Source organism: Zalophus californianus, chromosome 4, assembly GCF_009762305.2.
Source record: "Zalophus californianus isolate mZalCal1 chromosome 4, mZalCal1.pri.v2, whole genome shotgun sequence".
Classification (NCBI taxonomy): domain Eukaryota; kingdom Metazoa; phylum Chordata; class Mammalia; order Carnivora; family Otariidae; genus Zalophus; species Zalophus californianus.
The window spans coordinates 128,816,806-128,888,894 of NC_045598.1; the positions used below are offsets into that span (position 1 = coordinate 128,816,806).

Below are 72,089 nucleotides of genomic sequence, written 5' to 3' on the forward strand. Positions count from 1 at the left end.
TAGATTGTTAAACATGTCCACGTGGTGGATTCTCCAACAGAACATCTCATCATTAGATGACTAGGACCCGAGGAGCCCCCAGTGTCGGCAGAGGGGTCATGTCATCACTCCTGGGACCAGCACCGGATGCCAACTGCCGTGGCACCATCTGACCAGCTCTCCCACCAAACAAGAGCTCTCTGCATTTGAGGAGAGTGGAGAATTATCTAGGGCCAACTTGACTTGCTAGTTATTTTCAGAAACGCACCAAGTGAAAGGTAAAAACCAGACTTCTTCCACCTTCCTTAATTGTAAGTTTATTGACTGATGGGTTGATTGAATTTTTGCCTTGCAAAAATTACAACTCTATGCACATGTAGATTTCAATAAACTATTTCTGAAAATAAAACACCTTGGGACTGGCTTAATAACAGCTCAGAAATATGAGCTATTTCCACATGCTGTTCCAAGTGAAAATAAGATGGTTCACCTTTTAAAGATCTATTTTCTTAATGCTTTGTAAGCATGCAGAGTAGTTGCCCTCAAATTTAAACTCGTTGAAGTGTTCTAGCGTATCTATACTAATTTCCTAAATAGATTTCAGACTTCTCAAAAGCAGACAGGAATTCTTTGGTGTCTGCCATCCTCCCACTTCCTGCGTTGTGATTGGAGCCCCAGCAGGTGTTACCTTCCCCGGAATATTTTCCTCAGATGAACGCCACCTGTCAGGAAATTTCTGCAACTATTTATTTATTCATTGAGTCAGTCATTCATGAAACATTTATTGAACAGCAAGTATGTGTCACGGACTATTGAACGAACTGGTGATACCAAGATGAACAGGACATGATTAAGCCTTGGTCTCCTTCCCCATAGTGTTCACAGCTAACTCACTGCTGTTTGGAAGGGCCAAAAGACACTATCAGAACACATATGCTCATTCATTCAGCATATGTTATTGGATACCTACCATGAGCAAAGTTGACGTAAAAAGCAATTTTGTCATGCAAAAGGAATTCAGAAAATGACCTGACTCTGAGATAAGAAACATAATTTCATTTCTCTTAGAGCCACGTTTTAAAATCACATCCTACCAATCACTGGCCCATCCTACCATTTATACTTTTGGCTGGATGGACACCACTTCTGTGACACTATAAGCAAGGCTTGCCTCACAGAAACACTGATCCACATACTAGTTACTCTAGAATGAGACAGAATGCTTACGAATCAGTGTCCCTTATTTGTACATTTACTATAGTAATAAGATTGAAATAAAACCACACGTCTTTTTTTTTAAGATTTTATTTATTTGTTTGAGAGAGAGAGAATGAGAGATAGAGAGCACGAGCGGGAAGAGGGTCAGAGGGAGAAGCAGGGAGCCCGATGTGGGACTCGATCCCGGGACTCCAGGATCATGACCTGAGCCGAAAGCAGTCGCCCAACCAACTGAGCCACCCAGGCGCCCACCACACGTCTTTGATACTCACGAAACTACAATTAACTCTTTAATCATCTTTAAGATAACAGCTTTCTCTTAACTTTTCTTCTGTAACAATTTAAATTTCGAATGATCACTCCGTTGGGATGGCAAAACATAAACAATTTTGTCCGTCCTCCCCTTTCGTAATCCAGGATTCTGTCTAAATGCTGAATTTTATCTTTGATGTACCTATGAAAACAGTTTTCTAAAAAAATCAGCAGATGAAACTTATCCCACTGCAGACTCGATGTGCTAATCTAACTTCATTTCTATTTATCCACGAAGATGATTTCTGAAAAAGCAGAGTCTCCTTGTTAATTCTTTGATAAATCGAATTTTTTTTTTTGCAATTCTAACATCTACATTTTCTCAGAGGAAATAAAATACCAGCTATATTCATTTATTTAATATTTCAATGTTGCAATCAAGGATTTTAGGAATTTTCAACTACCGTATTTTGAACCGGGGGTTTTGTTGTAACACCCACCATCGTTATTGTGCCATAGAGCGGTGATAACCCCATAAATGAGCTCCCGAGAAGCACACTTCCAAATCAAAATTTTATGTTGTTGTTGTTGTTTCAAAGACCCACCAAAGTCCTCACAGATTCTAACAAGTTTCCCGTCACGTCAAGTACATATAAAGACTACTTACAAATCAATAAGAAAAAGAAGAACATGCCCTATATTTAAAAAAATGGGCCAATTGACATAGAAAATAAATGTCCAGCTTCCCAAGTAATGAGAGGAATGCAAATTAAATAAAAATGTAATACTTTTTTGCATAAGAAAAACACATTTTTCAAATGATTACAGGCAGTGTTTATGAGGATGCAGGAGAAAAGAAAACCTCTGACATTTGTGGAGGGCAGGGTTATGAATAGATACAGACCGACTTGGGAGAAGTTAGGAAAAGATATCAAAAAGTTTAATGTCTTTCAGTCTATAAAATCCACTCCTTGGAATTTATCCCTTAAGACAGGCTGTTAAGTGTAGGGAAACAGATGTTAGGTCAAAATGATGGTAGCATTAATTATAATAATATAAACTTGAAAATGAGTTGAGTACCCAATAAAAGAAAATTGATTAGTTTCATCTAATCAATCGGTAAATTGTGCCAGGAGCAATTTTTTAGTCATTCTCTCGGCCACTCCCTCCAATGTTGTCCCTTGCAGGGATCGGTTCCCATATGACAGTATGCTTGGCCTAAACTGTGTGAAGTCCATCTTAATTCCCACTCTGCATTTTAAAATCCAGAACTTCTGCACTGACTCTATGATGAGAGAAGGAGGAGCAGGCTAGATGGTAGCGTTTACGAACCATTTCTTAATTATAAAATTGTCCTCCTGATGGAAGGCTTGAACCCCAATCATGTAAAGATAACCAAGATGTTCAGATGACTCCACCTCCGCTGCTACAGTTAATTCGCGAGTTTTGCTTTCCTTCTGAAAATGGCCCCTTACTTCGCCTTTCTCCTCCTGGGACTAACTTGTACATCTTGTGTTTAAAATAGTTTATTGAAGCATTTGAGGCATGTGGCTGGATTGATGGGAAGTAAGGAAGGTTTCCTGGGCCTGATCTGTGATCCTTTCTTGCTCTTGGTTCTCCCTTATTTAGCAGGCTTTACTGTTTGATTTGTACCAGGCTTCTGGCTATTCCTCTGTTTTTCCATGTGCACTGACAAATTTTACAGGGTACTAGCTACATAATTGCCCGCTGCTTTTATAAGCTCACTCATAGCATTGTTGGGGCCAGGTGCTTTTCCCCAGCTAGCTGCTTTTTTTTTTCTTCTTCTTCTTCTTCCTTTTTTTTTTTTTTTTTTTTTTTTTGCTGTGGGTTGTAGATGTGGTTTCAATTTCTTCCCTAAGGCTTCAGAGGCAGTGTTTCTTTCAGTGTATTTAACTGCCTCATTATTGATCATTTTGTCTGGAATATTTAATATCCTTTTCTAATGTTTATGAGTTTGAACTATTCTTTCAGGTGTTTTCTTTTCTTAAATATAAATACCCTTTGCTTTCAGATGCAGAATTAAAATTTATAGAGTCTGAAACTCTGCATGTCTCCGAAATGATGGCCATCCACTGCTAGATGCCCTTTGAGTCTCATCTATGATTAGAGAAGCAAATTTAACAAGGATATTTGGAAGAGCCTGGAAATGTCTTTTTACTGCACCTCTGATTACTTTTTTTGTAATTGGTATATATAAATATACAGACTTGCCTTGAAGAAAGGGAAAGAAGATTTGCTTAAACAATTATTCCTTTTGAGGATGAAATATTACAGACCACTTTAATCTCTTTTGAGCCAACCATTTAAAAATTTTTTTAAAAATTTCTACATCCAACGTAGTGCTCAAACTCATGATCCTGAGATCAAGAGTTAAAGGCTCTCCTGACTAAGCCAGCCAACCAGGTGTCACTTGAGCCAACAATTTTTAAAATCTCCCTCGTTGGACTTTAAAGAAGAACAGAAGCTGTACTGAAAACTGGAAATTTGCTAAGAATAGATTTCAGGTGCTCTCATCACACACACGCGTGAACACACACACCCCCACACACACACACAATGGACAAGATATATACTAATTAGCTTGACTATAGTCATCATTTCACAGAGCATATGTATATCAAATCATCATGTGTACACCTTAGATATATGTACAATTATTATTTTCAAAATGAAGTTAAATAAATAAGAAGGACAGGAAAATGTTTCTATGGATTTCAGAGTTGAGAACTCATTGTTGGGCTCGATATGCAATAGAACAAACACAAAGACACAGAGTAGGTGTTCAAAAATATGTCAATTTTATCTTAAGAATTAAAACACAAAGTGAGAGGGGCCTGGGTGCCTCAGTCGATTAAGTGGTGGACTCTTGGTTTGGGCTTAGGTCATGATCTCAGGGTCATGGGATCAAACCCTGCTTCAAACTCCATGCTGGGTGTGAAGCCTGCTTAAGATTCTCCCTCTCCCTCTGCCTCACATCTCTTCCGTCTCTAAAACAAACAAACACACGGGCACACACAAAGTGAATTTTTAAAGTTTAGTCCTACAAACCAAAATTGATTTTATAACGTTATAAAAATAGAAAATTAAAAAAAAAACTTAGGACATTATAGGTTGTCACACCTTAGCAAATAGCCCTCTGGAATTTTATAAAAGCATGTATTGGGCTTAACACTTGATATTTTAGAATGTGTAGGACGTTCTGTTAAGTAAATAAATAAGAAGTTATCAGGTATTAAGAAGTGCTGGTCAGAGAATACAAACCTGGTGACATGGCAGAGAGTCACTGTAAGGCTACATTGAATTGAGCAAGATTATATGCAGAGAACTGAATGACAGCCACCCAGATGAAGGTCCAGAAGACCCAGTATAAATGTTCAGAGGCAGAAAGAAGCTTAGTGTTCAATTAATAAAAATACAGGGACTACAGAATAGTAGACAAGAAAAATATGGTAGAAATGAGGTCAAAGATGTAGGTAGAGAGAGTCCAGATTCGGTAGGATTTTATAGGCAAATGTAAGAAATCCGAATTCTAGCGTAAGTGAGATAGAGAACCATTCATTGGAGGGTTTACTCAAGGGAAGAACATCATCAATTTACTTTTTTCAGAGACCCCACTAGCTGTTGAGGGAGAAATGGACTGAAGAGGACCATTACTAGAAGCAGGAAACCAGTGAGGAGGTTACTGCTGCCACCTGGGTAAAAACAGGTGTGCCATTTCTGAGTTGGGAAAACTGGAAGAAGAAACCATGTGGGAAGAGGTGAAAATCAAGAATGCTGCTTTGATTTAGGTTGAAATGCCTGTTAAACAAACAAGCGGAAACACCAAGAAGAGAGCTTCATATAGCAATCTGGTGACCAGAGAGAACTCAAGGCTGAAGAGAAAGAGTTTGGAGAAATTGGCACCTATGGAGTATCTGATCCCAGGGGGCTGGGTGTCTGCACTCAGTGTAGACAGAGAGCGTAGCGAGAAGAGAAGGGATTCCAGTACCGAGCCTGCTGCGATAACGTATTGGGCAGAAACAGGAAGGCCATCAAAGGATGAAGAGTAACTTAGGAGAGTGGAGTTTTCTGGGTTTTTTTAAAGATTTTATTTATTATTTGAGAGAGAGAGAGAGCATGAGAGGAGGGAGGGTCAGAGGGAGAAGCAGACTCCCCACTCAGCAGGGAGCCCAATGTGGGACTCGATCCCTGGGACCCCAGGATCACGACCTGAGCCCAAGGCAGTCACCCAACCGACTGAGCCATCCAGGCGCCCGAGAGTGGAGTTTTGTTAAATACAAAAATTCATGAAAATACTAGAGAAGGCACACAGAGCACTGGAGAGTTTGGAGCATTTTTCTAGATTAAAAGTTTTTCTTATATGCTCATCGCATGATAGTGTTCTTTTGTTCCTCATTCAAGGTGGTTGTTCATTTATACATAGCTGACATTTTCAATTTTGTGAAAAACATTTTCATTTTTGACACCCATGGCCTCAAATTTTTCTAGGCTTAGAAATAACTCATGTACTTAAATATGAGGAAAGACGAAACTGTTATAAGAAGAAAAGTGGGTATTTTCCTCCATTTCTTCACATGTATACTACGGCACCAAGCTTAAGGCAGTAATTATTCTCAGGGTGAGAGGATGGGTCTGACAGGGTGGGCTTTCCCTTAGGGAGGCAATTCAAGATCACTCAGGGGGTAAACTTCTCCTCAATATACTTCCTTCACAGAGACTTGGACACTTCCCATCTCCCGTCCCCTTGTCAGTTGCTGTTTTAGTGAGCTGCCATTACTCATTTTGTAGTATGCCACACCATCAGGTGGGCTAAGGTGACGAACAGTTGATAACCACCACCCCTAGGCATTAAAAAATAACAAAGTATACTTTGGTACCTATTTTTAAGTGTACAGAGAAGCACTAGGGAAAAATGGATTTAAATTTTTCATAAGAATAACAAAGTAAGAATAGAGTCACTCTATTCTTAATTTGTATTTCATATAAGGAGAAAATATATTTTAAAAAATTCTTATCCACCTAAACTGTTTTCAGAACACAACATGCATGACAAAGCTTCATAAAGAATAACTGAAATGGAAAACTGTCATCACAGAAAGAGACATAGCATAGCGCAATATTAAAAAGCAAACAAATGAGCATAGATTTGGGGAGTGTTGTGCATTGAACTGCATACCCAAAAAGATGTGTTGATGTCCTAACCCCCAGTCACCTCAGAATGTGAACTTATTTGGAAGTCAAGCTGTTGCAAATGTAATTAGTTAAAAAGAGGTCATACTAGAGCTGGGTGAAGCCCTTAATCCAATATGACTAGCGTTGTTGTAAGATGGGGGAGGGACACAACAGGAGGAGACCACCATGTGAATATGGAGGCAGAGATTGCAGAGTTGCCTCTATAAGCCAGGGGACAATGAAGATCACAGGCAGACATCAGAAGCTAGACAAGACAAAGAAGGATTCTCTTGGGCAGGTTTCAAAGAGAGTACAGGCCGACCAACATCTTGATCTTGAATTTCTAGCCTCCAAACTGTAAGCCTTAGGTTTCTGTTGTTTTAAGTCACTCCGTTTGTGTTACTATGTTACAGCGGCCCTCGGTAATTGATACAACCTCAGCTCTCTCACTTACGATCTCTGTGACCCTGGGAAGTTCTTTTGCTTCTCTTTGCCTCAGTCTTTTCTAACGTGAAATAGGGATGATAAAAATGAGCCTTAATAGAATTGCGGTAAAGATTCAAGGAGTGAATATATGTAAAGCAGTTAGAAATTGTTAGTTCCTTAGTAAGGTTTATATAAACTTTTATTATTATGAATATACAAAGGACCATCGTACTTGACCCATAAATGGCATTCAATGAACATTTGTTCCCTTTCTACAGTTAAAAATTACTAATCATGATCGATTTTAAGACACAGCAGCCTTTATAAAATAATAGGAAGTTTTTTTACTATCTCAGATAAGTCTTTTGTCTTTTGTCTCAGGTCTTTTGAGGCTGAGGGGATTATGTTTTGTTTTGCGTTCACATTATGAATCCTGAACTTATCTGTGAAGACTGTGATTGCAGACCTGACTACCCAATTCCTCAGTAGAGGCACATGAAATTTCAACTTACTTGACTACTAGACAAAGAAAGCTTTAATTACCTAGCTAAATTTTCAGCCCCACCACCACCTCCAAATGATATTCAAAGTCCATAGAAACCTAAGAATTTGTGTTTTAAACTTTCAAGTTCCTATTCCTTTGATGCAGACATTTGAAAGTTGATGGAATTCTTAATTTGCATGAACACTAACCTGTTTTTGGCCTCTCCACATTAATATTTATCGAGAGCTCTATGATCTCTTGAAAAATTAAGTGCCTTTTGATAAATTTCAGCAAGTAACTTCTTGTTCAATATAATATCAACAATTTACGTGTTAACTTTACATATATGCATCCATTCATTCTTGCCACTTAAATTCATTCAACATATGTTATTAAGAAAACATTTACTGGATTATTTTGTACAGATTACTGTAGAGGAAAAAAAGAATAAAGGAATGTAAGTGACAAAGTAAGTGACAAATAATACATAAAATAACAAAACATACAATGGGAGCAAACATATGAGCCATCAATCGCTCTTGGGGCAATCAATAAAGGCTTTATTATGGATGCTTAATAGAACTCTTGGAGAATATGGATATTAAAATCTAAATTTTTCTTTTAACTTTTATGTTTTCATAATAGTACCACTAGCTTGCAAGAACTGCAATAGAAAATTAAAACACTGATAATCCAAAGTAGATGAAAATTTGTCCACGGCAAATCTAAAACATTTGTCAAAATCCTATTGAGAGCATTTGACTTTGGAGCCCAAAAGCAAAATCTGGTCCTATCCTATTGAGAGCATTTGACTTTAGATCTCAAAAGCAAAATCTGGTCCTTAAAAGACAGAGTTCCTGAGAGTAACAAATGGTGGGGCGAGGGTGATGAAGGAGAGGGATGTGTCTGTATGTGCCTGTGAAATTGAGGTGGCCACGGGAGAGTCTCTGACATGGCTTCACATACCACCTGAAGGAGTTACAAGATCCAAAAACAATGGGAAAGTTTAGTATTGCTTTAATTCTAGTGGTATTTGAAAACTTAATGTAAAAGACACCATCTTAATACAGTCGTCTTTATGGAGCTTGGCAAAACAACCCCATAAGAGAGATACTGGATTTATTTACTTTGGCAGAGAGGTGCAGTCTGAACTGCTTTCATCTGAAACTCTTTACCATCTTTGGAGGGAGAGCAGGTGAGATCATGGTCAACTTGTACATTCTCCAAGGGACCCGAAAGGAAGCTGGAACAATCCCTGAAAATATTATGTCCAGCAGGAAGTTTCAAGAGCCATTTCAAAAAGGAAGAAAGAAAGAAGAAAGAGAGAGAAGAGAGAGAGAGAGAGAGAGAGAGAGAGAGAGAGAGAGAGAGAGAGAGAGAGAGAGAGAAAGAAAGAAAGAAAGAAAGAAAGAAAGAGAAGAAAGAAAGAAAGAAAAGAAAGAAAAAGAAAGAAAGAAAGAAAGAAAGAAAGAAAGAAAGAAAAAGAAAGAAAAGAAAGAAAGAGAAAGAAAGAAAGTGGAAGGAAGGAAGGAAGAAAAGAAAAATAAAAGGGAAATTAAATATATACACTCCGATGTATTGGTATATTGATAAAAAGCTTTTGGTTTGCAATATTAGTTATCTGAAAATATCCAATAGAGAGTATAAACGGAGACACAGAAGTCCCTAACCAATACCAATTAGTTGCTTAAATTATGAATTCATAGCTAACCACAATATCCCTAAGGAGAGCAGATAATGCTTTCTTGGTGCCTAAATTTTACACAGGCAGAATTGAGTAATAAATTAAGACAATCAGAGAGATAATTAAACAAACAAGAACCTGGCTAAAGAGTCTTGTAATTTGAAAATCCCATTTTGTTTACTTATATTTATCAAGATATATTGATTTTTTTTGTTGTTCAATTTTCAATTTCAATTTGAGTTAGGGTCAAATAAGAGGCCCTAGAGCCACGAGGTCCTAAGAGAACCCAAGCTCTTGTGGTGTCCAATGCGGGCTCAGCTGTTTACTAACCATGGAACTCCAGTTGATTTACTTGACCTCTCTGAGCCTCCATGTTCTTGTCCATAAAATGGAGTAAACAACACTTAATTCTTGACTGCTGCTGTGGGGTAAAGCACACTGCAGTGCTTAATAAGTAAGAGCTATTATTATCACTGCATGCTCAAGTAGCTTTTTCAACTTCTTGATTTAAGTACTGCTCACCGAAGAGTTGGAATCAATGTCATTTTTTTTTTTTTTGTCTGCACTGACTTAACTAAGAAACAAAAGAACATGTTTCAGCTACTTTAATAACAAGCACCTAAAGTCCTTGGAAAGGCCTCTCAATTTTAGGCTTGAGAACTGGCACGGAAAAGGACTTTTTTTTTTTTTAATAATAGAAATTACATGAAAAGCAATCCCCTTCGTGCAGTCTCCCAGGTTTGGCAGCCACTAATGATCCTGGGAATGAACAAAGCTAGCACCTGCGCTTTTTGCATTTCGATCCAGCCACCTTCCACCACAAGCCACAAAGGATGGGAAGAAATGCGTAAGGTCACAGTAAGCCATACATGAATGCCTCTCAGACACGGTATTTCCTTTGGATGGGACATTAAAAAGTTAGAGTTTAGCATTCTACTCACTGGAGACATTGGAAGGCTTCCACAGGTGAAGATTTTAAATAACCTTCTGTACAGATTTTTGATGAGAAAGCTAGGCAGAGCTCCTTTTAGACTGGTTTGAAGAAAGTCCCCTGAAAAATATAGTAAGGACTGGGTTACTCCGGGTTGGCTCTTCCAGTATTACCCCATCAATGTTATTCATATCTTTCTTGGGTGTATGGTGTTGCCCGAGACCCCATGCAATGTCCTCATCCCAGGCCTTAATGGTGGACGGCTGGGTGAACATGGGAGTCCACTCTTTTGCGGTGCCTTTCAACTTAAAAGAGCGATAGGACAGAAGGGAGCAGAGTAGGCTAGAATGCTGTCAACCACTTTGCAGCCATTGTAAATATTGGGGTATGACATCTTCTCACCCATTTTGCAGAAAGCATCAGTTGCCTTTAAAATTCTACATAATCAAGGCATTGTAGTAAGTTGTAGGGTCATCATGGTGAGCAAAATCTGACCAGCAGACCCGGTTCGCGCACTCAGAGATCAGTGAACCATGCTTGTCTGCATAAGACTAAAGCATACTCTTTGCTGTAATTGGTACAATGCTTGGTTTTCATGATGCAATTCTTCATGATTGTGATGAATCAGGGAAAATGGGAAAATGACAACCTTCACTTCCTCACCACTATGAAAGTCAGGCCAAATGATTCAGAGTATTCATATTTCAGTGGGAAAATATTTTTAAAATTGGACAATTTCTAATCACCATGGATTCTGATTGACATAATTAGACAACTCTAGATTTGGTTAAGGATAGTAGAATTTTCCATTCTACTATTAAAAAAGGAACTTTTGCTAGAAAAAACTAACATTTATCAAAAGTCTTTAATAATTGTTTGCATTCTTATCTCCAAAACCTCTCCGTAAACAAAACGAATAGAAAACAGAATTAATGATTGCATTGGCTTTCTTCCCAGTCTGAGTACTCAAGGCAAATGAGATTTTTATATTTTTAAACATCTGCATTTCATTCACATCTTCTCCCCAGTAGAGAATTTGAGACTGAATAAAAGAACAGCTCTTCACCTACAGAACAAGGGTGCCCTGGCTTGAATGGGCCAAATGTCTTAAAAAGTACATCCACTGAGAGAAAAACCGTAAACCACACCTCACACTAGTGTGTAGTCTTGTGTTTCCTCCTCCTCGGTGGACTGTCCTGGGTAACTGCTTAAATTCTTTAGATTTGGTCATAAACAGTTGCCATTTTGACCATTTCCTTTTGTAGACCCACAAACTACAGAATAAATGAATAGCTCCTTTCCTTTGATGGCCTTGCCCAAGGGCTGTTTTAGCACCCCATAAATCCTGTAATTGTATAGGATCATTTGGCAGCGTGTGGATTTTTCTGCTAAATCACAGTGAGAAGATCAGGAGGAAACCTGAAAAATAAAGCATTATGGTGGCATTAGAAGATTTATAGTGGGAGCGAACAGCACTGGCAAAACCCCAGCAAGGCCTTTATTCCTGGTAAGGAGAAGGCATGGCTAAGCATTAAGTACTTTCTGTGTCAGCCGGGAGTAAAATTTAGACATAGATCCAGTCCTTTTTTCTCCCACACATTGCCAGTTTCAGTGAGAGTGTGATGAAATTCCAAAGTAGGCTTAGCTGTCAAGGATATTGACTGAGTCAGTTTATGTTCTTTTATATAGCTATCCTGTAAATGGACTTATTACACGGTAGTGGGAGAAAACAGGCAGAGGAAACAGAGAGCACTTAACCATTTGTGCATGTGTTGTAGTGTGTGTGTGTGTGTGTGTGTGTGTGTGTGTGTGTGTGTGTGTGTTTCCATGGAGGGCTCTGTCAAATGTGTATAAGAGCATTGTAGTATTCGGCCAATTGTTTATAAACTCCATTTCTCATGTCTCAAAAAGAAGTCAGTGTGGGGTTGAGAAGGTTCGGTTTACCATGCCCCACCATGCCAGCTCTTAGGGGGATGTTGAGAGTGGGTTGAAAATCCAAATCATGCCTTATTTTATTAAATTTGTCTTAATCTCTGAATAAGAAACTTTGGTTACTGTTTATAAACGCTTCGAGAACAGGGAAGTGTAAAAAGACATATAACACATTTCCAGTAATGGCATCAAATTTAAATGTTTTTTTAGCAAGTTGAAACCAGTATAAAGCTTCAGTAATTAACAGATTAAGATCTATTGACAGACTCCTCACATCAGAAATTAAAAGGAAAATTACAGGTGTCTTAAGAAGTTAAGGCCTCTCATAAAGCAATGGCAAGGAATAACTGCACATCTTAACGGAAATTTTTTTTTTGGCAAAATAAGCTGTACTAAATTATATGGAATGTGTGATTCTTTTGAACTCTCTGAGATTGGGAATCCTATAAAATAGAAGTTTCAGGTATTTGAAAGTGATTACTAATACAAAAGAAATGTGTTAGAAAAAAACTGATAATAAATGTCACAGGCTTTGGAACTTATCCAGGGCTTAGCCCAGGGACTGCCTCCTCTCTGTCCACTTTCCTTTCCCAGGTGATCTCAAACATGCCTAGACCGAAGACCATGTATGTGCTAGTAATCCCAAACTCAGTATTTCACCTCTGAGATTGTACCTGAGATACAAACTGGTGTCTTCCTTTGCCAACCTGACATCTCTAATGTCTAATGTATTAGGCATTCCAAAGTTAACTTGTCCAAAATGGAACTTTTGATTTTCAACCTCATAACACACACATGCACACAGGCATGCGCAAACACACACACACACACACACACGCACACATTAAAATAATTTTTAAAAACTCTCTTTGTCTTCCCCAGCTCATTAAATAGCATCACCTTCCTCCCAGTTGCCCACACCAAAACCTAGGAATTTCCCATGTTTATTTTCTTTCTTTCATACCTAATCCTTCGGCAAGATCTCCCAGCCCTACCCCTACAATATATAACAAAGAGTTCCGCTTCTTTTCCTTTCCACTGCCACTGCCTATTCCAAAACACTATTATCTTTCCTTGGCTCCTTAGAAGTTCTCCTGCTTCTATTCTTGTACTCAGTACAAAGAGATGGATTTGGACAATATTCTAGAAGAATAAGGAATCAGTTGAAGGTGCTTGAACAGGGATATAGAAATTTAATAGTCGGTAATTATCAGAATCAGAGGATCCCATGTCACACAACAATTGAAAAGGTTCAAGAAGAATATGAGCTCTTGGTAATCCAAACAGTGCTAACAAAGCAGAACAATTTCACTAAAGTAAGAGGAGTCCACCAAACTAAGACAGTCACAGAAATGAAGACATCTCCCTAACTCCAATCCAATGTGTCATAGGGCAATTGATCAATGGGCAGGCCTTGCAAACCCCATTTGAACACTGCACATCTATGCATTCACTGATGTAATCAAATTGCCAATCAATAAACACTGAGCAAGTCTACACCCACGCACTATGGTCTATCCTAGTAGAACAGAGATGAAAATGGCAGAGTACCCTCTAGAAGAATGCAACTAGAAGACAGAAGTGCAAAGGATTACAGTTCCACATGACAAGTGCCATAATAATGGTGGGGACAAGAATCAGTAGTAGAAACATCCAAGAAGACTTTATTGAGGAAGTGACCTTTGATTTGGGACATGAAGGTTGAATGGGGGTTTCCCAAGTGGCCAAGGAGGAGAGGAACATTGTAAGCAGAGGGAAGATGTGAATAAGTAAAATCAGTGTCTCGCAGGATTGGTGGTGACTTAAGTGGTCAGTAGATAAGTTTTTTTTAAGCTTTGTTTATTTGGGGTGTGTGTGTGTGTGTGTGTGTGTGTGTGTGTGTGTGTGTGTGTGTTTAGTGATAAGGGTACTTTCTGTTTCGGGTTCCAGGAAACGAAATCAGTCTCTTTTTGAGTGCTCTGGAAATTTTTATGCCTTTCAGCTCAGAAGCATTACAATTTAATAGCTCTATAGCCAGTCGTATATTGCATATTGATTGTACCCACCATGTGCAAGGCATAGAACAGGGTGTACAAAGACGCATGATACACCCACTGACTTCAATCAAGTCACAATTTAAACAAGCCATCCAGACAGCAAGACAAATTAGAAAGAAACCACCCTTTTCCATCAGAAGCAAAAATATTACCGAGTTTTAGAGGGAACTGGCTACTTTGTTGTTTTTTTTAATATTTTACTTATTTGTTTGTTTATTATTTATTTATTTAAGTATTTATTGAGGTGAGGGGGGAGAGTGGAGAGGGGCAGAGGGAGAGAAAGAATCTCCAGCAGATTGCTCTGAGCGCAGACCCCGACACAGGGCTCAATCTCATGACCCTGAGATCATGACCTGAGCCGAAATCAAAAGTCAGATGCTCAAGGGACTGAGCCACCCAGTCGCCTCTGGCTACTTTGTTATTTAAAAAGGTATACTATGGTCAGTTGGTAAGAAAACACTGATGGATGTTAACATTTTTGCCCCAGGAAAGAAAGATAAGCATTATGCTGTTACAGCATATAAGGGAACATGATGTCAATTTTGTAGCTTCAACCTGCTACTTGCTCTCTCACATTACCCTAGATGATCCCACCTATTCAGATGAGGAGGGCTGTAGGGAGCACCTAGGGAGGGTGGGTTCAGGGTGATAGAGCCCTGCAGCCCACCAACCACCTTTTCCTTGAGTTTTGCACGGAAGAAGCAGACAAGCAGGTCCTCAAAAGTCCATGTGGCCTTGGAAAACGAGCTTATCATTAGTGATCAGTGCGGACTAACACAAGACTGAATGCTTACTGGGCTCTTACTATTCCGGGACTTAGTTATCCTCCTAACAACATATAGGGTAAGTACTAATACTATATCTCATAACAAACGTGAGGAAACTGACACAGAGAAGGTACTTGACTTACCCACAATTACCCCCGTGTTAGTTTTCTGTGGCTGCTGTAACAAATTACAACAAATATGGAGGCTTCAAACAACATAAATTAATTCTGTCACAGCACAACTACGGAAGTATGAAATCAAGGCATCAGCAGGGCTATGCTCCCTCCAAAGTCTCTATGGCAGAATGCTGCCTTTCCTCTTCCAGCTTCTGGTGGCTCCAGGACTACTTGGCTTGTGGCCTCATCATTCCAGTCTCTGTCTCTGCCTTTACAAAGCCTTCTCCTCAGTCTGTGTCTTCTCTTCCAAGGACACTTGCCACTGGATTTAGGTCAGGGTGATCTCATCTCAAGATCTTTAACTTAATGATATCTGCAAAGACTTTTCTTCTAAATAAGGTCACATTCACAGGGTTGGGGTATTAGGACATAGACATATCCTTTTGGAGGCCATCAATTAACCCATTAAAACTGCTGTTAAGATGTGAGCTGAGGGGCGCCTGGGTGGAGTGACAGTTAAGCGTCTGACTCTTGGTTTCAGCTCAGGTCATGATCTCAGGGTCATGAGATCGAGCCCCACATCGGGCTTCATGCTCAGCATGGAGTCTGCTTAGAGCTTCTCTCTCCTTCTCCTTCTGTCCCTGCCCCCCCACCCCATGCACATGCATGCTCTCTCTCTTTCAAATAAATAAAGAAGTAAATCTTAAAAAAAAAAAAAAGATGTGAGCTGAAATTCAAAGTCTAGCAACCTGGCTCTAGGATATTTGCTCTCTAAACCACCTTGGTATACTGCTTCTCAAGGACCAAGAAAGGGGTGGAAGGTTGAAATCAAGGGAACTTCCAGGAATGTTCCACATTTCTTAAGATGCTTCAAACCTTCACTCGACTCTCACCAATGGGGAAGAATATCCTAGTAATGACTGATATTTAATTTCTTGTCAGCCCAAGAGGAGGGGGCTTGAAACAAATCAAATTTTATTTTATCAAAAGCTAAGATGACATATCTTTTACCCCATATTGTGGAGTTAAATTCATACCCACAACTACAGAGGACTAACACATAAGGCTAAGTCATCTTTTCCCCTTTCCCAGGGAAACCAAGTAAATGTTTAAAGATCAAAATTCACACTGTGTTTCCCAGGCAGTCCAAGTAGCTAAATGATTCTGCCAATTTCAGTAAAAGAGCTTTTCTAAGATGATGGAAAAATGGTGCTTTTCAAGCTGGGAAGAATTCCCAATCTCCCGAGGAACATGGAGGTTTAAATTAATTAACTGCAAGACCTCTAGCTTGGGAGTTGAGGTATCTAGTTTTCTAGGCACTTTGCTACATGACCCAAGATAACGTTCTTAGCTTTGGGGCCTCCGGTTCCTCAACTGTAAGGTAAGATGGTTAGAATAAATAATTCTAAGAGTTTACAATATGTTCAAACATTTTTCCTCAGAAGGGTTTTTATGAACTGCCAATTTCACTAAGCAATAACATCTTGAAGAAAAACCGTTACAGTTGAATTTTCACTTGTCCATACGATTATATCAGATTCCACTTCATCTTTAGGAATAAACTTCAAAAGAAATTCTCTCTAGAAATTCTTCGCAAACTTGAAATGGATTTTGGTTACATCTCTTTTACTCTGCATTGAAAGTTCACCAAAGAATTTCCTTGTCAATTAATGATTTTAATATCTCCTAAGAAACTTCAACCTAATCCATCTCCTAAAATCACAGAATAATTGGTAATGGTAACAATTCATATGAATAAATGGTTTCAGGGATAAGAACTCCCACTTCCAGGAAATCATTAGTGATTCAGTTAAAAGTTGCTAAAGTATTTGCATAAGAAATTGCAGAAGATTTCTGAAACTTTAATGCATTCAAATCCCTTCATTTTTGACCAAGTCACTATAAATATCTTGAGGTGAGAATACACCTTGAATGGATCAGTATGTGTGAATATCAACTTCTCATATTTGCATCTATAAATAGTGATTTTACTGAAGCCGGGTCACTGGCTTTAGGAAAGGACTCCCATTCCTTTCCAGCACTTACTGGGAAGAACTGTTTAAGGGAATGATCATGTTTCACTCTACAAACACCACCACATTGTAGGCACTCCCAGTATAAGGATTCAGTAAAAATGGTCATTAAGCAGAAAATACTAAACACATTTAATCGGTAACATACCGAGACTGAAACTTCCCTTTCCCCGTTTTCTCTGGATGCATTCAGAACTTCAAAACTCAGCCTGCAAGAAATGAGAAAGAATAGGTCAGCAACAACAGGGATTATCTTGAATCCTAGGAACCACTTCTGAGCAAGAGCCTTCATTACTAGTGTGAGAAGCTTCACCAACTCGGTCTGCAAACACTCACGGTTCCCAGCAATAAACAAAATTAACTAGAAAAAATAACTTTTTATTTCCCAGGAACCAATTTCCCTGCTTATCTCGCAGGCAACATTTATAACTTCACCACCGCCTTTTATTATTTTAAGCTGCTTGTTTTTCCAATGTCCCACCTTGACCATTCAGTGAACCTTCTCACATTAACCTCCTGTAAACCCCTCCCACTCCCCCACCGCTGACTACCTCCTCCAGAGGAAAGAGGTGAGCTTTTAACTCTCTGTTCACTTCCTTACCACTTTGCTGTCTAGCTCTATCATTCCCACTCATGTCTGGAAGAAGAAAAAAAATGTTATAATCCATGGATTGGATCTGTAGTAAAACCCCTATAGACTGATGCTTTTTTTCCTTTCCTATATTTACTATATATACAGTCCTTAGAATATAAATCCCCTGGGATGGATTTCCTTTTTTTATATCTAAAGCAACATTGCTAGAATAGGGAGTTCAAAATTCTGTCACAACTCATAGCCTGGTATAGCTACACTTTGAAATATAATTCTCTGCCTTCAAGAACTTAAAAATCTCCTTTGGAGAGCTAGCAAACCTCCTTACAAAGTAACTGTGTAGCAGTAAGTGTGCTACAGAAAGTGGTTAGAGAAGGCTGCATGCAGAAAGGAGGACTGGAGTGACACCTGGTAAGTGAGACTCAGATCTAGTCTGCAGAGAGGTCTGTGTCTCGTTATGGGACTGGACAGTAGCAGAAGTAGGTGGGAACAGCATGGACTGTCACCCAGTCCTAAATTTAAATCTACCCTCTGCCACTCTCTGCCTTTGCCAAGCTATCATAAAACTTGGAGCCTCTGTTGGTTCATCCATGAAGAGGAGATGGTGGTATCAACGCTGCCATTTTATTTTTTTTATTTTTTTTTGTTTTTTTAATTTTTTATTGTTATGTTAATCACCATATATTACATCATTTGTTTTGGTGTAGTGTTCCATGATTCATTGTTTGTTCATAACACCCAGTGCTCCATGCAGAATGTGCCCTCTTTAATACCCATCACCAGGCTAACCCATCCCCCTACCCTCCTCCCCTCTAGAACCCTCAGTTTGTTTTTCAGAGTCCATCATCTCTCCTGGTTCGTCTCCCCCTCTGACTTACTTCCCTTCATTCTTCCTCTTCTGCTATCTTCTTCTTTTTCTTTTTTCTTAAAATATGTTGCATTATTTGGATAAAGAAGATGTGGTATATATACACAATGGCATATTATGCAGCCATCAAAAGGAATGAGATCTTGCCATTTGCAACGACGTGGATGGAACTGGAGGGTGTTATGCTGAGTGAAATAAGTCAATCAGAGAAAGACATGTATCATATGACCTCACTGATATGAGGAATTCTTAATCTCAGGAACAAACTGAGGGTTGCTGGAGTGGTCGGGGTGGGGGGGGGGGTGGCTGGGTGATAGACATTGGGGAAGATATGTGCTACGGTGAGCGCTGTGAATTGTGTAAGACTGTTGAATCACAGATCTGAAACAAACGCTGCCATTTTAAAACCCAGGTAATGTTCTTCGCTCCTGGTATTACTCAATCTTCCTGTGACTTTTGATATTGTCAGACAATAGCTCCTGTTTGGAACATTCCTTCCCCTTGGCTTTTGAGATACCTCCGAGTTCTTGATTTCTTCTCGGTTCTAAGATGGTGTCTTCTCTTTCCATTAAAGATCAGGGCTTCCCAAAATTCTCTCTTTAGCTCTTTTCTCATTCCCAGAGTAATCTTATATCTTACCCATAGATTTAAATAACATCTCTATAGTTATGGTTCCCAGATTCTGAGCTCAGATTTAGTCCTGTCTCCTCCATTTCATGTTTTTTCCCAGTTTTATTGAGAAATAATTGACTTATGTCACTGTATAAGTTTAAGGCGTACAGCCTGATGGTTTAATTTGCATATGTTGGTGATTACCACAATAGATGCAGCTAACATCCGCCTCCTCATATAGATACAATAAAAAGAAAAAAAGGAACGAATTTCCTTGTGATGAGAATTCTTAGGATTTGCCCTTTTTTTTAAAGATCATTTATTTATTATTTGGAGGGGGGTCGTGGAGGTGGGGGAGGAAGAGAGAGAATCTCCTGCAGACTCCCCTCTGAGTGCAGATCTTGGCACAGGGCTGGATCTCATGACCCTGAGATCATGACCTGAGCTGAAACCAAGAGTTGGACCCTTAACTGACTGAGATACCCAGGCGCCCCTAGGATTTACTCTCTTAACAACTTTTCTATATATCCTACAGCAGTGTTAACTGTGGCCTACATTATATCCCTAGTGCCTGTTTATCTTCTAACTGGAAGTTTGCGCCTTTTGACCACCTTCCCCCATCCCCCTCTCTCACCCTCTCCCTCTGGTAACCATGAATCCGATCTCTTTTTCCATGAGTTTGTTTGTTTTTTTTTTTCAGATTCCGCTTATCTCATATAAGTGAGATTATACAGTATTTGTTTTTCTCTGTCTGACTTATTTCACTTAGCATAATGCTTTCAAGGTCAATCCATGTTGTCACAAAGGGTAAGATTTCCTCATTTTATTGCTGAGTAACATTTCATTGTATATATATATATACACCACATATCTTTATCCATTCATCCATTGGTGGACACTTAGGTTGTTTCCATGTCCTGGCATTTGTAAATAATGCTGCTATAAACATGGTGCAGAAATCTTTTTGAGTTAGTGTTTTTGTTTCCTTTGCTTATATTCTCAGAAGTGAAATTGCTGGATCATATGATAGTTCTATTTCTAATTTCTTGAGGACTAACTACGGTTTTCCATATCGGCTGTACCAGTTTACTATACAATCCCACCAACAGTGCACAAGGGTTCCCTCTTCTCCACATCCAAGAGATATTTCTTATCTCTTCTCTTTTGTATGATGGCCATTCTAACAGGTGTGAGGTGATATCTTATTGTGGTTTCAATTTGCATTTCCCTAATGACTAGTGATGTGCATCTTTTCATGTACTTTTTGGCATTTCATCTATCTTCTTTGGAGAAATGTCTATTCAGGTCCGTTGCCCATTTTTTAATTGAGTTATTTGGGTTTTGGGGGTTTTTTGTTTGTTTTTGGGGTGTAGGAGTTCTTAACATTTTAGATGTTAACAGCCTCTTATTAAATATATGGTTTGCAAATATTTTTCCCATTCCATAGATTTTCTTTTCGCTTTGTTGATGTTTTCTTTTGCTGTGCAGAAGCTTTTTAGTTTGATGTAGTCCCACTTGTTTATTTTGCTGTTTGTTCTTTAGATGTCATATTCATGTCAAGGAGCTCTGTTTCTGTTTTCTTTTGGGGGGTTCATGGTTTCAGTTCTTATTTTAACTCTTTAATCTATTTTGAGTTAGCTTTTGTGAGTGGTATAAGATATGGAACCACTTTCATTCTTTTACAGCTTAACATCCAATTATCCCAGCAGCATTTATGGAAGAGATTGTCTTTTGTCTATTGAGTATTCTTGGATCCCTTGTCAAATACTAGTTGACCCTATATGCTTGGTTTTATTTCTGGACTTTTAAATTCTATTTCACTTGTCTATATGTCTTTTTTTTAATGCCAGTAACACACTGTTTTGATGACTATAGCTTTAGAGTTTGGCTTGAAATCAGGAAGTATGGGGCCTTCCTGTTTTGTTCTTCTATCTCAGCATTTCTGATTGGAGTCATATGGTTTTATATAAATTTTAGGAGTGTTTTTTCTACCTCTATAAAGATGTCATTGGAACCTTGAGAGGAATTGTGTTAAATCTATAATGGCTTTGGTAGTAATGACACTTTAACAATATTAATTACCCTAATCCATGAACAAAGGAATCTTTCCATTTATTTGGCAATAGAAATCTTCAATTTCCTTCATCAATGTCTCGTAGTTTTCAGAGTAGAGATCTTTCACTTCCTTAATTAAAGTTATTCCTAAGTACTTTATTGTTTTTGATGTTATTGTAAATGGAATCAATTTCTTTTTCAGAAAATTCGTTTTTAGTGTATAGCAACGCTACTGATTTTTGTGTGTTAATTTTGTACCTTGCAACTTTAATGAGTTCATTGGTTAGATCTTACAGTTTTTTGAGTCTTTTTTGAGTATATATTTTATATATAAAATTATGTCATCTGCAAATAAAGACAATTTTACTTCTTACTTTTCAATTCTGATGCATTTTATTTCTTTTTTCTTGCCTGATTGCTCTAGTTAGGACTTCTAGTTCTATGTTGAATAGGAGTGATGAAGGGTGGGCACTCTTGTCTTGTTCTTGATGCTGATATTGCATGTCCCTAGGCCCTCACCATAAATCACATTGTTAGCATAAACTATCTAGCATGACCCAAGGCCTCAGCTAAACAAAGGCATTCTTAACAGGCAAGATATTCCAAGGACTTAGAGCTTATCTTTCAGAAGATGGACAAGAGCTAAATTTTCTTTGAAATATACAGGGTTTAGGCAAGTCGGATCTGCAGAGTTAATCCTTTGCTGCACACTACTCCAGGCAAAAACTTACTGACTACAGTGAATTCCTCTCTCTGCCTTCAGCACACATATCCGGTTGGTATCTCAGTTCTCCTTATTCTACATCTACATATTCTACATCTCCTTATTTATTCTACATATCCATACATTCATCATCATCCCCAGCACTTCCTTCCTCCACATTAATCTATTACCAAAACTTACTCATTTTTTTGCATAAAGGTAACCTAATTTAATCCTGTTTTTCTTTCCCACTTCTATTGCCTCCATTTTGGACTTCATCATGTTTTATATTACCTTTGCTCTGAATCCTCCCAATCATCTTCCATATTGCCTTTAGAATAATAGAAATTTGGCTCTGTTTTTCTGCTATTAAAGTCTGTGAATTAAGTATTAATATCTTTATTTTATTCACATTCCTTAGCACAGCCCTGAATAATATGGCTGCCAATTATCTCTCTAGCCTTGTTACACATTGTGTTACAAACTGACCAAAAGGCTTCTGTGTCTCCACGGCTTTGAATATCTTATTCTCTCTGTCTGAATTTGTTGTTCCTTCCACAGTCTACTCAACATCTAATCAACAATTTTTCAAGCTAAATTCCACTCCTGTATATGAATCAACTCAGGTGCCAGTTGCTTTAGGATGACTCTTCTGCCTTTAAAGTTAGGTCAGGTATCCTTTCTCTGTACTTTGGAAACAGTCTGTGCATGCCTCAGTCATTTCATATTTTACCTTATTCAGCCCATCTATGTACTTCTCCATCTCCCTCACTGGACTGGGAGAACCTCACTGGGCATAACTGTGTTTCAAGTAGGTAGCCCCCAAACCCAATGGATACAGTCACAATACAATGCCCGAAGGAGACATATTTCTGAAGACTTGGCATAATTCAAATTTGTCACAGTAACAAACTTAATCTTAACAAAGGAAGGCATGTATTTTTGTTTCCAGACAGCATGTCAATAGCAAAAACAGATTTTACCAACCTCTTAACCTTTGTAGATATACAATATTTTGAATAATTTTTAATTTGGGAAGATTTATACCATTTCAATTTTGCAAAAAATGAAAATTTAATATGCATATCATTTCAAATCTACAGAACTTAACTTCACAATAAATGTCGTGTCCAGTACCTCATTCACAGTAATGTTTAAAGCTTATTTCCTGCCCAACCAACCCTCCTCCTGTCCATCATTGTATTTTGTTTACTTAATTAATCATTTTCTTATTCATCACCATGGTCATCACCAGTGTTATTTTCTGAGATCTTAAGAAAATAAAATATATATCTTTTCTATCCTCTCTTCCAAGCTATTACAGTTTTTCAAAAAAACAAAAATATGAGTGCAGAAATGAAAACAAAAACATTCTATATTTCACATTTTTTTAAAATACAAGCTATTTTTCTCTTATTTATTCTGTGTGGCTTAGTTTATAATAATCATCAGAGACCATGCTTTTAAATTCCATAATAACCCTGACATATCTGATACCAGATAGCATATGAAATATAATTTGTTAGTGAGATCACATAATTAATTAATCTAATCCAGATAAAGCCATATCTAAACAGTGCATTTAAAGAGACTTTGGATTCCTACTACTATTTGCATTATTTTTATTATTTGGTGGGTCTAGAGTTGTTGCAATGTATTGTGGAGACGTTAGTAATTTAAAAAATAGTAATGGGGGCACCTGAGTGGCTCAGTTGTTTAAGTGTCTGACTTCAACTCAGGTCATGATCTCTGTGTTCAACGAGGAGTTGGCTTGTCCCTCTCCCTGTGCCCCTCCCCCCACTCGTGCTTTCTTTCTCTCTCTCTCTCTCAGATGAATAAATAAAATCGATAAAAAATAACAAATTTTTAATCAAGATCTTAAAAATGTATAGATCTCTTTAGCCTACACGTGAAATTTTTAATTTGCCTTATAGCCTCTTAAAAAAACACACACACACACAAAGGATTCTGCTTTAGCTTTATTGGCTGTCTGGCAGAACAGCAATATAAAAATTGGAACAAAGAAAAAAACGTTATTTTTTTATACTCTTTTGGCATATAGACTAGTATTAATTACCATGTAATGAGCTGAAAATTCCTGCCAAAAAGCTGAGGTTTGTGGTTCCATTAATGAGTATTTTCTTTCCACTGGGTGAAGTAAAAATTTTAAAGTGTTAGGGATTTGCACTTGGAAAACATCTCTAAGCTATTTATACAAGCAAGTCAATAGGAAAAGCACATTTTCCATTTATAGCCTTTGTAGTGCATTCATGGACCTGACATTTTGGGCAATGTGTTGCTTTTAGTGGTAGTTCTGAATTGTGGCCTTGGGCGGACTTCGATGTAGCAGGAGTGAGACCAGCATTCTCCACCATCCAGCCTTGGACTGGCTGTGGCTGAATCTATGTTAAGAGTTCCCATTTACTTTCCAAACTGGGAGAAACCACAGAAGTGTGCTTTCTTACTCTCACCTCTAAAATGAATTCAGCCTACAACAGGTACTCCAACCATTGAGGAATACTAGGAACAAGATGCCACCAAGACATAGTTTCTAGGTTTGTCCCAATTAAAATATTTTGGGGCAGTTCTCCACCACTCCCATCTCTACGAATATTTTTGAGGAAGAGGAGTCTACACATAAACAGACATCAAGACTGAACCATTTTGGTGGCCATGAAAATGAACCTCAACCAGTTCTGTGGAAAGTGTGATGCAAATGCCTGGTTTCTTTGCTCTGAATCCACCACTGAACTCACTGCTCCAAGCCAAATACTGGGATATACCGCAGGCCCATGCCTGGGAGGAATCCTTGGGAAGGCCCGTGCTTAAGGGAAGCAGGGCTTCCCAGATGGACCACTTTGGTCTGGCCAAAACCTTTGTAGAACTGCCCTGCAGAGTGAGACTGCTTGCCCCTGCTCTTTCCCTCGCTCTTTCCAGGGCTTCCTCCCCCACCCCTTTTTTTTCTTCACACACCTTGACTTTTACCACAATAAATCTCTTACATGTCCAATCCTGTCTGCTTTTACGAGGACTCAGATTCATGCAGCTATTGTCTTCATCTGGGATTAGATTATCTTGACTTTTTTAGCACTGTGTCAATGATCATCAAATCAATTTCTCTCAAATCCAGGGGTAGAAAGCCCAGTACTGGTGTAACCAAGGAGTCACCTAGTCTTTTGCTCCAACATCCTAATTCTGGCTTTCATTCTCAAGGTCACCTCATGGTACAAAATAGCTGCTAGAGCTCCAGTCAACCTGCCTGCTCCAGGCAGCAGGAAAAAGTAATGGAAGAAGGACCAATGTGGTATTCCTTCCAATGTTCTAGCTCCCTCTAAGACCCTCCTTAGAAGTTCCACACAAATTTCCTCTTTGTTTGTCTCAAGCATAATCACATAAATCACATAAACCTAGCAGCAAGGAAGGCTACAAAAGCTAAAATGCTACAAATATTGACATCCAGATTAACATTGGATGTTCTATTGCTAAAGACAAATGAAAGACTGGATATTTGTGGCAACTCTTGGTCTCCTCTGCCCTGCTTTTCTCTCCACTTTATGTAGACATTGAAAAACATGATGTCTGGATTTCCAAGTGAAATCTGAGAGGAGTCCGACCATGAGCCTTATCCATCTTTGTCCAGTGTAGTAAGAGCATGACCTTATGCTCCCTTTCTTCTTGAGTTCTTCAAGGGCCTAGACTCAGGATTTTAGGACATAAATAAAAGTCTTTTAATCATCATGACCAGACAAAAGGATACATTCTACATGTGTTCAAAAATGTAGTGTAATGGCTAAAAACAAATGGACTTGAATATCAGGAAGAATTAAAACCAAATCCCAGTTGTTTTGCTCACTAAGGGTGTCAACTAATAGATAATTAAGGCTATCTGCTAGTAAATGCTCAATAAATGTTAGTTAGCTTTTGCATCAAGTAAGGACTGAATGTTTTAATAATGGGGTGGGGCATAAAAAACTACCCTAAAATCTCTTTGGTTTTTAACTGAACTCATCCTAACCTGAATACCCTAAGACTCCAAACTTGTTTTTAAAAAAAATTTTTTAAGTTACAGATACCTTTCCTGACACCTCTATTTTAAATATTTCCAGTTTTTTTTCTATCTTTGTTCTAGAAATGTTCTACCATTCTGTGTTTATGTGTGTGTGTTTCTATGAGCCTTTTTTCTATCTTTTGTCTTTTCCTTTAGCACTTTCCCTGATTTCTAGGATGTTCACCAGGTCCCCTTTCAAAGCTCCATTAACACTGCCTGCATTCTGGGGTTCCAACTGGCACCTCACACCTGGTGCCCTAATGTGGTAGCACAGACTCACGCAGCCTCCAGGCCTTCCTGCAATCTACAGATTTAGAATATATCAGCAAATGGTATTTAGTAAGCATCTATTCCCTGCATATTTTTAATCATTTCAATACTCTGAGACCAGAATACATATTTTCAGCCAATTAATTCAGAGGATGTAAACACATAACAGTGCTTAGCTAATTTGAACTTAATACTAGATCGATTAATGAAGAGAACTGAAAATCTCTGCATCTAAGCAGGAAAAGCTTCTTGCAAAATCACATAAGATAATCTTAATAATCTCTAGGCTTGTAGATGGAATGTTTACTACATCATATACTCTGATGCCATAGGATCACTCAAAATACTATATTCGTTTGCATATCTATGGCTAAACCATTTTTCAAATTTCTTGTCTGTAAATACACACTTAATCTTTCTCTACTGCTATACCCTGCTGACAATCACTTGCCCGCACCTGACTTTATCTATTTAAAAGATTTTTTTTTAGTTTTTTTCCCTCATAAGGAAATTATATCAGAAATAAATAATACATTATTATCACTTTTGCCCACCTACGAAGTTGAAATAATTTCTCACTCAGAGCTAGCTCTCTAGGATCCTATACTTATCTTTGTGGCCTATGACAAATTGCTTGACTCAGTCACCTCATTTGTCAAGAAGAGTTCATAATGTCTACCTACTAGGATTGTTGTAAAGATCAGAGACAATGAATTTGAAACACTAAGCCCAGGGCCTCCTATTTAAGGGGTACTCAACAAAAGGGGGCAACAGTGGTAATGATGACAATTGATAATGGTAATGATGACTGTAAGAAGATTGTGGAAATGAAGAAGATGAAGGGAAGGGGAAAGAACGTATTATTTTCCTATTACTATTGTAACAAATTGCCACAAAGTTGGTGGCCAGAAGTTTGTGGGCTTGGTTGGTTCCTTTGCTTCATGTCTCACAGGCTGAAAGATGTTAGCAGGGCTGTGTTCTTTCTGGAGGCTTGCAGAAGAACGTATTTCCTTGCCTTTAAAAACTTCTAGAGACCACCTGCATACCTTAGCTCATGGCTTTCTCCCTTCATCTTCAAAGCCAGCAATGGTACCCTTCTGGGGCTTCAAATGTCTCCTTTCTCTTCTAACTCATCTCTGCCCTCCTCTTATACTTTTAAAGGCCCATGTAATAACATTGGGTCTACCCAATGAGCTCTGTATCTTAAGGTCTATAACTTTAATTCCATTTGCAAAGATCCTTTGGCCTTGTAAGGTAAAAATTGCAGATTCTAAGGATTAGAGTATGGACATCTTCGGGTGGTATTGTTCTGCCTACGTAGGGGGAAAGTAAAATGTTGACCCTAATAGGAATAATTAATAAATTCAGACACTAGCTTTTGAAGAATATAGCCTTTCTTGATGTTTAAAGGGGAATAAAAGCTTACCTGATATAGTCAACTTGGTATAGTGGAAAGAGCACTGAACTTGGTTCCATCTCTACAATTCTGTGTCAGTCATTAAACAGTTTTAGATTTCTGGTTACTCATTTATCAAACAAGAAAGTCAGTTTAATGATATAAACATTGTTTCCAGTTACAAAATTCTATCATTCAGTGTGAATACATTTAACAGCCAAGCAAGGGTCCCTTGAATCTTGCCATGAAACACATGACACTGTCTCATCAAAACTAAAGAGGGATGTAAGATTGCACCTTGTGGCCCATGGCTCATGTGGAGAATTATCGTAAGGATGAAGCCCAGGTTTATTTTTTAAGGGATTAGAGTCCCATTGGAAGACAAGCATGTGTTGTCAGTTTCTTAGCTTCTAACTCCCCTGCTGCAACCCATCCTCCTTTTGAAAGAGCAGGAAAGCCATGGTACATAGTTAAACCTGAGCAGACAAAAGCCATTATATGCACAAATCTACTACTTCTAGGTACAGGAATGCATTAACATCTGTAAAAATATAAATGCAATTCCTCTTAGGCAATTCCTGAGCATAAAAGTGTCCTTTGTCATGTCTCTCAGGTGAGCCTGAGAAGCTGGCATGTACCACGCTCTGTCTTCTTGGCCTCCCGCCACTATGGAGTACCTCACCTGGGGCCCCGACGGAGGTCTTCTCACCTCCAGCCAAGTGGCCACTAACAGCGTTGTCCGAAGGACGATCATGACAAGATGCTTAAGAGGAGAGAAGAAATCTTATTCCTCTGTGTTGGAGAGGCTGGAGACACAGTACACTTTGCAGAATATATTCAGCAAAATGAGCCACTTTATAAGATGCACAATCATTATGAATGGACTCCCATAGCAGCAGCTAATTTCACATGCCAAAACGTGACTGACTGTCTTCAGAGTCGGACCCCATACCATGTCCACCTCCTCCTGGCCGGCTATGATGGGCATGAGGTTCCAGCACTCTCCTACATGGACTACCTGGCAGTATTGGCCAAGGCTCCTTTTGCAGCCTGCCCATGGCTATGGGGCCTTCCTGATTCTCAGTATTCTGGACCAATACTACACACGAACCATCTCTTGTGAGAGGGCAGTGGAACTTCTTGAGAAATATCTAGAGGAGCTCCAGAAATGTTTCATCCTGAATCTACCAAACTTCCGTGTTCCAATCATTGACCAAAATGGCATCTAGGACCAGGACATTTCCTTCCCTAATAGGGCTCCTAACCTCATGCCCTCCCTCCCACTTGCCAGGGAACTTTTTTTGATGGGCTCCTTTATCTTTTTCTATTCCTTTGACTTCCATCCTTCATAGATGATTAATTCACAACAAAGCTGAATCTGGATAAACTGGGGGGGAGAAAGTGTCCCACGTGGGGGATGGGTTTTTAGATTTTATCCCATTCAGTAATTTGCCATTTTTCTTTTAGCAGCCTTTCCAAAATTAATGTTTTCTATAGATAGATTTTTTTTTTGGATAGGGGTTTGCAACAACAAAAGCTGTACAAAGATGTTGGTTTATATTAATAAACCAGTGCAACTATTATTTTTCAATCAGCTGGGTTATTCTGAGCAGTATTTTTTTAAACTAAGAGTATTTATCATCAACTAACTCAGAATGACTTCTTCCCATTTATGTGCCCCCTTTGTTATCATGAGAAAATAACCCATCTTGAAAAATTGCGAGGTAATAGGAAATAGACTCATTCACCATCTTAATTAGACCTTTATTCAAGAGTTCACCAGCATTCACTGAACATCTTATTTATACTCTGCACTGGGCTACACATTGGAAATACATGGATAACTAGTACATAGATTTTTATTTCAAGAATCCCAGAGTCAAGTAAAATACCAAAGACAAGTAAAAATAAATAAGTAATGTAAGAGGTAGCTGCGATCATAATAACATCTACACAATGCAGAGATGGTTCATGAAGAGAGCCAAGGAAATAGAGGCTGTGAGGAAAGCTTCAAAAAAAAGTAGTCATATATAAGCAGGTTTTTATTTTGTCAGGTAGACAGAATAGGAAAGAGTATTTCACACAAAATTAACAATATGCACATAAAGCAGAGAAAGAACATGTATGTGTTTAAAAATTCCTTCTTTTTGAAACACCAGTGGACATTCATTTATTTCTTTGCTTTTACTTTGACATCCACAAGAAGTTATGTTCCAGTATAGGCAAGTTGCTAGAATTTCAAGTTTCTTCTGCTGGTTAAAATTCCAAAAAGAGAGAACCAAAAGTTTGAAAAATGATAAATTATGTGGTAGAAGAACAGAGATTTTACATTAAAACTTTAGAATATATAAAAGAAAATATGAAAAAGTCTTGTACTTAAGTCCAGTGGTTTATATGGGATTAGGAGGTAGCTGTTTAAGCAAGCTGACAGAGGCAAAGCCCAGGGAGATTAGAAGTGGTGCAAGGAATGAAAGATGAGGGATGGGGAGAGTGAGATGAACACTTCAGAATCACAAAATCTGAAAACTATTAAACATTTATATAGAGGACTAGACTCAGGGAAAAAAAGAATATGTCTTAATATGTGTATTGTTTGCAAAAGAAAAATTTATAAGCATCTCATTAAAGCTGTTAAGGAAAGATTTTTTAAATCTCTAATGAATAAAGAATAAGTGAAGCAATTCCCATCATTAATAATTTAAATTTTATCATTAATACTACTTTTATTTAGCCTTTTGTCTCTATAGCAATAAATGTTATCAGAAAGGAGAGCTTATATCCTATTTTTATTTATTTTATTTTATTTTATTTTTTGTGAAGGATGCTGCGAGCTTGTTCTTTGCTTAGGTGGATGAGCAAAAACCTACCTCGGAGCAGATTTTCTTTGTTTCTTCCCCAACTCTTGAATGTTCCCTCTTGGTTATGATGATTTGAATAGAGTGTATCAGGATCATTTGTGGCTTAGTGGAGACCCCTTTTCCAATACCTTTGAATTTATAGGCTTGATAATGGGGGACGGGAATTAGGCAAATCTTAATAATACCCAAAGAACATTCCAGAAGAAAAAGATTAAGACCTGGAACACCTATTCTTTGGTGGTTCCATATTACCCAAACCTTCCCCAACAGTGGATTCTCATGGTCTGATCTAAGGTTTGCTGGTAAGAAAGAAAATCAAAAGCTCCAAAGTGAAATTCACCATAAGGTTGAGTAAATACAGTTGAATATATGTACCTAAAAATTGAAGAAGAACTAGTTTTGCCACAGCCTGTGACAAAGCCCCTCTAATATAACAGCCTCACTTTGGGAGCAGTGATTATATATGAGTGTATATTTTTTAAAAAAGCTGTGATGAAGACTGATGAATCACAGACCTGTACCTCTGAAATGAATAATGTATTATATGTTAAAGAAGAAGAAGAAGAAGAAGAAGAAGAAGAAGAAGAAGAAGAGAGTAGGAAGGGGAAAATGAAGGGGGGGAAATCTGAGGGGGAGATGAACCATGAGAGACCATGGACTCTGAGAAACAAACTGAGGGTTCTAGAGGGGAGGGGGGTGAGGGGATGGGTTAGCCTGGTGATGGGTATTAAAGAGGGCACGTATTGAATGGAGCACTGTGTGTTATATGCAAATAATGAATCATGGAACGCTACATCAAAAACTAATGGTGTAATGTATGGTGATTAACATAATAAAATAAAATTTAAAAAAAAAAACTGTGATGTTAGGAGCTCACAGATTGAGCCCCACTGCAGCCATACAGGTGCACAGACCGGTAAGGTCAGCCCCAGTGAGGAACAACACATCAAACCGTGTAAGACCAAATTTTCACCCGGGATATGTCAAGAGAATCAGACCAAATCAGAGATTTGGGTGTGGGTGGTTTTCTAGGATTGCCATGTCCTGGGGCAGTGAAGGAAATGAGATCAGGCAGAGAGGGGAAGTGAAATGTGATAGAATCTCAACAAAGGCCTGGACCAAATCTACATGGAGCTCTGGAGCTGTGGCCCTTCAGTGTTGTCCCATGGAGTCAAAGAGACTGGACCTTCATTGGATATGGGCTCCTTGGGGAAGAGGCAAGGAACACTAGGAGGAAGGCAAGGAGTTGGTGTGAATCCTCCAGTGAGGTGCCTCTTGTTTGCCTGGGGCCATTCCCACAGAATGACTTAGGTGACAGCCATCAGCCTCCCTTGCTCCCCGCAGCTGGGGGAATGAAGTGTCGGTCAGGAAGAGCTGATCTGGACAGTGCCCTTACAACAGCCACTACAAACAGCTACCAAGACCTGGGCCTCGTGAGCAGGTGATCCAGTCCTCTCTTATCTGGAAGATGTCAGGGGATAAAATCAATAAATGGTATAATCAGGATAGACGCATTTTCTTATTGTATTACTGACAAACATGTCTGATATATAAAAAGTAGTGTTCTATGAGATGACCCACCAATCTGTTTTCTGTAGTTCTAATAAGGCCTAAAATTCAAAAGAACTTTTTGTAATTTTGTTTGTTTTAAAGATTTTATTTATTTATTTATTATTTTTTATTTGAGAGAGAAAACGAGAGCACACTCAGGTGGAGATAGGAGCAGAGCGAGAGGGACAAGCAGACTCCACGCTTAGTGTGGAGCCCGGATCCCAATACTGGGGCTCGATCTCAAGACCCTGAGATCATGACCTGAGCCAAAATCAAGAGTCGGATGCTCAACTGACTAAACCACCCAAGTACCCCAACTTTCTGTAACCTTAAATGATACCTCTTCAGTCCTGAAACATTGACTATAAACCATGATTTTTTTGTAAAATTCTATTTTAATGATTCTTTTCTCTGTTCGCTGGCCCTGTGCCCCTTCTTCACTACCTCTTTTCTTTTTATTCCACTTGAAGCAGCTGCACCTTGCCCCTTCTCTGTCTCAGTCTGATCATACACTTGGGTCTATAGAATAGGCTTACAATGACATTTTACAAATCATCACTCACTTCCCACACCACTCTTTACTCTAGTGTCTCCTTTTTGAAAAAGGTGAAGGTATGAGCCCTGCACAGTGATCATCTCAAGTGTCAGATAGAGATTTACCCAAGGCCACATGGCACTGTCACGCAAAGGACAAAGCAGGTAGACAAGTGGAAATGGTACTAGTGAGTGGAAGGGATGCCATACGGGGAGCTCTGATTGGAACTGGATGCCATGAAGCCTGCAGTAAAGTGCTTCCTGAAGTCCCTTGTCACTAAACCAAGTAATTTACCACAAAAATGACCAAGCTGATAGACAGAAATTTGAGTAGATAGACATTGGAAAGTAAGGCTGGGTAAATAAGGCATTATAAACTTTTATAAACTTACAACTACATAGCTCCTTGCATTCTCCTATGCTGGAAACCAAGGAACAAATGCATATTCTATTCTATTTCCTAGCATCTCTACTCCTCATAAGTTGCCCTGCTTCTCACAGAATGGTACTAGCTTCCTGCTCAACTATGAAAACAAATCCCCAATTCAAAACTGAAAATACACTCATTTCATATCCAATGTTTAAACACAGAGCATAATTTTATACAAGCTTATTTTTATAAACAAAAATATGCACAGAAAAGCATTTTGAACTAAATTCATTTATAATGTAAACTCTATAGTATATTTAGCACACTTAATCAACTGAGTTGAATTCATTCTAGGAGGAAAAGATACAGTACTTAGCTTTGATAGTCAACATATGTCAGGATATTTTTCATGATAGTATTTTCATGAAGTCCAAGTATGAATTACTAATCTATTTGCCTTGAAGGGAAATGTATGAATAGTTGAGAATGTTATAAGAGGTGACAGGGCTCTGGTCTAAGCATACTTATCATATAAAGAACAAGATGGAAATAATTCTACATTGGAAGATCTGCTTTGTGTTAGGTAGTTACACAAATTCCTTCTATGCTTTATATATCAGTCCTTAATTACCATGCTGGATTCCTGGCAACCAACCTATTTTGTCTTTTTTATATTATCTAAAACAAGAGTTATATGGTGAACTTTCTCATTTTTTAACATACTACATAAGTGTAATTTAACAAAGCTAATCTGACCAGTCCTATTTTTCCTACAATGTTCTATCTTTTTATCAGTATCTTTCTTTCTACTAATCAAGAATCTTTTCAAGTTTAAAATCCATCTTTCTAAGAGTTAAACAATTAATACCATTTTAGTAACACACACACACACACGCACGCACGCACGCACACTTCCTTAGGTATTTTTATCCAGAAATACTTCATTTTCTAATTGCATCAATGCTCAGGAACATGAAATTTCTCTAGTAACCATGAAAAAGAAGAAACACTTAAGAACATTATATCAATTTAGACTAAGAAAGGATATTTATTTCACAGTGTGGTGCCTAACACATAACTTTATTTTGTCATAGGATGAGTATGGGTAAAATGTATAGTCTCTTTGGAGGGGAAAACTCATAATCTCCCTAAAATTATTTTTTTGGTTTAGAGAATTACAGGAAATGACAGCTTTAAAGAGAAGAACAACCTAATGAAATCAGAGTTGCCCTTAGACCCAGGCAAGAGAGGCAAGAGTGTTTCAGAGGTCTCTGAATATCACAAACCCAAGCACAAAATAGTTATTAAAGGGCACGCACTCGCCTCTGTCACTCACAAACCAATACTCAGAGCAACCTGTAACCAGCGCTATTCAGATGTTTAACAACAAGCTCAAAGGTATAGTGGGAACCTGGTTTGCATCACGTGCTGATTCCCAAAGTATAAATACTCCCACCGTGGCAGGTTTCAGACCGCCCAAGTGATGTCACTGACCACGGAATTGGGAAAGGTACCGTGAAATGGATTTTCTCAGGCTCATATGAGCTGGTTCCCGTACACCACTGACTGCAGCTCTGATGTGTTAGAGAGAGACCTCGATTTGGAGTGTGGGCAAGATTTAAAAGGTCGAAACTTCTAGGTGTGAGAAAGGACAAATTAATTAGCCTGTCAAATCCTTCCTCTCTGATACCTTGAATTCAATAGATTCTTGCATAAGAAAATTTCAGAATTTGAGCAAAAATAACAATTTCAAAATGTTCCAGTAAAAAAACATAAATTAATGATTTTTCTAAAAGAAAAAATAAATTTTATGCATTAAGTTTATAATAATTTATAACTTGTGTATGTTTGAATGTGATCACTCATCCAAATATTACTAGCCCCTCATCAGAACATTTAAACAAGCACAAGAATAAATCAGTCATCTTTGATATTTGCCAATTTTAAGTTATATTAATAATGTAACTTCACACATACATTTTATTTGTTATATTAAGTCTTATTTGTCAAGATAGAAGGCTAGAATATGTTTTACTTAACAGGCTAATAGTTTGATTTATAGCTTTAAATGTTTGGACATTTCTAATTAATTGACTGTTACTTAGGAAATTGCTTTTCAGTGTTGTCACATTCAATATTATATTTGCTATGCAAAAGGACCACAAGTTAATCCTTTGGAAAAACAATTTTTTAAATTTGTCAAGTATTTAGAAGTATGGATGGAATGTTGTTATGAACAATATGTTCATATTGTTAGGAATATGGAATATTTTTCAAAATTCAGAATTCAATTTCTAAAGCAGGTTTTCTTTTTCCCCACAATATTTAAGCATGGTTTTTGACAATAAATGTCGCCATTTAAGCATTTACATACAGAACATTTTGATATCTGGAAATAGATTAAAGACTTTGAAGACTGCAAGCAATATTTTCATTTCCTTCAAAGATTTTCTGAAAGCCCAACTCTTCTCTTCTGAAAATTTTTTTGCCCAAAGACTATGGATTTCCTTAATTAACCCAAGTCATTCATCATTGTACTATAAAACTTGAAACAAGTAATTGAACCTCCCCGAGTCTTAAATACCTTATCTGAATACAGGAATTAAGGATAGTACATGTGTATTATACCTACATCGTGATTTTTGGTGTTTTGTGAGACGACATATTGCAGAACCCCGCACAAGCTAGACCTTCACTAAATGTCACCTTCCCCTCTCTGGTTACTATTTAATTAGATTTTGATCCATGAAAGACAGAGACTATGCCTCATTCATTTTTAAATCTCCAACTCCAAGCTTGGGGCCTGATACATTTCCCAGTGTTGGACAATGTCAACACCTTAAACATAAATTTGTTATGTTATATGTATGGGTTGTGGAACCTGAGACATCAGCTTACATGTAGGCAGAGTAAGTGTTTACCTAAGTGATGTGAAGTGATTTGAAGCAATCCAGTTATTTAAAAATCCCCATTCCACAATGTGTCACATTCTATCATTAGAATTTAATTACTTTGAGGGGCGCCTGGGTGGCTCAGTACGTTAAGCATTCAATTCTTGATTTTGGCTCAGGTCATTATCTCAGGGTTGTGAGATCAAGCCCCCCCATCGGTGTTCCCGCTCAGCAGGGAGTCTGCTTCTCTCCCTCTCCCTCTGCCTCTCCACTCTCACCATGAACGCACTCACACACGCTCTTTCTCTCCCTCTCTAAAATAAATAAATAAATCTTTTGAGAAAAAGAATTTAATTACTTTGAGATTTCTTTTTTCTGGCCTCCTTTGGATATACAAATAATCCTAAGAACTTAAAAAAAAATGCATTGTCTGTAGGGATATAGGGACAGTACCCCGAGGCTGGTAGAGAACTAAAGCTGAGGTAAAAAAGAGATTTTTCTAACATTCTGCAAGAACTAGCTCTAAGTATGTAATAGGATGATTGAAAAATCTATCATTCAGAACTTTCACAGAGGGTAACAATGAAACTTAAAAGAAAAAAAAAAACAGACATTACACTTTGGAAGTCTCAGTATTTACCAGCATCTCAAATCAAAGCTATTCTTTTGTGCCCTTTATTTTTGTTCCCATGCTGCAGTGACTATACGCTGTTCCCTCCTTCCAAAGTCATGAAAAGAGTTCAAGGAAATAACTCTCCATCTTCACTCATCACTCACCCTCATCCTGGATAGAAATACAAAATCAAACAGGAAGGCAAAAAATACAAAATATAGAATATCTGCCAGGATCTGGAAAATCGCAAAAGTGAAGTGGAAAATGATAGAATAAGTGAAGTAAATGCAAAGTTTCTTTGTCTTGGTGAGGAAGAGGTAGACGGAGTGGAGAGCAAGGAAGTGGTGGAGTGGGATAGTTATGTCCATTAGACACACATGGTACAGAAAAGGGAAAACATGTTTAAAATTGGTTAATTTAAACTCAAAGTGTCCTAGGTTCTTCGTTTTTTAAGCTATTGTTGATGTTGTTTATCAAGCTGTTTAAAGCAAAGTCATTAAAGAGAGTCCTTGGTTTACTCTGAAGAACAAGCAACAAGGTTTTGACAAGGAATGAGCCTGTTAATGTTGTCTGAAGGATAAGTGTCTTGAAATGGGACCATGCTGAGTCCTCTGAATGGAGCCACCCTCTGGTATGAAAGCATGGCGTCAGCCATCTACCTTGTGACTGTTGCATACACACAGCCCATTTATCAGTTGAGTGTCTGCCCAGAGAACTATTCTTTTTGTTTTGCTTCCCTGTTACAGCCTAGTTTAAAGAAATTGTTTCATGCCCCCAGGTACAGAAAACTTCTAAAAAATCTCTCTCTGGGAGTGAGTAGGAACAGAAATGTAGAACTTGGTGAGATACTTAGTCTGGATTTCCTTGTTGCCTCACAAAAGCAGAAAATCTAGAAAGGCAGTTAGGAAATTTTCAGAGGTGGTGTTGTAATTACTTAGTGTAAAATATTAGACAAAATTACAAGTACTGAGTAGTGCCTTTAGGATTCTCAATGCATTTCCATACACACTACCTCATTCAGTCCTCACAACAACCCTGTGAGGTATCATGAAATGTTTTATTTTGCAAAGAAGAAGACAGAGATTTAAAGAAATGATTTGTCTAAAGCTGCACAACTAATAGGATTCAAAGCTAGCTTCTAAGTTCATCAGCCTGTACTCATGATCCCTCAGGTGCAAAACTCAAGTAATCCTGTAACTTGGGAGCTCCTGGGAACTTTGTTTCCTGGCTTTCTTTTCCATTTTAGTTATCTATCTATCTATCTATCTATCTATCTATCTATCTATCTATCTAGAGATAGAGAGAGAGAGAGAGAGAGAGTGCTTGCACAGGAGATTGGGGATGGGGAGGCAGAGAGAAAGTCTTAAGCAGGCTCCACGCCCAGCATGGGGATCAATTTCATGACCCTGAGATTATGACCTGAGCCGAAATCTAGAATCTGAACACTTAACCACCTGAGCCACCCAGGCGTCCCTTCTTTTCCCTTTTAAAATTCCCTTAAAAACCTCTGTTTATTATTTCATTAGTCATTCATCTTTTCACTCTCCTGTTTTCATGCTTATGATATTCTCCATCTAAAAGAGTTGTCACTATTATCAAGGAATCTTCTGTGGATACTATAAACTAGTCAGCTGAGAAGGGGCATGCAATTGCAAATGCTCTTTTCACAGTTTAATCTTTGATTTTTTTCATTATTAAATTTATGGAATTCAACAACAAGCTCACTTTTGACCCTCTTAATCACCTGAGTGGGGCAGGAAAGCAGTGGTCTGTAGCGAGAACAAGGTGGCCAAGCTTGCATAGGGCAGCCCTGGATCTATGTAATTCGTCATGGTGCCCTCCTCACTCTCAAAACTGTCCTAATTTGAACTGTAAATTACTCTCTTAGGAGCAAGCAAAACAAACCACCTTCTGCATAGGCCAAAGAAAAGAGAAGGCATTCTTTCTCTTTTACAAAATCTCTCAAAGAACTTGCCTTTACAGGGTTCTACCAACCTCCTGGTAATAAAGATACCACTCCTTGATCGGAAGCTGCAGTACCAATACACTGGAATATGCTTGTTTTATTTTCATTAATTGTAACCATGAAGGGAGGGGGTGCCTATATTATAGGATGGCATGTTTTCCAAAGGTCCTTTATATTTGACTTTGGAGTCCAGCAACAGTTATTCTCACACTGTTTTTATTTGGCAAGAGTATCCAGATTCTATTCCACAAAAGTCCAGAGTCCAATAACAGGTTCATAGGTGTTCTTTAAAAGCTGTTTCATTATTAAGCCTGGGAAACCCCATGTTAAACAAGTTTTTTAAATAAATATTTATAAAAGCGTTTAATATTCTAATGCGTATTCTGCCTCTCTGGGGGTAGAGAGATAGTTTATATGGAATGTTTACCAACAGACTTGACCATGGATGATAGTTTGGAAAACAGTGGTGTAGGCTTAGATTTCGGACAGTGTTAAAATGGTTTTAATAGTGCTTGATATATTAATTAATTAATAATTCAATTGATCTTAACTTCCCGATCACACACCAGCTTAATGATGAGGAATAACAACAAATTCGGTCAAGAAACAGTATTTTCTACTGAAGCAGGAAATCTGCCGTATGAAATCCATATAGAAAATCTTAGGAAATCTTACCAGGAAGAGATGTCATCTGCAGTCATCCCATGAAGAATTAATTGCTTACCTTTGTATTAAAAAAGTTGTTCCTCACAAATTATTCTGCTAACATTAGCTGCTGTATGTAGGACAGTAATTGGCTGGAAGTATGAGAGGTGAAATCCCATTGCCTTACTTTCAAATTCGCAAATGAAACAAGATTCAGAACGAATATAATTCATCTGTACATATATGCACTTGTGTGTGTGTGTATATGTGTGGGTGACAACACTCTGCAACCTACTTCAGTTCTGTAGCACAGTTTTGTACCACACTTTCCTAATTGCTTGTTGCTATTTTGTTGTTTCCAACAAGTCTGGAATGGAGTATAACTTTTTTCTCTTGGCATTCCCCCAAATCTATAACAGTATGTTCCACAAAAGCACATACATTACGAGGCTATGCCAAGAATCTAACAAACATTTTTAGGGCAAATAAGATCGCCAATTCTTGTTTGTTTCTCTTTTTAAAATAGTACCCTCTACTGTGGAAGATCACATGAATCTTTAATCTGTGTACAACTAAGTTCTCCTGATTAGATTCCGTTACTAATTTGGTAAAGAAAGCTTGTCTTTCACAAGTGCTTATCACATTGATACCTCACCTCTCTGAGCATCTTTGCTGTCATACATTTTATAGTGAGGCATTTCAGTGCAATGCTGAATTTCCTGGGTGCCTAGGAAAATTGTGTCCTGTCTCCAAATTAAACTTTACAGCTACAAAGCTAAAAGAACTTTGTCAAGATGGATACTTCTTCAGTTTATGCTAAGTTTTATTTTTCCATGGAGTAATTCAATGTATCTTATCCTAAGTGAATTAGAACTCTTCATTTTTTTTTATTTTTGGTTATATTTTCCCTATCCCATTCTTTTTTTGTCCCAACATCTTATTCCTATTTCCATCAGTTATTAAGTTTAACTAGTCAAATTTTAATCACCTAATTACTACCACACATTATTTTTAGAATGAGGCTAAACATAAATAGATACACAAATAAACAGAACAGGTAAATATTCTTAAATATTTTTCTTATTAAAACATTTTTCCAACCAATTATGCAACTGCCCATGCTCTCTCTCCCAGATATATGATAGAATCTTTTGAAATTTCCTCTAGAAATTTATAAAAGTATAATGACAAATATAACAAGTAATCTAAATGTGAAACATTTTTCACCATCCCAAATATTTGATCAGGAAAAGAAAAACTCTTCCGTCCAGGGTATATTCAGTTTGGCTTGAAGAGGTTATTTTGAGCTTTGACTTTCAGAGTTTTATAATTTTCCTAATTAAGTTTCTGCTTACTTAAGACAATAACAATAGTCATGAGAATAGCATTAGAGTTGTAGTGCTTTTTATGTGCCAATTTCATATGTGTATTCTTGAATCCTCCAAACAAGCTGATGAAATAGATGTCGTTATCATCTTTATTTTATATATGAGGAAAACAAGGCCAGAAGAATTTAAGTGGCTTTTCCAATGTCACCCAACTTGAAAGTTATGGCGCCAGGATTTGACTCTCCGACTCCAAGGCATATATTCATAACCCTAACGAATAATATTTTCATATAGATCCCAATACCTATGATTATACCTTTAAAACAATCTTTTAAAGAAGGATTTGTTTAGTTTAATTTTTACGATCTCAAAAAAAATTCTTGTCTCCTAAAAAAATAAATAAAACCATTTAATATCTATAAATCTGAGGGAAATGTTTGTTTTAATCAGCAAGACCCTTTTACTAAACAGAGAAACTGAAGTCAATTTTTTTCTTTTCCAATAAAAAAGTAAATTGAAAAATTATCCTTCCATAAAAGATTAAGAAAAAATAACTTGTAAAAACTGTATTAATACATTGTTAAACTGGTTGCTAACAAGATTTTTTTTTTCCATTCAGCTGAGAAAAACTGTATTTTTCCATCAAACACTAATGCTAGCCAGGTTTGAATTTCTTTCCTTTGGTGAGGGAATTGAATTAATGTGTTAGAGCCCTAGGGTTTGGCAGTAGGTAGATTCAATATCATGTTTACACACTAAGCCCTTCAATTTCATTTTGAAAAGGTTGGCGGGGGGGGAACCAAAGCACCAGGATCTAGAAACCTCCTGCAAATAGAGATAGCCCAGCAAAATCAAATCCATTCATATGAAAACAAAATCCTTTATAACCAAAAGATATTATTTTAAGTCCTCAAAGTTGCTATTTTATCAAAGTGCCTAACACCTATGACTTTCTGCTACAACCCCCAGGGGACAGTCACCTGTGTATAAAAAGCATGGTTTCCCTACTTATTTTTGCATTTGGAATATCGTGTCTGCCAATCTGTGACTTACCTGTTCTAAACTTGGGAAGGAAATGACAGAAGTAAAATTTGTCAGACCATAAAATTTAACAGTGCTTTCGTCAAATTCTGATGGGGTATCAGGATTCATTATGATTATGATTTATTATTTATTATGCAGTTACTTATACTGACATGGTCATCAATGTTTCTTTTGTGGTGCTAGAATTTTGAAGTGGGGAGGCAAAGGCACAAGTGGGGGCAGGGGATGGGTAGAATGTCACGGCATTTGACAGTTTTTTAACCAATATTTTACTCTTGAAACTTTCCCACACTTTCTCCCTGGGAACATCAAATTTTTGCCCTCTAAAAGAACTTAAGAGTTTGCTGTGCCCAACGCCCTTGTACTTGGGAGGAAACTTCCTACTGATAGCCTAAGAGAGATGTCCAAAGTCAAACAGGAAATTGCAGAATCAGGATTGACTCAAAATCCAATCTTCTTTCACTAAGCTGTCTTTTTCTGCCTCTTTTTCCATTACTGGCTTCTCTTCATCTGTATATCACCTAACTGAGGCTGACCTGGATATTCAGTTTCCAAACAATCTTTCCTTCAAAGATGATTAGATAGGTTTGGGTGTCTGTGTTCACTCCAAATCTATACTCTGCATGTCTTTTTGCACCTGAGTGCTGTGTACCAATATATGGAACCTAGCATGTGGAAAACACAAAATATTATCTTCATCCTCCCAAGTGAGCGTTCCTTCCCACCACCTTTTACTGCTAATTTTACCAGTATTTCCACAGTCTCTTAAATTCATAACATGGAGCTTTTAAAAAGTGATGCTCTTTGGGGTGCCTGGATGACTCAGCCTGTTAAGCATCCGACTCTTGCTTTTGGCTCAGGTCATGACCTCAGGGTCGTGAGATCAAGCCCCACGTCAGGCTCCACGCTCAGCCTGGAGTCTGCTTGAGATTCTCTCTCTCTGTCTCCCTCTGCCCCTCCCCCTGTTCACACACTCTCTCTCAATAAATAAAATCTTTTTTAAAAAAAGTGATGCTCTTTGGGGTATTACAGCATAAGTTAAGTTTGCAAAGAGTAGCAAGAGTCTTCAAGAAGTTATGTTACAGATAATTGTGTCACAATAAAATTGAAAATGGTTTCCCACAAAAATAATTCCATAATGAAGTTTTCCCAGATATTTTTCATAAGGTCTCTCAGGTTCAACCAAAAGGGTGAATTTCTTTTTCCATTCTCACAGTCATTAACCTTGAGTTCTCAGACTTCCATGCCTAGCTTATGACAAGTTAGCTCTTCTAATTTTCCTTCAGACCGGTATCAAACTGGTAAGATGCTTATCCCTAAAATCTCTTTCATTTCATCACTTCTTCATTCAAGAACGTCCCCGGGCTACATTTTGCCCATCAGATAAAACCTAAATTTTCAAGCTTCTAACTTAACAACTGCTCCTTCCTTGCTTTTCCAATCAGTTCTCTCATTTATCTCCAACGTGATCTCTCTTGGATAGAAATAATTAGAAAGGAAGGACTTCTAGGTGGGAGTTAACTGAGAAGGTGAAATTAATGGCAGAGTGAAGACAAAGTGTCCTACTAGAAAGAGCATATCGTTTACAGCCAGACAGAGCTGGGTCTGAATGTGTGTGTGTGTGTGTGTGTGTGTGTGTGTGTGTGTGTGTGTGTGTGTGTGTGTGAAGCCTCTGTAAAATCAGGATAATAATGTTAGCTGTACAAGGTTGTTCTGAGCATTGATATAAATGCTAGGAACATAATAGTCACTCAATAAAAATAACAACTATTAGATTAACACAAGCATTGAAAACATTCACTTTACACCAGCCACTACTTTAAGTACTTTAAATATAGTAGCTTAATTAATCCTTAAAACAACCTTCTAAATTAGCATAGGAAATACTGCTCATTGTTCTCTAGTAGCCACTCTTCCCTCTTTCACTGAGTAAGAACTTCCCCACCCCAAGTACTATCTAGGCACATGGATGTCCAGCTTCAAAAAATACTTCCCAGTCCCCCTTACTGCTAGGTCTGGACATGTGACTAAATTTCAGCCAATGGGCTATAAGAGGAAGTAATAGGAACAACTTCCTGGTCACGTCCTTCATAAAGAATGCTCTCTACTTCTCCTACCACCTCCAGTGGGCTGGCTCATGACATAGTTATAGTTGATTAAATGAGGACAATATTCGTGATGACGGTAAAGCAGCAAGAGAGCAGAAACCTGCTCCCCTGGAATGATCTTGTGGAGCAGAGCTCCCACCTAACCTGGACTGCTTGCTACATCTAGCCTGCTCAATGAGAAAGAAGGAAACATTATCATCTTAAAGCCACTGTATTTTAGGAGTCTCTGTTGTAGCAGTTTAACCCATGACTCACTAATAAAAGTAGGTATTGTTATTTATCATTATTTTACAAATAAGAAATCTGAAACCAATACAAAAAAATTTGCTAAAGAAAAAGATAAAGCAGAGTAAATCTGGGTCTCAGAAGAGCACTTCTGAATCTGTAAGCACTTAGAATACTGGCTGGGACTTACCCAAACAGGGAAGACAGAGTCCAGCCTGGCCGTTCAGATACTGAAAAGCTACCTCATGAAGTCAGTACATGGACAGCTCGGTGGGAAAGAATGGAGAACCACCCCTGAGCAGAAGTTTCCCTCAGTGCATTGCCCACTGAGTGGAGCGATGAGCATTTTGACATGTTCATGTTTAGCTTCCAGGTTATTTTGAGTATCTGCTGCTGCAACGGTGAGATTCAGTGGGAGGATTTAACGGTATTGTATATCTAGTAGCCAAATTCAGTCCTTACCTATACTTTGTTTTTGCCAATTTCTCTTACGTTCCCCTGTCTTCCCTCTGCCAACCTCAGTCTATCAGTTCTCCAGACTCACCTTTCTCAACCAGCCTGATTTGCTTATATTCAATCCACCAGCAGATTTACTTCCTTGGTACATGCATCAACAAGGACTGTAGTAGAATTCTAGAAGATTCTCACTCAGAGCTGTCTAATACAAAATGGACTTCATTAGGCCCAAGGAGGCCTACAGGGACTCTGCAGTAACACTGCATCCTTTAGTTATGTCATCTGGGGCAGTTACTTGCTATTTTGTGACTCAGTTTCCCTACCTGTAATAGAATCACATGGGGCTTTTGTGAAGAATAAATGAATTAAGTTAAAAAAAACTTAGAACAGTGTATAGCACACATGAAGTTCTCAATAAATTTTAGCTACTGCTATGATTTATTTATTGGGCCAAAACCTAAAGAAATATAGACATATCCTGTATGGAGTGCATAGTCTGATCAGAAGAGACAGATACATGCACAACTTTATGCAGTAATGTGTTATGAGTGTGGGGATTCCATCATAAAGAGCCTGGGGCACTATGTATGGCAAGGTCAGTTTTCTTACAGAAAGGTCATGAAGGACATCATGGAAGACAGGCGTTCCTTTCTTCTAAGTAGACATCATTGTGCACTTGGGGTTTTCTCCCCTGCTTTATCTGTATAAATAAATTATATTTATGAGGGCAGGGATATAGTAGATAGAACACTCAGGTCAGAGTTTATAAAACTGGTTTCTACACCAAATTGTGAAATATACAACAACCAACTTGAAAAGGTCACTCTTCGGGGGCCTGGGCAGCTCAGTCGGTTCAGCGTCTGCCTTTGGCTCAGGTCCTGATCCCAGGGTCCTGGGATCGAGTGGCACATCAGGCTTCTTGCTCAGCGAGGAGCCTGCTTCTCCCTCAGCCTGCCACTCCCCGTGCTTGTGCTCTCTCTCTCTGACAAATAAATAAATAAAATCTTTAAAAAAAAAAAAAGAAAAAGACACTTTTTGAGCTTCTCTTTCCACCAGTAAAATAGAGATCGTAATAACTATTCTGCCTAGTTCACAGTTTCCGTGATATCCAAATAAAGTAAACATGAAAGCAGTTGCTTAGCTGTAAGGTACTATTCCAGTAAAAGATGTTAATTATTACTTATTTTTAGAGTCCATTATACTTTCTCTTCCAAAGAGCACCAATACCAGCTGTCTGGCAAAGGCTGCCCACAGTGCTGGGTGATAGGAAGCCACATTGGTTCCCTACTGGGAGGGGGACCCTGATCAATGGCAATGACCCTAGCGGTACAGCCTGGATAAGAGGAGCATACGTTGTCTCGTATTTACAGACTTTGCTTCATGCAATATCAAGGTCAAGGCTGCTAAATGCTTCTGCATGAATGTAACCTAGAAAGGGAGCCTAGTGTCACTACAGCTTAAAGTAGCTAATGTTGTATGTGTGTGAAAAATAACTGCTTTCAAACTGTGGTTTGCTCGAAGCCTGTCCAAATTTCCAGGACCCAAGTAAATTTTATTGATTTTAAGAGGCTGAAGCCTTTCTAAAATCTTTCACTATGTGACAAAGTACTGAGAACCCTGCTACTATTGATAGGCTGGTGGAATGTAAGACATTCCGTACCAGGGCATTCTTCAGTTGTGGCATTGTCGTTCTAGTACCTGGGTGGCTGTGGAGGCGGGCAACCGGGCAGGAATCAGTACCACAAGCCCCAGGCGGCCGTCAAGTCTGCAAGAGATAAGGCTGCTGGATCTCTCCAGAACGTCAGAAGGAGACAAAGTTATCTCTAGTGGTCAGGAAACAGGGATTAGGTCAGCAGGCCCAAGCAGTGAGAGTAGGGCCAGGTGTGGGGGGACAGGGGGACTCTGTGTGGGGGAGCCGAGCCCCAGCCAGAGTGATGGGAACCTGGAGCTAAGGCACGTGCTGTTTTCCCACAGTGTTCTCCGCTGGCTATCCAGGCACGAACAGGTACATGGGAGAAAAGAGGAACCTGAATCCTGGGTGAACCTGGGGGAACGTGACCATGACCATGACCGGGCTTTGAGAACAGTGTCTGCCGGTAAAACCAGATGTTTCCAGAGGAGTAGAGAGGAACGTTGAGACCAGGGAGAGATAGGTTCTAATGGCTAATTTGAAGTTCTGAAAGTAGAGGCAGTGTCATTATATATACATTTTGCTTGTTTGTAAAAAAAAAATTGCAAGTGAATTATCTTATTTCTTGTTTTTCCAGTGGACCATGACTAATAGCAAGTCTGCCACTGTAATTAAGCCTGAGTTTTTATTGATAGAAGGCCCTTGGGGGGCACATGATGATAGCCAGGAGCAAGTTGAACATAATTACTCCACACACCTTGGGACAGGAGACACGTATTAGGATAGAATCCCCTCAGTTACCAGGAGGAGCTAGGAGACCTTCTTCTGTGGAGCTCTTCAGATACAGTTACATTTGGTCCAAAAGGCAGGTGCGGCCCCCATGGGGATGGGTTTTCCAGTTGCCTTTCCTGCTCCTAAAATGACATGCACGTAATATGCTCTGTTGAAACAATTTGTATAATATTTACTCCCTCCACTTTTTTTTTCTATCCTTCAGGAGACTAGCTGCCAAGAAAGATAAGATATAGAATTAGAGCTATAGTGTCTATGCTAACCATGAAGCCCCAGCCCCCGCCTCCAGAAGTAATCTCTTTCTTAATTTTCAAGCGACTCCAGCTGAAAATGGAAACCTATGGATAACTACCTCCACTTAACACTTCCCCTTGTACATATTATCAGAGCATAAGAAATCAAAAGGTGCAAAAGGAAGCATTCCACAAAATCATGTTTCCTTACAGGAAGGTAGCATCAGTCCTTGGAAAATGATTGCCTATTTATTACATGCATGCAAAAACGAAATGGTCCTTTTTATTGTGAAAAGTTAAGCATTGAGTCTGGGAATGTTTCCTAATGAAAATGGGCGTTCTCATTGTCTTGTTCTAGGTTGTATCAGTTTCCTGTTACTACAGTAACAAATCACTACCACATTAGTCACTTGAAAACATAAAGTACTATTTAGCAGTTCGGTAGGTGAGAGGTCAAGCACAGCTTGCACTGAGCTAAAATCCATGTGTTGGCTGGACTGCTATACTTTCTGAAGGCTCTAGGGCAGAACCCTTTTCTTTGCCTTTTCCAGATTCTGAAGGCTCTTGTGGCCCCTTCCTCCATCTTCAAAGCCAGCAACTGCGTGTTCCGTTCTGATAATGGCACCACTCAGAACTTCTGTTGTCACTTCTCTGGACTCTGTTTCCATTTTCCCTCCATCTTCTGCTTATTAGGCTCACCCAGATAATCCAAAATAATCTCCCTATTTAAGATCGGCCAAATAGCAACCATAATTCCCTCTGCAACCGTACGTCCCTTATGCCATGTAACCTAACATATTTGCAGCCTCCAGGATTGGGACATGGACATCTTTGAAGAAGGGGGGAAGTGGGCATTACCTTCCTATCACTCTTCCCAAAATGGCAACTAAGAAACCCTTCTTTCCCTTTGAGTGTGTCCTTACGCAGAGAACCAATCCAAAGTAAAAGAAATATAAGATCAATGCCACCTTCTAACCACAGACCTGGTCGTGGAGAAGACTAGAATCCCTAATCCAGGGGATAGCAAAGGGTCCCAGATCCCATTAGTCTAGAAAGGGGATAAGTGACAGAGGCAGTCTAGCCCCTGAAAGATTCCTGGGTCTACTTGTTGTTTAAGGGATTGGTGGAACCATTCCCTGTGAGTACAAGCAGGACTAACACAACAGAACCAGAGGGCTAATCCTGTTTCTCAGGGTTCTCACCTGAGCCACAGGCTTGATGCTGATGGCAGGTTCGTCAGGGCTACCTGAGAGTGGCCAGAGAAGAGAGATGGGCTGCCCTGTTCAGTGACCTTTGAAATTACTCACCTGAATATCAGTCACATCCTTGCATGTCAAAAATATATTTCTGCCCGAATACATGATTAATATAACCCATCCTTCTTATAGCCTAGTGGCTGCGAATATTTTAAGAAACACTTTGGTAGCAAACAAAGATAATTCTGTTATAACATATTTATCTGGAGGGCATAACTGCAAAGGGGAATTGTCCTGTGACCATTTTCAAAACACCTATGAAGTGAAAAATCTAAAATCTGAATAAAAGGAGGTAGTCACACATGTCATTTAGTTTGATATATATTTCTGATCATCAAAATATAATGAATTATATTCTGAGTCTTAACTTTCACTTAGGTAATTTAACCCACGTATGCTCATTGTGATGACTAATATGTTTAGCTACAGATATGTGATATTTTTTATGCTTTTTAATTCTCATTTTCCATACCTTTATTTCCTGTATTTTACTATAACTGTTTCTTTTTTAAAAATTTCCTCTAGTGAAATAGCATGCAGTTGTAAATGTTGCTAGCTATCAACATTTTGATCTTAGAACCCACATATTACCTTTGTATCCCTATTTTGTATTTAGTACTAGGCTGAAGGTACATGAGAGAACAAGACAAGGTCCTACCCTATGGAACTTGGCTTTAAGGATGGAATATACATGTACATGTACGAAATAGGGGAAAAAGTAGACAAAATTCTCCCGAAGTAAGTGCTGTGGGAACTAAGCAAAGTAATAAAATAGAGTAAGAAGAAGCAGGGGCACCCAGGTGGCTCAGTCAGTTAAGCGACCAACTCTTGATTTTGGCTCAGGTCATGATCTCAGGGTTGTGGGATGGAGTTCCCAGTCGGGCTCCATGCTCAGTGGAGAGTCTGCTTGAGATTCTGTCTCTCCCTCTCCCTCTGCCCCTCTCCCCGTGCTCCCAATTGTGCTCTCTCTCTCTCTCTCTCTCAAATAATAAATAAATGCTTTTGAGAGTGAAAAGGGGGAGCTATTGATAATGACACTGGGATGACAATCATAAACCAGGATTAAATTAGGCAAGTGGGATACATGGTCACCCTACTCACATGTAGGTAGTTTGGATCATTCTGTGTGATAAGAAGACACAGAAGTGTTTTAAGTAAAGATGACATGATGTAATTTACATTTCAAAAGGTTATTTTTGCTGTTCTGGAATAGGGAGGGGCAAGAGTGAAAGAGGAGAACCCGATCTGAGACTTAGAATTTATCAGTCAAGCGATAATATTGGCTTTGATTGAAATGGTCACAGTGGAAATGGAAAGAAAAGGAAGGATTTTCTTTTCTTTTCCTCTCTTTTCTATTTTTTTTTTTTTTTTTTGAGAGGGAGAGCCTGCACAAATGTGTGTGCGAGTGGGGCGGGGGGCAGAGACAAAGGGAGAGGGAGAGAAAGACTCTTAAGCGGACTCCATGCCCAGCCCGAACCCCTTGCAGGACTTGGTCTCATGACCCTGAGATCATGACCTGACCCAAAACCAAGAGTCAGCCACTTAACTGACTGAGCCACCCAGGTGCCCTATGGGAAGGATTTTCAATATGACAAATGAGAGGGGAAATGCAGAGAGATGAAACCTAGTTTTGTGGCCTGCGCAATGGGATGCATTATGGTGTCATAATTACAGAGATCACTGGGAGAGGAAGAGATAGAAGTAGGGATGAAACTGCAGCACTCTGCTTTGAACATATCATTCTTGATGTGCCCATGGGACGTTCAAGTAGAATTACCCGTTATTAGTCAGATATCAGGCCTGTAGCTCAGGGGAGAAGCCCACACTGTTAGATATAGAACTTGGGAAGCATCGACTTTTTCACACCATTTAGAGCCCTGTACCACCTGAAGTCATCTACAGGGAGGACACAGAAAAGAGAGAGGAGGAGAGAAGGGAGAAAGGAGGAACAGGCTTAGGACGGGGCATCCGGGTGTCTCGAACTTTAAATGTTGGTAGAGGTGCAGGAGCCATTAAAAGAAACTGAAAAGAGTGTTGGATCAATAGAGGGCTTGCTTTGTTTGTTGTGGATTTGTGTCTGCTTTTTAGGAAGGGGCACTAGAATGCACAGGCATGCTGATGGAAATAATGCCATAGAAAGAGCACAGAAGGTGACGAAAGAGAGAGGGAAATAAAGGAACATGTTTAGAAAGGCAAGAGGGTATAGATCCAGAGCATAAGAGATCAAATTCTCTCTGCATCTGAGTCTGCAAAAGTATCTTTGATTGTCCTAATGCAAGAAGAGAAATGTTAGACCTTTTCCTTAAGCTACCTCTTCCTTTAACTGCCAAACCTTTGTTAATATGAACTATGACTTGAAACCTAATATTGCATCACTTAATATATGTGCTGGCCTTTAAGGGAGAATTTTTCTATTTTCATTCGTTTTTATTATTTAGACTCAACCCTAAAAGTTTCAGTCATCATCAATTTTGTATAGATACTGAGGGAAGTGTTTTACATTTATTGCATCATCAAATGCTTAATATTAACAAAACAATACATGCATATATATTCTGTCCTTATCAGAACAATGGAAATGCTGGAAAAAAAAAGGATTAACTCAGCTGTTTTTATTTCACTGTCTGATTCATGCACATGCAACCAGTCCCCTCTACCTTCAGCTTCCTGATGAGTAAAAAGAACATAGAGGAAAAGAGACTATGGGCTGCCCTGTCTTTCCCCTTCCTCTATGTCATTTTCAGCATAAGTGATGGGCTAATACATGATAGGTGTCTTAGTTTGCTAGGGCTGCCATCACAAAGTTCCATAGACTGGGTGGCTTCAACAACAGCTCGAGAGGCAGAATGCTAAGATCAAGACATCATCCAAGATGATGTCTTCTCAGCCCTTTCTCTTTGGCTAGCAGGTGGCTGTCCTCTCCATATGTCTTCAGATGGTCTTCCATATGTGTGTGTCTGTGTCCATATTTTCTCTTCTTACGTGGTTATTGAATTAGGGCCCACACTGAGGACCTCATTACCTCTTTAAAGACCCTAGCTCCAATCTGTAGTACTGGGGGGTAGGACATCAACATATGAACTGGGGAGGGGTACTGACTCAGCCCATAGTAGTAAGAAAGGATTTGATAGTGTTCTCTGGTTGTTCTTACTTCTTAGAATGGCATTGCCTTCTTTCTGCATCAAAGCAAGTTCTGGTTTATCATGAGGCATGACTTCTTGGAGCTGTCACCCTCTACACTTACTCAACAGGACACACTTATTTGTCCTCTCTCTGAGTCTCACTGAACTCTTGCACACTGTGGGCTCACTGGAGTTCTGTGTTCCTGGAGCCTTGAGAAGGCTGTAGAGAGTGGTGTGACAATAAATAGCAGACGCCCTGCATGTATTTTCTCTATTCACATACATGCTCTGTTGTTTCTTTAAAAATACAAATTACTGGCAAAGAGGAGGTCAAACTCTCACTCTTTGCAGATGATATGATACTTTATGTGGAAAACCCAAAAGACTCCACCCCAAAACTGCTAGAACTCATACAGGATTCAGTAAAGTGGCAGGATATAAAATCAATGCACAGAAATCAGTGGCATTCCTATACACCAACAACAAGACAGAAGAGAGACAAATTAAGGAGTCGATCCCATTTACAACTGCACCCAAAACCATAAGATACCTAGGAATAAATCTAACCAAAGAGGCAAAGTATCTGTACTCAGAAAACTATAAAATACTCATGAAAGAAATTGAGGAAGACACAAAGAAATGGAAAAACATTCCATGCTCATGGATTGGCAGAACAAACATTGTGAAGATGTCAATGCTACCTAGAGCAATCTACACATTCAATGCAATCCCCATCAAAATACCATCCACTTTTTTTCAAAGAAATGGAACAAATAATCCTAAAATTTGTATGGAACCAGAAGAGACCCCCAAAGAGCCAGAGGAATGTTGAAAAAGAAAAGCAAAGCTGGCGGCATCACAATTCCGGACTTCCAGCTTTGTAAAGCTGTCATCATCAAGACAGTATGGTACTGGCACAAAAACAGACACATAGATCAGTGGAACAGAATAGAGCGCCCAGAAATGGACCCTCAACTCTATGGTCAACTAATCTTTGACAAAGCAGGAAAGAATGTCCAATGGAAAAAAGACAGTCTCTTCAACAAAGGGTGTTAAGAAAATTGGACAGCCACATGCAGAAGAATGAAACTGGACCATTTCCTTACACCACACACAAAAATAGACTCCAAATGGTTGAAAGACTTAAATGTGAGACAGGAGTCCATCAACATCCTAAAGGAGAAGACAGGCAGCAACCTCTTCGACCTCAGCCGCAGCAACTTCTTCCTAGAAACATCGCCAAAGGCAAGGGAAGCAAGGGCAAAAATGAACTATTGGGATTTCATCAAGATAAAAAGCTTTTGCACAGCAAAAGAAACAGTCCACAAAACCAAAAGACAACCGACAGAATGGGAGAAGATATTTGCAAATGACATATCAGATAAAGGGCTAGTAACCAAAATCTATAAGGAACTTATCAAACTCAACACCCAAAGAACAAATAATCCAATCAAGAAATGGGCAGAAGATATGAACAGACATTTTTCCAAAGAAGACATTCAAATGGCCAACAACACATGAAAAAGTGTTCAACATCACTCAGCATCAGGGAAATCCAAATCAACACCTCAATGAGATACCACCTCACACCAGTCAGAATGGCTAAAATTAACAAGTCAGGAAACGACAGATGTTGGCGGGGATGCGGAGAAAGGGGAACCCTCCTACACTCTTGGTGGGAATGCAAGCTGGTGCAGCCCCTCTGGAAAACAGTATGGAGGTTCCTCAAAAAGTTGAAAATAGAACTACCATATGATCCAGCAATTGCACTACTGGGTATTTACCCTAAAGATACAAATGTAGGGATCTGAAGGGGTACGTGCACCCCAATATTTATAGCAGCAATGTCCACAATAGCCAAACTGTGGAAAGAGCCAAGATGTCCATTTACAGATGAATGGATAGAGAAGATGTGGTACATATACACAATGGAATATTATGCAGCCATCAAAAGGAATGAGATCTTGCCATTTGCAACGACGTGGATAGAACTGGACGGTGTTATGCTGAGTGAAATAAGTCAATCAGAGAAAGACATGTATCATATGACCTCACTGATATGAGGAATTCTTAATCTCAGGAAACAAACTGAGGGTTGCTGGAGTGGTGGGGAGTGGGAGGGATGGGGTGGCTGGGTGATAGACATTGGGGAGGGTATGTGCTATGGTGAGCGCTGTGAATTGTGCAAGACTGTTGAATCACAAATCTGTACCTCTGAAACAAATAATGCAATATATGTTAAGAAAAAAAAGAAGAAGAAGAAGAAGATAGCAGGAGGGTAAGAATGAAGGGGAGTAAATCGGAGGGGGAGAGGAACCATGAGAGATGATGGACTCTGGAAAACAAACTGAGGGTTCTAGAAGGGAGGGGGTGGGGGGATGGGTTAGCCTGGTGATGGGTATTAAAGAGGGCACATTCTGCGTGGAGCACTGGGTGTTATGCACAAACAATGAATCATGGAACACCACATCAAAAACTAATGATGTAATGTATGGTGATTAACATAACAATAAAAAATTTAAAGAAAAAAAATACAAATTACTGAGAATTTCAAGATGGCAACCACAAAGCACCAAAACAAGGGCTTCTAAGCATGAGGCCCCAAGTAATCGCACAGGTTCCATGCCCATGAAGCCGGTCTTGAAACAGATGTGGCCACCCACGGAAAGTATTGGTCATGTGGTACAGTAAAGGCTTCTCTGAGTAGCCTCACCCTTGAATTGGCATAGACATGGTATGCTTAGAAATCTTTTCTCTTCTTAGGGTTGCCATGTGGTTTCAGCGAAAATATCAGACACACCTGATAAAAATGTGTAGACTGAAATGCATCCATAAAATGTATAGATCAAAAATATACAGTCTACAAACTATGTTAATAGCAGCCCACATTATAGTTTCTGCATAAAACACTACATATTACGTGTTATAAATATATCTTATGTACTTATAAATATTAAATAAAATACAATATGCTACATGGTGCTGAATGTAAGTCATGTTATAATAAAGTGCTCTTAATTTTTTAAATGGGCATTTTTATATCTCATCTTCATTTCATCAGCAGAAAGCACATACAGACTGTCAGCTTCTAAGCTGGACACCTGGGTGCCCTAACCTTTTCCTGTCTGACCTTGCTGTTCTGTTTCAGCAATTTCAAAGTATGTGTCAGCCCCTAATGGTTTGTCAATCCAGCTCCATCTGTGTGTGGTTACTGAAATTCTTCCCAGTGTCTGGCAATCTATTATTTGATATTCCTGGTTTCTAGTGTTGTTGGAACTCAACATCAGTTTTTATGCTTCCAAGAGTATTCAATGAGAGTGTCAGGAAGAGTCAATCAGCTAGTTGCCTTCAGAGCCAATAAATCCACCTGCTATATTGTCATTTAAAAACAAAGAGTTGTGGGTTTTCTGGGGTCAACTAAAGCACAAGCTGTGTACTACCTTATAATATTGGTTTGGAACACACACACACACACACACACACACACACACATACACACACATATTAGATGATATTGATGTGGAAGACACTGGCTCAAGAATACAACCAGAGTTATACTCAAGAATCCCTGTTCTTATAGGACAAGACATAAATGCATAAAAAAGTAACATGTCAGGAGTTGGAAGTGTTATTAAAAATTAAACAAGGTTGGTGTCCCTGGCTGGCTCAGTCGGTAGAGCATGCAACTTTTGATATCAGGGTCATGAGTTCAAGCCCCACAATGGACATAGAGCTTATTGAAAAAAAAAAATTAAACAGGGAGCCTGGGTGGCTCTGTCGGTTAAGTGTCTGCCTTCGGCTCAGGTCACGATCCCAGGGTGCTGGGATCGAGTCCCGCATCGGGCTCCCTGCTCCTTGGGAGCCTGCTTCTCCCTCTGCTTCTCTCTCTCTCTCCCTCTCTCTCTCCGTCTCTCATGAATAAATAAATAAAATCTTTAAAAAAAATTAAACAAGTTTGGGGGTTATGGGGAGAGGCCATGGGAAGTGGGATGCTATTTTAGGTAGAGTCACTATAAACATCCTTTCTGACATGGTGACATTTGAGAAGAGACCAGAAAGAAGCAGCCACACAGAGATATCTGGGGGAAGGAATTCAGAAGGAACAAGAGCAAAGACCCTGAGGCAGGTTTGTCATGTGTTTGAGAAAGATCAAGGAAGCTAACATCCCTGGAGGACAGTAGGAGAAGATATTTGAGATTTCTTTTCATTGTAAGATGAGAATCCATTGGCATGTTTGTAGCAAGGAGTGCTGTGATCTATCTACTCGGGAAAAATAGATGTACGAGGCCAAAAGCTGAGGCAGGGAGGCCACTGGAAGGCAAAGGTACTAGTGCAGGAGAAAGACGGCGGCCGCTTGCACCAGGGCGGCAGCGGCGGCGACAGGAAGGTGTGCTCAGATTTGGGAAGAATCTGATAGATTTTCTAATGAATTAGATGTGAGGTATGAGTGGAAGAAAACTATCCAAGTTTTTAGCTCAAAGAGCTGAAGAACACAATCACCAACTATAATTTCACACTCTTTCTTCCTTTCTCAAGGGAGTACATGGTAATGCAAGTATGCATTTGATATGATGATAATGGACAACCTGTAATTTATTCGAATTTAGAAAATAAAATAACTTTTTAAAATTTGGGTTTTCTTCACTATTAAATAATAAAGTACATATAATATACCTCAAAATTGGTAGTTGCAATCCCTGTGTACGTTTAGATGTTTCTGCACATCCTTTATTTGGAGACCGAAAGAATAAACGAGCACTCCATGTTTCCCAGTTGGAAGCTTTTTTTAGGCTGTCTGAAATGGAAACTCCTTTGGAGAACACTGAGTATTTCTTTGTAAAGAGGCATAATCAGATAATGGCTTATGAATAGAGCGATCAAATAATTCATCATCCAAATGAAGATATGTTGAAGTATGAAGGGGAGTAATAATAATTATGCTGTAAAAGGGACATAAACAAACATGGTCCCAGGCTGCCTGGCTAGAGGGTACGATAATAATAGACACGGGAACAAACAGGGTGATACATAGGTTCCAATAGGCTGATCTGCTGCAGAGAGCTAAGATGTGTGACACATCAGCTTTGACCTTGGCTGTTTTTCAGTAAGGGCTGGTCTACCTCAATGGTGAGGCGTGGCAAGGGTTTCTAAGCGGAGGCGATTTTGAAGATGGGATGTAGGAGAGCCATCCGGTTTGGTTCGGTACAGTGTGGAGTACAGGGAACAGAAACTGGAATATCAGAATCTGGCCATGAAAGCTAAACTCAGGACAAGACTGTCATCCCAGCACCAGTGAGGGAACCAGAGTGGAAGTGCAGTCCCAGCCAGGGTACAGCCAAATGTCACAGTCCCATGAAGAGCCTTCAAGCATCCTCATGCATCCTAGGACAGTTCAATTGTCCCAAACCTCACCTAGCGATGGGGGCTTGGGCTGGGGGTGGGGGTGGGGGTTGCTGAGATTCTTTGGGCTCTACGTGCCATAGCTAAATGAGCCTTGAGAAAGCCAGAGGCTCAAAAAGGAATAATGCCTGAAAGACACTCACAATCTACAACATTTTAGACAAATAGAAAAAAACAGGATATGGGATACATCCTATAAAATACATCAAAGGGGCGCCTGGGTGGCTTAGCTGTTAAGCGTCTGCCTTCGGCTTAGGTCATGGTCCCAGGGTCCTGGGATCGAGCCCCGCTCCGCAGGAAGCCTGCTTCTCCCTCTCCCACTCCCCCTACTTGTGTTCCCTCTCTCGCTGTGTCTTTCTCTGTCAAATAAATAAATTAAATCTTTGAAAGTAAAATAAAATAAAATACATCAAAGGCTATCAGAGGGCAGTTAAAATTGGTATTATGAAATATTTTTAAACAAAAGAGAGTGGAGGAAAAATAACAACCGTTTACTTGCCAATCAGATTTGCTGAATATATTTAAGATATACTTTGCAATATTTGCTTCAAATCTTCTGTTTTTAAGAAGTAAAACAGTACAGGGGTGCCTGGGTGGTTCAGTCCGTTAAGCATCTCTCTTCGGCTCAGGTGGTGATCCCAGAGTCCTGGAATTGAGCCCCAGTCAGGCTCCTTGCTCAGCCAGGAGCCTGCTTCTCCCTCTTCCTCTGCCACTCTCCCTGCTTGTGCTCTCTCATACACGCATGTTCTCTCTCTCTCTCTCTCTCTCTCTCAAATAAATAAATAAAATCTTAAAAAAAGAAATAAAACATTACAGAATGCAGCAAAATTCAGCTGTTGACCCTCCCCTAACCCATCACATTTTTCTTTCTCCCTTCCCAGATGTCACCACTACCCAGAATTGGATGCTTCCCATTCCCATGCACATTTTTTTATGTTTTTTGCTAAATATGGATTATGCATTAAAGTACCCTATTGTTATGCATGCTTTAAAATTCTTTTTAAATGGCATCATACTCTTTGTAGTACTCTGTGATTTGTTTTTTTCTTACCACATTATATTTTTAAGTTATATCCATTTTGATAATGTAACTCTAATTTATCATTTCAGCATCTAAAATTTCATTATTTAAATATACCAAAACTACACACACACACGAAAAATCATAGATAGAGGAGAGATAGATGATAGATAGGTAGACAGATGATAGAATTAGAAAGAAACTATCTTTCTGCTAATAGATGTTCAGATTATTTCCAATTATTTGTTATTACAAGGAATGTAACAATGAAAACACCTTCACATTTCTCTCTGTGCCCTCATGAGAGTTTTTCTTCAGCTGTGGCTCCCAATAGGGCAGGATGCAGGAAACAGTCTGGCATTTTGTGGGGGGAGATTTTGTTTTTCCTGATGATTGGGTAGCACTTCTAGCATTTCCTCCGCAGAAGCCGAGGGAACACAAAGAATTGTCTTTTAAACTACAGTAGGAGGTTCATATAAATGAATGTACCCTGATGTCCAAGGAATATAACTACTATGCAAATTGAAGAAAGATTGTATTTAATTTACAACTTCATTAATAGTTGCACGCCACTTTGAAAAATCACATCTTCAACAGTAACATTACATTTCAGTTGCCCAAACAACGGTCTGCATTTTTAAAAGTCCCATTCACATGATATAAGCAGGCGCATTTGCTCGTTATTTCTTCTAGTTCAACATACACAAGCACGTATGTATTGAAAAACCTATTTCATGATGTTGCTTTATTTCTCTTTTGTGTTTATGTGATGGCATTATACTGATTTCTGCTTGTAATCAAAAAGGAAGCTATGTTGGGAGGGCCACAAAATATTTGTTATAAAAAGGGAGCGTTGGATCTGATAGGCAAAGAACCGCTTACCATAGCAAATATGCCGTGCAGTAACTACCGCGTGCATCCCCTCAAATTTAATGTATTTTACCAATTTTCCTTCTAGGGTGCTTGTGCTAGTTTGTAATCCCACCAACCGTGGTTGCGAACTTTAATTGTTCCACATACTTGCCAACTCCTGAATTGTCACTTCTTAAAAATGACTATCTAATGGGTATGACATAAAATATGATTGTTGTTTAATTTCCATTTCCCTGATACTAGTGAGGCTGAGAATCAGTTTCACATGTTTGTGGGCCTCTCTGAATTCTTCTGAGAATTTCTGGTTCACATCATTCACCCACTTTTCTGCAATTGTTTTTATATATTCCAGACCTAAACATTTTTTTCATTATATGCTTTACTAATGTCCACCACTCCCTGGAATGTCTTTTCACTTTGATTCTGATGTCTTTTATTCTATGAAAGTTTTTCATTTTAATGAAAACATACTCATATATATATATATATGCTTATGCTTTTTGTTCCTTTTTAAAAACTCTTTTCCTATTTCAAGTTTAAAATTCTGTGGAAAGTATTCACATTTTGCTTTTTACATGCATGCCTTTGACTCACTGGGGTTTATTTTTGTGATTTGGATGAAGTAGGAATCTAATTTTTTCCAATGAAATAGCTATTTTTTCCCAGCATTATGTATTGAATCATTCATCTTTACCCCATTTGAAATGCCTCCTCTGTCAAATATGCACAGATCTGTTCCCGAATCTTCTCTTCCATTGATTAGTTGATTTTTCTGGTCCAGAAAAAAATATCACTATCTCAATTAGTTCAGCTTTGTAACAAGTATCAATATCTAGTAGGACAAATTCCCCTACTATTTCTACTACCCATCTTCAAAACTGTCTAGGTTATTCTCAATCCTTTGTTTTTCCACATGACTTTTAAGGTCAGCTGCTCACATTCCATGAAAAATCTACAGGAATTTTTATTGAACTTGAAATTGCATGAAATTGATGTGTAAATCTAGAGAAAAGTGATGTCTTTACAATATAAAGTCATTTCATCTATGCATTTGCATCCCTTGTTTTTTAATCAAGACTTCGTTTATGTTGTGCCAGATTCTGTTACTTGCCTTCCCAACAAACTCCTTCTTTTTCTTCCTTGATAATAAAATACAAATATTTTTTAGAGATGGCAACCGGCCACAGATGTTGAACACATAGTAGGCATTCAATAAATGGCAACTACATCTTATCATCACCCCATGACCCACCTTTTAGTAACCAAAGCATAAACTCTATGCAGGGGTCCATGAAACTATGGCCCACAGGTCAGATCTGTCCCACTTCCTATATGTGTAAAGAAACATTTACTGAAACACAGCTATGCTCATTTATTTACATGTCTATATTTTCTTTCACACTACAGTGGCATAGTTGACTAGTTACAACAGAGTCTGACTAGCCAGCCACGGAAGCCTACCTACCTGGTCTTCTACAGAAAATGTTTGCCAACCCCCTAGCTTAGCCAGTTATGGGCTTGGATGGTTCTATCCTATTTTCCAGATGCTTACTGTTTCATTCTTTTTTGCCACTGAAAGTGTCCATGGGGCTCAGAGTTAGGTGAACACCTCTGGGAAGATTTTTAAATTCCTGATAAAGACAATGACTATGAAAAAAGAGCTTGCTGTCACCAACTCCTCCGCCTCTTTCCTGCCTCAAGCATGCGCTGACTCCTGGAGCTTTGAGAGCGATCTTGCGATCATGCGGCAACTGTTATGGGGGCAGTGGTGGAAGGCAGGCAAGAAGCTGAGGATGGAAAACAGACCCAACTACGGAATTTGCAGGAACCAATACTAAAATAAAAATGCAGGACCTCCTGTTCAAAATGCAGGAAAAAAAAATCTGTTAAAGGTAGTTAAAATATAAAGCTTTTTTCTTTCTTCCGTGGTTGCTTCTTTGACCTGCCATAGTGCCCTTTATTTGCTATTTAATGGTGTTCTCAGTAAAGAAAAACTAAAATCACAAATTACTAGCATGAATTTTCTCATGTTCTTTATATTTATATACAAATATATATAAATTATAAATATATATTAATTCTCATGTTGTTTATATATTTTTTTAATTTTTATTTATTTGTCAGAGAGAGACAGCACAAGCAGGGGGAGCAGCAGAGAGAGAGGGAGAAGCAGACTCCCTGCAGAGCAGGGAGCCCGATGTGGGACTCGATCCCAGGACCATGGGATCATGACCTGAGCCCAAGGCAGATGTTTAACTGACTGAGCCACCCAGGCGTCCCTGTTTATATTTCATATAAATATCTTTATATTGGGCAATGCCAGTTTTAAATGCAGATATAAGAGCATTTGACTCATGTGCAGAATCCCAAGTTACACAATTTGTATTTCACAGCTTATACATGCTTATGTATTTCATTCCTACCAGAAGAGTGGAAATGCTGCACCAGACTAACTCAATTGTCTTTTTCAAGTCTTGATTTGCACACATTCTACCAACACTCTCTACCTTGGACTTACTGATAAATAAGGACTGAAAGGAAAAGATACAACGGGTTGCCTTATCTTTTTCCCTTTCCTTATATTTCATCATTCTTAGTATAAACAAACTGGCCAGTATAGGGAAGTGACATAAGTAAGAAAGGATACGGTAGGGTTCCCTGGTTGCTCACGTTTCTTAGAATATGATTGCCTCCCTTCTATACTCAAAGCAAGTTCTGATTCAAATGGAAAATATTTCCATTCTTTCTGGGCTGTCCTTGTCCCAGCTTAGTCATAGATGTAACATGTCTAACTAGGACTTTGAGTCTCACTGAACTCCCACACACTGTGGGTCAAGCAGAGTCCCATACTCATGAGCTATCACAGAGGCTATATGTAAATGAGATGACAAGGAATGACAGACATATATATTTCACATATCTCCTCTGCTCACACACGTGTCCCATTGTCCTGTTAGACATCATTCACTAAACACAAGTTCAAAGATAAAATTACCAACACTTTCAGAACAGCAACACAGAGCACTAACCCAAGCTCAGAGCCCTTCCACACGTGGAGCTTCATGTGACCTTATGGATCACACACCCATGAAGCTGGCCAGCCCTGATGAGACCCCTAAAGGAGCCAGCCCAATGAGCCTAGCTCATTGCTCACATGTTCCAGCTGCCAAATCAAAATAGCTTTTGACATTTTCTTAACTAAACAGTAAGTGTTCTTATGACTGAAGTCTGTTTTTCATTTTCTGACAGGTGAAACTACTCCATGTCTTTCCTCTTTCCCAGGCACATTAGAATTTTTATCACTATTGTAATATATAACCTCTTCAGTTATATTTTCTAATTATTCATTACTGTAGTATCTTAACACAATTGATTTTTGTATATTGGTATTTTATTCAGAACCTTTGTTGACTTCTCTTACTAGTTCTAAAAAGATTCTCCTAGATTCTCTTGGGTTTTAGTCGCAAAACATAACATATAAATATTGAGTGTGTTGCTTTGCTTTTGTCAATCTCGATGCCTTTTTTTCTGGTCTGGCTACAACTAGCTTGTTCCTCCAGCACAATGATGAGTAGGGCTCCTGCTCTTGTTCTAGACTTCAAAGGGAATTCTCTGTTCATCATTAAATACACTATTTGCTACAGAATTTTGATGAATTCTTTTTATCAAGCAAAAGAAATTTACTGCTATTTTTATTTTGCTGGGAGTTTTTGTAATGAAAGAAAGCAGTTTTATCAGATGATTTTTTTGCACCTATTGAGACAGCCAGATATTTTGTCATTTTTACTTTATTGTCACTTTATTTAGAGAATTATATTAAAAATGATTAATTTTAAGCGTTCTTTATATTCCAGAGCTAAACTCAATATGACCATGATGCATTATAATGCATTATAATGTTATATACACGTTTGCACACATACTCATACACAAATATATATGGGAATTTAATATAAACACCTATTTCATAAATGCTCTTAGATCATAATTTACTTTCAAATTATACTTCTGCGCTTTTTTTGAAGATTTTATTTATTTATTTATTTATTTATTTATTTATTTAGAGACAGCAAGAGAGGGAACACAAGCAGAGGGAGTGGGAGAGGGAGAAGCAGGCTTCCCGTAGAGCGGGGAGCCCGATGTGGGGCTTGATCCCAGAACCCTGGGATCATGACCTGAGCTGAAGGCAGACCCTTAATGACTGAGCCACCCAGGCACCCCCAAATTATACTGTTCTTGTCTGGCTTTATTATCAAAGTTATATTAGCCTAATAAAACTAGATAAGAAGCTTTCCGTCTTATTCTCTTGACTTGTTCAGTAATGCATATATATAACAAATATTTATTTAGGAACATGTTATAAAATACAAGAATTATCTGTTCCTTAAATGTTTGAGAGAATGTGACACAATATCTTTACTGATTTATTTCTTCTTGCTTCGATATTAGTAAGTTATATTTTTCCTGGAAATTTTCCACTTCGCTTAATTTTTAAAATGTCTTCATAACTTTATGACATCAATGATTATATTTCATGCATTTTTAAGTTTGTAAATATATATTCCTACTAGATTATAAACTCCTTCAGGCCAAGCATTATATCTATTCTTTTGTATATTCCTGGAATCTAATAATAGTAGGTGTTCACTACTATATATTGAGTGAGCAGATGAATGAATGAATGAGTGAATAACTATTGAAAGAAAACCTTTTAAATCTCCATTTCACACACTGTTTTGGTAAACTTGTCTATTCCTATTATTTAATATCTTTTATTACAATGTAGAAATTAATGCACCTAATTTGAGTAGCAGATTTAGGAAGATTTTGCTGCATTTAAGGAATAATCCAAACTCATTTTAAGCAACCATTTTATCACTTTATGTAACTGTTAATATTTTTAATAACTTGACTCAATACTCTAAAACCAAATTTCGCTGCAACATGTTCAGAAAGTTTTCTTTCTTCCATGAAAATTGAACCTTTCTAACCAAGTAACAGTTGCTAAGGGATTTGGAATGGAGATTAGCATAGATTTGGGTAGCACAAATGATCCTTTGTGCATGGTAAACAGTCTACTTTTCATTTAAAAAATTAATATCCGTGTCTGTGATGCTCACTAAGACTAGTTTGAAAATAAGCTAAATATAATCCTCTTCTCTTTAATTTCCATGAGAGCAACACCACTTGATTTGATTATGTAATGTCAAAAACCTCAAATTTACTGTCTAGATGCATAGCGCCTCTATGTCCCATCGCTGAGAGTCTTAGGCAAAATTAAACTTCTATCTCATGAACAAGGTTCTGAAAATACACTCAGGGGCAGGCAGTCCAAGGAATCTTAACGGAGAAACAGTTTAATTTTTTTGCCTCAGAATTTTGGAAATTATTCAGATTTTTTTTAAATCTATCGTTTTTTAAATAGACTCCCACACGTGCTACCAATTTCCTTCCCTTTAGATCCTTGTCACCTCTTCCAAGGGACGCATCTCCACTATCCTTATTCTCACTGGCTACAAATCTACTGAACTGAGTCCAGGCCCAGCTGCAGCAGGATGGAGTTCAACCTGGCTGCTTCCATCCTAGGATGTCAAACGAAGAAGTCCACTTTGGGACAAGGTCACCTGTGGCTCACAGCCCATGACTTCTCTCTAGGACAACATTCTTAGCATTCATTGTATACCTCTGACTTTTCCTCGTGTTCTGGAGATTTCTAAACTCATCACAAATCTTCAGATAGACAACTCAATTTTAAAACTGCTCCTCAAAGACTACCTTACCGTAGCCACAAAGGACAATCGTGTGAGCCACGAAACTTTCTCGTGTCAACCAAGAGATAACAAAACTATTCCAAGAGGCAGAAAAGGAACTAAGAACTGACAGGAAAATCACTAGTCAAGATGAATTCATTAGACAGTGGCTAATGCATCACTTGAATGCACCTATGAGTGAGAGGACTAACCCCAAATGTTCAAATACCGTATCTTTAAAAACTTTGTGATTAACAAATTCAGCATTATTGATGAAGCAGCTGCTATACAGTCGCCATTCTAGTGGTTCTTCAGAGGCATATAAAAATCATGCCTCTGTGGATTCATAATCCATTGAAAGTAAGGCAGTATCTCCTATAATCATACCGAAAATTATCTGAATTACTTTGGATCCCAAAATGTGTCCGTGTATCAGAACAGCAGTTGAACACAGGCCTCTATGTTTTTCACAGCTCCCAGATTTCTAGCCTTCTTCTGGTGGGGGGGATGGGGGTTGGGGGGGGAGGGTTACTTTCTTCTCACATAAACCTGAGTCTCTGAAGTACAATGAAACAGGTAACACTGGAAACCAGGTGGAAGCAGGCGAGACCTTTAAACAATGCAAGGTAAGGGTTAGACCAGTGATTCTCAAACTTGACTATACACTGGCGGAGGTGGCTACATAATTCGGGAGGCCCAGTGCAAAATAAAATGTGAGACCCCTTATTCAAAGAGGAAAAAAGGTACGAAAGCTTAAAGTCTTCTTTTTTCCACATTCTCTCTCTTGACTATTAGTGGTGTTTATTTGCCATTTAATAATGTTCCAAATAAAGAACACTTAAAATCTCAAATTATTAGCAAAAATTTTGTCATTTTCTTTATATCGTGCAATGCCGGTTGTAAGTGCAAATTTAAAAGCATTTAACTCATACACAGAATCACTAAAATTATATAATTTGTATTTTATAGCTCTACAAACATGTATTTTGCTCTTACTACAGCAGTGGAAATGTGGCACAAAACTAACTTAGACAGGGCACCTGGGTGATTCAGTCGGTTAAGTGTGTGCCTTCCGCTCAGGTCATGATCTCAGAGTCCTGGGATCGAGTCCCACCTCCAGCTCCCTGCTCAGCGGGGAGCCTGCTTCTCCCTCTGCCCGACGCTCCCCCTGCTTGTGCTCTCACTCTCTGTCTCTCTCTCTCTGTGTCAAATAAATAAATAAAATCTTTAAAAAAAATTAACTCAATCATCTTTATTTCACTTTTTTGATTTATACACATTCTGCTAACACTATCTTTGGCTTACTGATGAATGAGGAAGTTCTAAAAGTCAAAGTTTTGCCCTATCTTTCCTTTTCCTTCCATGTAAAAGAAATTCTGAGTGTAAATGAAATGATTAAAAAGGGAAGTGACATAAGTAAGGAAGGACATGATAGGCTTCCTTGATCATCTGTAGTGCTCAAAACATCATTGTCTTCTGTGTTCGAAACAAGTGCCGGTTTGAATGGAAAGTGTAGCTTCTCTGGGCTGTCATCCTCCCATTTACCCAGTCATAGTGTAATATGCGTAACTTACATTCACTTTGAGTCCCAGTGAACTCCCATGGATCATGGGTCCACTGGAACGCAGTGCTAATCGGGCACCATAGAGGCTATATGTGAATGGCATGCTCCACTGTCCCATCTAACTTTACATTAGAGCACAGTTTCCAGGACAAAATTATGATACATTTCAAGATAGTTATGACAGCAGAGCTTTAAACCAAGCATAGGGTCCTTCTGAGCACAGGCCCATGAAGCCATCCATGCACACTGGAGTCATCTGAGGAGCTTTAAGAAGTATTGATGCCTAGGGATGCCTGGGTGGCTTAGTCGGTTAACCGTCTGCCTTCAGCTCAGGTCATGATCCCGGAATCCTCGGATCTAATCCTGCATCAGGCTCCTTGCTCAGCAGGGAGCTTGCTTCTCCCTCTACCTGCCACTACCCCCTGCTCGTGCTCTCTCTCTCTCTCTCTCTCTCTCTCTGACAAATAAATAAATAAAATCTTTAGAAAAAAAATTTTTTTTATTTGATGCCTATGGGCACCTGGGTGGCTCAGTCAGTTGGGGAGTGGACTCTTGGTTTGGCTCAAATCATGATCTTGGGATTGAGTTCTTCATCATGCTCTGTGCTCAGTGGGGAGTGTGCTTCAGGATTCTCTCTCTCCTTTTGCCCTCTCCTCTGCTCAAGTGCTCTCTCTCTCTAAAATAAATAAATCTTAAAAAAAAAAGTATTGATGCCTGGGAGTTGCCTTCAGAGGTTATAATTTCATTGTAGCCTTGACCTGAGTATCAGGTTTACAAATCCTCTAAGAAATTCTATGTGCAAGCAAGGTTAAGAGCCGCTGGGGTTTAAAGGTTTTGCATTATTGTTCAAGGTGAATGGAAGAAGTAACTAATATTCAAAGAAGTACATATTGGGACCATGAGTTTCTACTTTTCACTATACCATTAGAAGGACTATTTTTATTTTTATTATTAAAACCATCCAGTATACATTGCCATGTTGAGAATGCACCTTCTCAGAAGTCTTGCTGCAAAGGAAAACCAGTTCCTATTTAAAGGACATATTGATAGCTTTTATCCAACTTCTAACTGGTAATTAAAGCAGCACTGTTTGTAAGAAAAAATAAAAATAAAATGGAGGAAGACGAGAAGGTGGGAAGAAGAAGAAGAAGAAGAAGAAGAAGAAGAAGAAGAAGAAGAAGAAGAAGAAAGCAAAAAAAAAAAAAAAAAAAACAAAGAGAAAACAATTTAAATGTCCAAAATAAGAAAATGATTAAATAAACGATGGTACCTCCATGTAACTAATTACTATGCAACCATTAAAAAAAATGACATAGACATGTTACCTAGGGAAGAAAAAGGTGCATGATATATTGCCAAGAAAAATATTTTCGGAGCTAAATAACTTATAGGCATTCACTTATATAAAATATAAGTAGATAAGTTATCCATATATATCTCTGTGTGTATGTATAGGTTGAGAAAAAAGATCTGGAAGGATATCAATTAAAGAGATAATAGTTGTTAGCTCTGGATAGTGGAATCTGTGTAACTTTTACTGTTTGCTTTATCCATTTCTAGGTAATTCAACTGTGTTACAGTCATGTGTTAGCAAAGAATAAGAAAAGAAAAAATACTAACAGGAATACAAAAAGTCATTAAATTCGAATTCCAAGAACATTGTATGCATTCACACATTTGTTTTCCACAAATGATGAAAAACAGCACTTAAGTTGTTTATGCTTTAGTTTCTCCATCTGAAAACTGAATACTGGTTTGTTTCTCTTACTTCTCAGATATCAGTGAAAGTTTCTGTATTGTTCAGAGACTATGAATTCAGGCTATCATTACAAATAGTATACGTCTTAACTTTAAAATAGCATAATTATATATAAAATATTATAAACATAAAGTAATATGGGTTTCTTGACTTTGTTCTCTGACAAAAATCAGTCATCCCTCTTAGGCCAAGGCCACCATCAAAGATCTTATGATTTACATTGAAAGAAATGGGAGTGGGGGTGATATTCTAGGATATTTAACATGGACCGGTCTCACTCAAGTCCTTGCTATTGTTCCCAGAGATGTCCTTATTCTTTCAGAGAAAGATAAATGGTTGCAATTGTCCCTATTAGGGTGGAGGATAATCAAAAGGAAAGCACTTCCTCACTAATTCCCATCTCCATAGAAACCGCTCCTCTCCTCAAGCCTCTTGTCTACAGACATCAGTCCACAGTTTCTGATATTAGGCAGTCTGAGCCCAGAGCCTGCGTTCTCTCACATTGTGATACCTTGAAAGGTGAGTTGAAAGAACACAAAGACTTGTGCCAAATTTTTAAAGACCCCACTGCATCAAATTTAAATCCTTCCTGTATTTTTTTTCAAGTTTCTAAGAAACTTTCCCAAACACAAGTCAAACAGACCCACGTAAAATGTGCCTGTTATCAAAGCACCCTTAATCCTGCAGATCCCTTTCTGTTATTTACACTCAAATGGTGCATTGATAAGAATTTCCTCTCTCCCTTAACTCTTTTTTAAATATGTATATCCTCAGAAGAGTGAGACCGGGCTGTGGGAATTTTTACCTGCTGTGTGAAGAAGTCGCTTTAATGTGGAAGTGATAAGAATGAATAGTATTCAAGTCCCCATGTGCCTTTGTTCCCATTCAGATCACAGGTTGGGGGACGTTATAGTAAATAGCTTAAGGTTGATTGGAAATAATTTAACTCAGTGGCTAATTGGATTTAATAATTACACCAGAGCCTTAAGTGCATTGAAGTCCGTTGACCTGAAAAAGAACGATCAAACTAGAATTCTGGGGTTAGTTGGGTTGATAGAATGTTAGAGCTAGAATTTTAGAGATAATTTTAAGTCAAGATTCTAACCCTTGCTTGGGTCAGTTGAGGAACTTGAAAAACAAAAAAACAAACAAGCATCAGAGACCCTACCATGCCCACTGAGTCAGAGTCCACAGGAGTGGGGGCCGCCAAATTTGCATTTTTATTGATATGCCAAGTTATTTTTATGATCAACCAAGTTTGGAAACTGCTTTTCTAGTATCACCCGTCATTCTCCCCCCTGCCCATTTTACAGATGATAATATTGGCACACCATGTCTAGCTCAGAGATTCCAAACTCAGTGCTTTCTGGATAGAGATGATGGAAAGGGAAGGCCAGGATTAAACAGAGTGGTGAGGACAGGGGCCACCAAGACAGCCCAAGCTCCAGCTCAAGGGGATGGTACTACTCAGCTCTGATCAAGAGTCAGAAAATGCAGACCCAACATCAATGGACCATCCTTTTTTTTTTTTTTCCCCAAGAGAAACTGTATATCCAGGTTTTTAGATGGAATTTTCTAAATTTTCTAAATGCTGTAAGAAAAACAAAACAGATGTTTTGGACTGAATCATGGCCTTTAGCTACCAGCTTGTCGCTCCCTTATAAAAATAAAAAAGTGACTCGTCAGACTTTGCAAATGGGAATGCAACACTAGGAGAGAATAATTGAGGTTTTTTTGGATCCCAATCCAAAATTATTTCCTCTACACTGGGAGAGAATAATTGAGGTTTTTTTGGATCCCAGTCCAAAATTATTTCCTCTACCCTGTGCTTCCGTTTCTTCAAGTGATAACAACTTGTAAAAGTCACAGGGAGGATGACCTTTACATTTCCTCCCAATACGAAATTCTATGATTTTATCCTAGGCAACAGCTAGAGGTCTTTTTTTATAGTGATTTTACAGCCCTCTTTTAAGAGACTCTCTGGGCATTTAAAAAGGCCTAGTTTGCACACTGGTTAAAGAAAAAGCTAATGGCTTAATGAACACCTAGGACCATTCCTCTAATGATGTCCTCAGCTCCAGACCAACAATCAGAAGCTGACGCCTTGGTAGCTTTGTTTTCATCATACCTGTCCAAAGTTTAGATTAACAACCTTCAAAATGGACTTCAGGGGATATTCACGACAACTCTGGGTGAAAAGCTTAGCTGCAGACCCTGAACAGGTTCAACACAGCCGCCCTTGCCCACATGCTGCCACTGGATATGACCATCGGCGACCAGCTCCTGTCTCACCAGCCCCGGGAGCAGCCTTTCCTCCAGCCCCCTCCGCTTCCCTGAGTGACAGTAAACCCAACGGACAACCATCCGGGTTGCAAAGTGCCTGGGTCCCGAGGCACTGAGAAGACTCCCAAGGATAAATCGGTCTTCCTGCAAAGGCACGAAATTCCACACTTCACTTTCTCACACGCCTTGATATGCTATCCCTTAGAAATGCATTTTGGTTAAATGGCTGACCTCTGTTCAGATGAGAACCCCACCCCCAGGAAGGCTGTACCCTAAGGTGGATTTGTTTAGCAGTTGGCTTTAGTGGAGGGCTCCTGAAAACCACAGGGTTGGGATGCAGAGGAAAGGGAACTCAGGGGTCCCGGTCACTTCAGAGGGTCACAGACCAGTTGAGACCTGGTGGGGACAGCAAACAGCAAAAAGATCTCCCCAGTCGGCTGTGAAGGAAAAGATAAGAAAAGGACCCGGAAATAAACTCAAAGCAAACTTACTTACCTCAAAACTTGGGGATGTCTGGTGAAGAAGTCAGGAAGTCCAACCTGGTCGGCCACCGTTGCTTCCATGCTGGGGAAACTTCAAAGCCCCCAAATCTTGTTTTTTTCTCACGGTACCTACCTCTTTTCCTCCCCTCCCACCAGTTTGTTTGTTTTTTTTTTTCCACATCTTGAATTGGTAATTACTTGTTAGTCATTTATGTTGAAATTTTATGACAACTGACCAGGATTTGTTTTTAATTCATACAAAGACCAATTAGGATTTTTCTATTAAGACCCAAACCAAGAAAAAAAAAATCCTTACATTGATTACACAGGCACATTGCATTCATTTTTTAATTAGCTAATGATTTTTCCTTTGGAACATCTCTGCATTATTGATATGTACAGAAGAAAGAAAAGGTTCACCCTTTTGTTGTTGTAAATCCAACAAATGTTGCAATTATAGTTGTTAAAAGTAGTTGACTTTAGAGAGCTTCTTCTTGCCTGGGGCGCAGGCTGGGCTCCAAATGACTCTGGAGCAATGTGTTCCAAGTGCCTGGAAACTTTTCCGGTTTTCTTTAACTTAAAAACTATGGGTTTGTCAGGATACAATAAAAATGAATTCAACAATAATAATAACTTCCTTCCTTCCTTCCTTCCTTTCCTCCTTCCTTCCTTCCTTTCTCTCTCTCTCTCTCTCTCTCTCTCTCTCTCTCTCTCTCTCTCTCTCTCTCTCTTCTGTTTAGAAATAATTTGTTGAATGCCAAAGAATTGATCTAGCCTCTTGGGATGCAAAGATGAATAAAGTACAATACCTGTGTCTAAGGAAATACTATCTATGTTGACAAAACTCACAAGGTCATTTGTTCATTCCAGAATGAAGACATCAACAAATTGCTGCATCAAAGAGGAGAGAGTGATGAGCTCACTCTCCAATGAAGTAGTCTGGAAGGTCTGCAGAGAATGCAAGAGCCACGCTAAATGACGAGAGGGGTTGGTTAAGTACAAAAGGGGAGGGGAATTTTAAACAGGAGGAATAGGCTGTGCAAAGGCGACGTGTGATCAAGGAAATGTGTGTTGATTCCCTGTGACTGGTAATTAGTTGAAGACAATGGACAGGTGGACTGAAATAGCCTCGGAAAGACTTTGGAGTATAAGCTCAGTATGACATGCTAATAAATTTGGACTTAATTCTGGAGAAAATTGGGATTTGTTGACAAATGTTAAGTGAGACCAAAATTGTATTTTATGACATTCCTTCTAGATGCTGGGGGTAGAGGAGGAGGGTTCACATAGACTAAAGGTGGTATTTTCACATGTGTCTATTTTAATCCACTAAAGAACCCGAGGAAGGCAAGATTTCCTTGTTTTTCTCTGTACCGATATAGATTCTGGCTGAAAAAGGTTAAGTTACCTGCCCAAGGGCAAGTGGTAGACTGAGGACTCAAACCAGATCTGATTCTCATTCCAGTGAGAATCCACTGGCCTTGCTGGCTTCTTCTCAATATGATAAGGATAGCTACTTGTTAGAGGGCACTTGCAGTTGGCCCTGCACTGTTCTAGGCACATTGTCTTCATTGTCTCTGCTAAATCCCAATGCAACCTGTGAAGTCTAGATGACTGCATAGTATAAATAAGGAACTGAGGTCTGGAGAGAGTAAACAAGTGCACAGGGACGCATCAGTCACGAAGCTGGGACTCCAAACGGCTCGATCCGAGTCTGAAGACCAGCTCTTCGTTACTATG

At 38.8% G+C, this 72,089-nt stretch overlaps 1 pseudogene; it reads left to right on the forward strand.

Annotated features, from left to right (window-relative positions):
• The first annotated feature begins 28,254 nt into the window (after positions 1–28,254).
• On the forward strand, positions 28,255–28,947 carry LOC113925799 (annotated as a pseudogene).
• The last annotated feature ends 43,142 nt before the right edge of the window (positions 28,948–72,089 follow it).